Below are 58,997 nucleotides of genomic sequence, written 5' to 3'. Positions count from 1 at the left end.
CAAAAAAGGCTTGCCAAAGATTGTCTATTTGACTATAAAAACTGACTTACTGTAAAAAAAACAAAAAAAAACATTACTATTTTTGTTGTTTTTCATTACAATTGTCAAAGATCCTTTATATGACAATAGTGCTCTGTTTAAAAAAAACAATGTTTAAGGTTAAAAAAAGCTGGTCAAAGATCCACTACATTACAGAAGTCCTGCTGGTTTTAAGAAAGAAGTACTGCAAAAAAGGCTTGCCAAAGATTGTCTATTTGACTATTAAAACTGACTTACTGTAAAAAAAAATATATATATATTACTATTTTTGTTGTTTTTCATTTCACTTGTCAAAGATCCTTTATATGACAATACTGCTCTGTTTAAAAAAAACAATGTTTAAGGTAAAAAAAAGCTGGTCAAAGATCCACTAAATTACAGAAGTCCTGCTGGTTTTAAGGAAGAAGTACTGCAAAAAAGGTTTCCCAATGATTGTCTATTTGACTATTAAAAACTGACTTACTGTAAAAAAAATATATATATATTACTATTTTTGTTGTTTTTCATTTCACTTGTCAAAGATCCTTTACATGACAATAGTGCTCTGTTTAAAAAAAACAATGTTTAAGGTTAAAAAAAGCTGGTCAAAGATCCACTACATTACAGAAGTCCTGCTGGTTTTAAGAAAGAAGTACTGCAAAAAAGGCTTGCCAAAGATTGTCTATTTGACTATTAAAACTGACTTACTGTAAAAAGAAAAAAATATATTACTATTTTTGTTGTTTTTCATTTCACTTGTCAAAGATCCTTTATATTACAATGGTACTCTGTTTAAAAAAACAATGTTTAAGGTTAAAAAAAGCTGGTCAAAGATCCACTAAATTACAGAAGTCCTGCTGGTTTTAAGGAAGAAGTACTGCAAAAAAGGCTTGCCAAAGATTGTCTATTTGACTATTAAAACTGACTTACTGTAAAAAAATCAAAAAAAAAAAAACATTACTATTTTTGTAATTTTTCATTACAATTGTCAAAGATCCTTTATATGACAATGGTGCTCTGTTGAAAAAAAAAACCAATGTTTAAGGTTAAAAAAAGCTGGTCAAAGATCCACTAAATTACAGAAGTCCTGCTGGTTTTAAGGAAGAAGTACTGCAAAAAAGGCTTCCCAAAGATTGTCTATTTGACTATTAAAAACTGACTTACTGTAAAAAAATATATATATATACATATTACTATTTTTGTTGTTTTTCATTTCACTTGTCAAAGATCCTTTATATGACAATAGTGCTCTGTTTAAAAAAAACAATGTTTAAGGTTAAAAAAAGCTGGTCAAAGATCCACTAAATTACAGAAGTCCTGCTGGTTTTAAGGAAGAAGTACTGCAAAAAAGGTTTCCCAAAGATTGTCTATTTGACTATAAAAACTGACTTACTGTAAAAAATATATATATATATTACTATTTTTGTTGTTTTTCATTTCACTTGTCAAAGATCCTTTATATGACAATAGTGCTCTGTTTAAAAAAAACAATGTTTAAGGTTAAAAAAAGCTGGTCAAAGATCCACTAAATTACAGAAGTCCTGCTGGTTTTAAGGAAGAAGTACTGCAAAAAAGGCTTGCTAAAGATTGTCTATTTGACTATTAAAAACTGACTTACTGTAAAAAGAAAAAAATATATTACTATTTTTGTTGTTTTTCATTTCACTTGTCAAAGATCCTTTATATTACAATGGTACTCTGTTTAAAAAAACAATGTTTAAGGTTAAAAAAAGCTGGTCAAAGATCCACTAAATTACAGAAGTCCTGCTGGTTTTAAGGAAGAAGTACTGCAAAAAAGGCTTGCCAAAGATTGTCTATTTGACTATTAAAACTGACTTACTGTAAAAAAAAACAAAAAAAAAACATTACTATTTTTGTAGTTTTTCATTACAATTGTCAAAGATCCTTTATATGACAATAGAGCTCTGTTTAAAAAAAACAATGTTTAAGGTTAAAAAAAGCTGGTCAAAGATCCACTAAATTACAGAAGTCCTGCTGGTTTTAAGGAAGAAGTACTGCAAAAAAGGCTTCCCAAAGATTGTCTATTTGACCATTAAAAACTGACTTACTGTAAGGAAATATATATATATTACTATTTTTGTTGTTTTTCATTTCACTTGTCAAAGATCCTTTATATGACAATAGTGCTCTGTTTAAAAAAACAATGTTTAAGGTTAAAAAAAGCTGGTCAAAGATCCACTAAATTACAGAAGTCCTGCTGGTTTTAAGGAAGAAGTACTGCAAAAAAGGCTTGCCAAAGATTGTCTATTTGACTATTAAAACTGACTTACTGTAAAAAAAACAAAAAAAAAACATTACTATTTTTGTAGTTTTTCATTACAATTGTCAAAGATCCTTTATATGACAATGGTGCTCTGTTGAAAAAAAAAAACAATGTTTAAGGTTAAAAAAAGCTGGTCAAAGATCCACTAAATTACAGAAGTCCTGCTGGTTTTAAGGAAGAAGTACTGCAAAAAAGGCTTCCCAAAGATTGTCTATTTGACTATTAAAAACTGACTTACTGTAAGGAAATATATATATATTACTATTTTTGTTGTTTTTCATTTCACTTGTCAAAGATCCTTTATATGACAATAGTGCTCTGTTTAAAAAAACAATGTTTAAGGTTAAAAAAAGCTGGTCAAAGATCCACTAAATTACAGAAGTCCTGCTGGTTTTAAGGAAGAAGTACTGCAAAAAAGGCTTGCCAAAGATTGTCTATTTGACTATAAAAACTGACTTACTGTAAAAAAAACAAAAAAAAACATTACTATTTTTGTTGTTTTTCATTACAATTGTCAAAGATCCTTTATATGACAATAGTGCTCTGTTTAAAAAAACAATGTTTAAGGTTAAAAAAAGCTGGTCAAAGATCCACTAAATTACAGAAGTCCTGCTGGTTTTAAGGAAGAAGTACTGCAAAAAAGGCTTCCCAAAGATTGTCTATTTGACTATTAAAAACTGACTTACTGTAAGGAAATATATATATATTACTATTTTTGTTGTTTTTCATTTCACTTGTCAAAGATCCTTTATATGACAATAGTGCTCTGTTTAAAAAAACAATGTTTAAGGTTAAAAAAAGCTGGTCAAAGATCCACTAAATTACAGAAGTCCTGCTGGTTTTAAGGAAGAAGTACTGCAAAAAAGGCTTGCCAAAGATTGTCTATTTGACTATAAAAACTGACTTACTGTAAAAAAAACAAAAAAAACATTACTATTTTTGTTGTTTTTCATTACAATTGTCAAAGATCCTTTATATGACAATAGTGCTCTGTTAAAAAAAAACAATGTTTAAGGTTAAAAAAAGCTGGTCAAAGATCCACTAAATTACAGAAGTCCTGCTGGTTTTAAGGAAGAAGTACTGCAAAAAAGGCTTGCCAAAGATTGTCTATTTGACTATTAAAACTGACTTACTGTAAAAAAAAAAAAAAAAAAAAAACATGACTATTTTTGTTGTTTTTCATTACAATTGTCAAAGATCCTTTATATGACAATGGTGGTCTGTTTAAAAAAAACAATGTTTAAGGTTAAAAAAAGCTGGTCAAAGATCCACTAAATTACAGAAGTCCTGCTGGTTTTAAGGAAGAAGTACTGCAAAAAAGGCTTGCCAAAGATTGTCTATTTGACTATTAAAAACTGACTTACTGTAAAAAAATATATATATATACATATTACTATTTTTGTTGTTTTTCATTTCACTTGTCAAAGATCCTTTATATGACAATAGTGCTCTGTTTAAAAAAAACAATGTTTAAGGTTAAAAAAAGCTGGTCAAAGATCCACTAAATTACAGAAGTCCTGCTGGTTTTAAGGAAGAAGTACTGCAAAAAAGGTTTCCCAAAGATTGTCTATTTGACTATAAAAACTGACTTACTGTAAAAAATATATATATATATTACTATTTTTGTTGTTTTTCATTTCACTTGTCAAAGATCCTTTATATTACAATGGTACTCTGTTTAAAAAAACAATGTTTAAGGTTAAAAAAAGCTGGTCAAAGATCCACTAAATTACAGAAGTCCTGCTGGTTTTAAGGAAGAAGTACTGCAAAAAAGGCTTCCCAAAGATTGTCTATTTGACTATTAAAAACTGACTTACTGTAAGGAAATATATATATATATATTACTGTTTTTGTTGTTTTTCATTTCACTTGTCAAATATCCTTTATATGACAATAGTGCTCTGTTTAAAAAAACAATGTTTAAGGTTAAAAAAAGCTGGTCAAAGATCCACAAAATTACAGAAGTCCTGCTGGTTTTAAGGAAGAAGTACTGCAAAAAAGGCTTGCCAAAGATTGTCTATTTGACTATAAAAACTGACTTAACTGTAAAAAAAACAAAAAAAACATTACTATTTTTGTTGTTTTTCATTACAATTGTCAAAGATCCTTTATATGACAATAGTGCTCTGTTAAAAAAAAACAATGTTTAAGGTTAAAAAAAGCTGGTCAAAGATCCACTAAATTACAGAAGTCCTGCTGGTTTTAAGGAAGAAGTACTGCAAAAAAGGCTTGCCAAAGATTGTCTATTTGACTATTAAAACTGACTTACTGTAAAAAAAAAAAAAAAAAAAAACATGACTATTTTTGTTGTTTTTCATTACAATTGTCAAAGATCCTTTATATGACAATGGTGGTCTGTTTAAAAAAAACAATGTTTAACGTTAAAAAAAGCTGGTCAAAGATCCACTAAATTACAGAAGTCCTGCTGGTTTTAAGGAAGAAGTACTGCAAAAAAGGCTTGCCAAAGATTGTCTATTTGACTATTAAAAACTGACTTACTGTAAGGAAATATATATATATTACTATTTTTGTTGTTTTTCATTTCACTTGTCAAAGATCCTTTATATGACAATAGTGCTCTGTTTAAAAAAACAATGTTTAAGGTTAAAAAAAGCTGGTCAAAGATCCACTAAATTACAGAAGTCCTGCTGGTTTTAAGGAAGAAGTACTGCAAAAAAGGTTTCCCAATGATTGTCTATTTGACTATTAAAAACTGACTTACTGTAAAAAAAATATATATATATTACTATTTTTGTTGTTTTTCATTTCACTTGTCAAAGATCCTTTACATGACAATAGTGCTCTGTTTAAAAAAAACAATGTTTAAGGTTAAAAAAAGCTGGTCAAAGATCCACTAAATTACAGAAGTCCTGCTGGTTTTAAGGAAGAAGTACTGCAAAAAAGGCTTGCCAAAGATTGTCTATTTGACTATAAAAACTGACTTACTGTAAAAAAAACAAAAAAAACATTACTATTTTTGTTGTTTTTCATTACAATTGTCAAAGATCCTTTATATGACAATAGTGCTCTGTTTAAAAAAAACAATGTTTAAGGTTAAAAAAAGCTGGTCAAAGATCCACTACATTACAGAAGTCCTGCTGGTTTTAAGAAAGAAGTACTGCAAAAAAGGCTTGCCAAAGATTGTCTATTTGACTATTAAAACTGACTTACTGTAAAAAAAAACAACAAAAAAAAACATGACTATTTTTGTTGTTTTTTCATTACAATTGTCAAAGATCCTTTATATGACAATGGTGCTCTGTTTAAAAAAAACAATGTTTAAGGTTAAAAAAAGCTGGTCAAAGATCCACTAAATTACAGAAGTCCTGCTGGTTTTAAGGAAGAAGTACTGCAAAAAAGGTTTCCCAAAGATTGTCTATTTGACTATAAAAACTGACTTACTGTAAAAAATATATATATATATTACTATTTTTGTTGTTTTTCATTTCACTTGTCAAAGATCCTTTATATCACAATAGTGCTCTGTTTAAAAAAAACAATGTTTAAGGTTAAAAAAAGCTGGTCAAAGATCCACTAAATTACAGAAGTCCTGCTGGTTTTAAGGAAGAAGTACTGCAAAAAAGGTTTCCCAAAGATTGTCTATTTGACTATAAAAACTGACTTACTGTAAAAAATATATATATATATTACTATTTTTGTTGTTTTTCATTTCACTTGTCAAAGATCCTTTATATCACAATAGTGCTCTGTTTAAAAAAAACAATGTTTAAGGTTAAAAAAAGCTGGTCAAAGATCCACTAAATTACAGAAGTCCTGCTGGTTTTAAGGAAGAAGTACTGCAAAAAAGGCTTGCTAAAGATTGTCTATTTGACTATTAAAAACTGACTTACTGTAAAAAGAAAAAAATATATTACTATTTTTGTTGTTTTTCATTTCACTTGTCAAAGATCCTTTATATTACAATGGTACTCTGTTTAAAAAAACAATGTTTAAGGTTAAAAAAAGCTGGTCAAAGATCCACTAAATTACAGAAGTCCTGCTGGTTTTAAGGAAGAAGTACTGCAAAAAAGGCTTGCCAAAGATTGTCTATTTGACTATTAAAACTGACTTACTGTAAAAAAATAAAAAAAAAAAACATTACTATTTTTCTAATTTTTCATTACAATTGTCAAAGATCCTTTATATGACAATGGTGCTCTGTTGAAAAAAAAACCAATGTTTAAGGTTAAAAAAAGCTGGTCAAAGATCCACTAAATTACAGAAGTCCTGCTGGTTTTAAGGAAGAAGTACTGCAAAAAAGGCTTCCCAAAGATTGTCTATTTGACTATTAAAAAGTGACTTACTGTAAAAAGAAAAAAATATATTACTATTTTTGTTGTTTTTCATTTCACTTGTCAAAGATCCTTTATATTACAATGGTACTCTGTTTAAAAAAACAATGTTTAAGGTTAAAAAAAGCTGGTCAAAGATCCACTAAATTACAGAAGTCCTGCTGGTTTTAAGGAAGAAGTACTGCAAAAAAGGCTTGCCAAAGATTGTCTATTTGACTATTAAAACTGACTTACTGTAAAAAAAACAAAAAAAAAACATTACTATTTTTGTAGTTTTTCATTACAATTGTCAAAGATCCTTTATATGACAATGGTGCTCTGTTGAAAAAAAAAACAATGTTTAAGGTTAAAAAAAGCTGGTCAAAGATCCACTAAATTACAGAAGTCCTGCTGGTTTTAAGGAAGAAGTACTGCAAAAAAGGTTTCCTAAAGATTGTCTATTTGACTATAAAAACTGACTTACTGTAAAAAATATATATATATATTACTATTTTTGTTGTTTTTCATTTCACTTGTCAAAGATCCTTTATATGACAATAGTGCTCTGTTTAAAAAAACAATGTTTAAGGTTAAAAAAAGCTGGTCAAAGATCCACTAAATTACAGAAGTCCTGCTGGTTTTAAGGAAGAAGTACTGCAAAAAAGGCTTGCCAAAGATTGTCTATTTGACTATAAAAACTGACTTACTGTAAAAAAAACAAAAAAAAACATTACTATTTTTGTTGTTTTTCATTACAATTGTCAAAGATCCTTTATATGACAATAGTGCTCTGTTTAAAAAAAACAATGTTTAAGGTTAAAAAAAGCTGGTCAAAGATCCACTAAATTACGGAAGTCCTGCTGGTTTTAAGGAAGAAGTACTGCAAAAAAGGCTTGCCAAAGATTGTCTATTTGACTATAAAAACTGACTTACTGTAAAAAAAATATATATATATATTACTATTTTTGTTGTTTTTCATTTCACTTGTCAAAGATCCTTTATATGACAATAGTGCTCTGTTTAAAAAAACAATGTTTAAGGTTAAAAAAAGCTGGTCAAAGATCCACAAAATTACAGAAGTCCTGCTGGTTTTAAGGAAGAAGTACTGCAAAAAAGGCTTGCCAAAGATTGTCTATTGGACTATAAAAACTGACTTACTGTAAAAAAAACAAAAAAAACATTACTATTTTTGTTGTTTTTCATTACAATTGTCAAAGATCCTTTATATGACAATGGTGCTCTGTTTAAAAAAAACAATGTTAAAGGTTACAAAAAGCTGGTCAAAGATCCACTAAATTACAGAAGTCCTGCTGGTTTTAAGGAAGAAGTACTGCAAAAAAGGCTTGCCAAAGATTGTCTATTTGACTATAAAAACTGACTTACTGTAAAAAAAATATATATATATATTACTATTTTTGTTGTTTTTCATTTCACTTGTCAAAGATCCTTTATATGACAATAGTGCTCTGTTTAAAAAAACAATGTTTAAGGTTAAAAAAAGCTGGTCAAAGATCCACTAAATTACAGAAGTCCTGCTGGTTTTAAGGAAGAAGTACTGCAAAAAAGGTTTCCCAATGATTGTCTATTTGACTATTAAAAACTGACTTACTGTAAAAAAAATATATATATATTACTATTTTTGTTGTTTTTCATTTCACTTGTCAAAGATCCTTTACATGACAATAGTGCTCTGTTTAAAAAAAACAATGTTAAAGGTTACAAAAAGCTGGTCAAAGATCCACTAAATTACAGAAGTCCTGCTGGTTTTAAGGAAGAAGTACTGCAAAAAAGGCTTGCCAAAGATTGTCTATTTGACTATTAAAAACTGACTTACTGTAAAAAAAAACAAAAAAAAAACATTACTATTTTTGTAGTTTTTCATTACAATTGTCAAAGATCCTTTATATGACAATGGTGCTCTGTTGAAAAAAAGCCAATGTTTAAGGTTAAAAAAAGCTGGTCAAAGATCCACTAAATTACAGAAGTCCTGCTGGTTTTAAGGAAGAAGTACTGCAAAAAAGGCTTCCCAAAGATTGTCTATTTGACTATTAAAAACTGACTTACTGTAAGGAAATATATATATATTACTATTTTTGTTGTTTTTCATTTCACTTGTCAAAGATCCTTTATATGACAATAGTGCTCTGTTTAAAAAAACAATGTTTAAGGTTAAAAAAAGCTGGTCAAAGATCCACTAAATTACAGAAGTCCTGCTGGTTTTAAGGAAGAAGTACTGCAAAAAAGGTTTCCCAAAGATTGTCTATTTGACTATAAAAACTGACTTACTGTAAAAAATATATATATATATTACTATTTTTGTTGTTTTTCATTTCACTTGTCAAAGATCCTTTATATGACAATAGTGCTCTGTTTAAAAAAAACAATGTTTAAGGTTAAAAAAAGCTGGTCAAAGATCCACTAAATTACAGAAGTCCTGCTGGTTTTAAGGAAGAAGTACTGCAAAAAAGGCTTGCTAAAGATTGTCTATTTGACTATTAAAAACTGACTTACTGTAAGGAAATATATATATATTACTATTTTTGTTGTTTTTCATTTCACTTGTCAAAGATCCTTTATATGACAATAGTGCTCTGTTTAAAAAAAACAATGTTTAAGGTGAAAAAAAGCTGGTCAAAGATCCACTAAATTACAGAAGTCCTGCTGGTTTTAAGGAAGAAGTACTGCAAAAAAGGCTTGCCAAAGATTGTCTATTTGACTATAAAAACTGACTTACTGTAAAAAAAATATATATATATATTACTATTTTTGTTGTTTTTCATTTCACTTGTCAAAGATCCTTTATATGACAATAGTGCTCTGTTTAAAAAAACAATGTTTAAGGTTAAAAAAAGCTGGTCAAAGATCCACAAAATTACAGAAGTCCTGCTGGTTTTAAGGAAGAAGTACTGCAAAAAAGGCTTGCCAAAGATTGTCTATTGGACTATAAAAACTGACTTACTGTAAAAAAAACAAAAAAAACATTACTATTTTTGTTGTTTTTCATTACAATTGTCAAAGATCCTTTATATGACAATGGTGCTCTGTTTAAAAAAAACAATGTTAAAGGTTACAAAAAGCTGGTCAAAGATCCACTAAATTACAGAAGTCCTGCTGGTTTTAAGGAAGAAGTACTGCAAAAAAGGCTTGCCAAAGATTGTCTATTTGACTATAAAAACTGACTTACTGTAAAAAAAAAATATATATATATTACTATTTTTGTTGTTTTTCATTTCACTTGTCAAAGATCCTTTATATGACAATAGTGCTCTGTTTAAAAAAACAATGTTTAAGGTTAAAAAAAGCTGGTCAAAGATCCACAAAATTACAGAAGTCCTGCTGGTTTTAAGGAAGAAGTACTGCAAAAAAGGCTTGCCAAAGATTGTCTATTGGACTATAAAAACTGACTTACTGTAAAAAAAAAAAAAAAAAAAAAAACATGACTATTTTTGTTGTTTTTCATTACAATTGTCAAAGATCCTTTATATGACAATGGTGCTCTGTTTAAAAAAAACAATGTTAAAGGTTACAAAAAGCTGGTCAAAGATCCACTAAATTACAGAAGTCCTGCTGGTTTTAAGGAAGAAGTACTGCAAAAAAGGCTTGCCAAAGATTGTCTATTTGACTATAAAAACTGACTTACTGTAAAAAAAACAAAAAAAAACATTACTATTTTTGTTGTTTTTCATTACAATTGTCAAAGATCCTTTATATGACAATAGTGCTCTGTTTAAAAAAAACAATGTTTAAGGTTAAAAAAAGCTGGTCAAAGATCCACTAAATTACGGAAGTCCTGCTGGTTTTAAGGAAGAAGTACTGCAAAAAAGGCTTGCCAAAGATTGTCTATTTGACTATAAAAACTGACTTACTGTAAAAAAAATATATATATATATTACTATTTTTGTTGTTTTTCATTTCACTTGTCAAAGATCCTTTATATGACAATAGTGCTCTGTTTAAAAAAACAATGTTTAAGGTTAAAAAAAGCTGGTCAAAGATCCACAAAATTACAGAAGTCCTGCTGGTTTTAAGGAAGAAGTACTGCAAAAAAGGCTTGCCAAAGATTGTCTATTGGACTATAAAAACTGACTTACTGTAAAAAAAACAAAAAAAACATTACTATTTTTGTTGTTTTTCATTACAATTGTCAAAGATCCTTTATATGACAATGGTGCTCTGTTTAAAAAAAACAATGTTAAAGGTTACAAAAAGCTGGTCAAAGATCCACTAAATTACAGAAGTCCTGCTGGTTTTAAGGAAGAAGTACTGCAAAAAAGGCTTGCCAAAGATTGTCTATTTGACTATAAAAACTGACTTACTGTAAAAAAAATATATATATATATTACTATTTTTGTTGTTTTTCATTTCACTTGTCAAAGATCCTTTATATGACAATAGTGCTCTGTTTAAAAAAACAATGTTTAAGGTTAAAAAAAGCTGGTCAAAGATCCACAAAATTACAGAAGTCCTGCTGGTTTTAAGGAAGAAGTACTGCAAAAAAGGCTTGCCAAAGATTGTCTATTGGACTATAAAAACTGACTTACTGTAAAAAAAAAAAAAAAAAAAAAAACATGACTATTTTTGTTGTTTTTCATTACAATTGTCAAAGATCCTTTATATGACAATGGTGCTCTGTTTAAAAAAAACAATGTTAAAGGTTACAAAAAGCTGGTCAAAGATCCACTAAATTACAGAAGTCCTGCTGGTTTTAAGGAAGAAGTACTGCAAAAAAGGCTTGCCAAAGATTGTCTATTTGACTATTAAAAACTGACTTACTGTAAAAAAAAACAAAAAAAAAAACATTACTATTTTTGTAGTTTTTCATTACAATTGTCAAAGATCCTTTATATGACAATGGTGCTCTGTTGAAAAAAAAGCCAATGTTTAAGGTTAAAAAAAGCTGGTCAAAGATCCACTAAATTACAGAAGTCCTGCTGGTTTTAAGGAAGAAGTACTGCAAAAAAGGCTTCCCAAAGATTGTCTATTTGACTATTAAAAACTGACTTACTGTAAGGAAATATATATATATTACTATTTTTGTTGTTTTTCATTTCACTTGTCAAAGATCCTTTATATGACAATAGTGCTCTGTTTAAAAAAACAATGTTTAAGGTTAAAAAAAGCTGGTCAAAGATCCACTAAATTACAGAAGTCCTGCTGGTTTTAAGGAAGAAGTACTGCAAAAAAGGTTTCCCAAAGATTGTCTATTTGACTATAAAAACTGACTTACTGTAAAAAATATATATATATATTACTATTTTTGTTGTTTTTCATTTCACTTGTCAAAGATCCTTTATATGACAATAGTGCTCTGTTTAAAAAAAACAATGTTTAAGGTTAAAAAAAGCTGGTCAAAGATCCACTAAATTACAGAAGTCCTGCTGGTTTTAAGGAAGAAGTACTGCAAAAAAGGCTTGCTAAAGATTGTCTATTTGACTATTAAAAACTGACTTACTGTAAAAAGAAAAAAATATATTACTATTTTTGTTGTTTTTCATTTCACTTGTCAAAGATCCTTTATATTACAATGGTACTCTGTTTAAAAAAACAATGTTTAAGGTTAAAAAAAGCTGGTCAAAGATCCACTAAATTACAGAAGTCCTGCTGGTTTTAAGGAAGAAGTACTGCAAAAAAGGCTTGCCAAAGATTGTCTATTTGACTATTAAAACTGACTTACTGTAAAAAAAAACAAAAAAAAAACATTACTATTTTTGTAGTTTTTCATTACAATTGTCAAAGATCCTTTATATGACAATGGTGCTCTGTTGAAAAAAAAGCCAATGTTTAAGGTTAAAAAAAGCTGGTCAAAGATCCACTAAATTACAGAAGTCCTGCTGGTTTTAAGGAAGAAGTACTGCAAAAAAGGCTTGCCAAAGATTGTCTATTTGACTATAAAAACTGACTTACTGTAAAAAAAACAAAAAAAAACATTACTATTTTTGTTGTTTTTCATTACAATTGTCAAAGATCCTTTATATGACAATAGTGCTCTGTTTAAAAAAAACAATGTTTAAGGTTAAAAAAAGCTGGTCAAAGATCCACTAAATTACAGAAGTCCTGCTGGTTTTAAGGAAGAAGTACTGCAAAAAAGGCTTCCCAAAGATTGTCTATTTGACTATTAAAAACTGACTTACTGTAAGGAAATATATATATATTACTATTTTTGTTGTTTTTCATTTCACTTGTCAAAGATCCTTTATATGACAATAGTGCTCTGTTTAAAAAAACAATGTTTAAGGTTAAAAAAAGCTGGTCAAAGATCCACTAAATTACAGAAGTCCTGCTGGTTTTAAGGAAGAAGTACTGCAAAAAAGGCTTGCCAAAGAATGTCTATTTGACTATAAAAACTGACTTACTTTAAAAAAAACCCAAAAAACATTACTATTTTTGTCTTTTTTCATTACAATTGTCAAAGATCCTTTATATGACAATAGTGCTCTGTTAAAAAAAAACAATGTTTAAGGTTAAAAAAAGCTGGTCAAAGATCCACTAAATTACAGAAGTCCTGCTGGTTTTAAGGAAGAAGTACTGCAAAAAAGGCTTGCCAAAGATTGTCTATTTGACTATTAAAACTGACTTACTGTAAAAAAAAAAAAAAAAAAAAAATCATGACTATTTTTGTTGTTTTTCATTACAATTGTCAAAGATCCTTTATATGACAATGGTGGTCTGTTTAAAAAAAACAATGTTTAAGGTTAAAAAAAGCTGGTCAAAGATCCACTAAATTACAGAAGTCCTGCTGGTTTTAAGGAAGAAGTACTGCAAAAAAGGCTTGCCAAAGATTGTCTATTTGACTATTAAAAACTGACTTACTGTAAAAAAAAATATATATATACATATTACTATTTTTGTTGTTTTTCATTTCACTTGTCAAAGATCCTTTATATGACAATAGTGCTCTGTTTAAAAAAAACAATGTTTAAGGTTAAAAAAAGCTGGTCAAAGATCCACTAAATTACAGAAGTCCTGCTGGTTTTAAGGAAGAAGTACTGCAAAAAAGGTTTCCCAAAGATTGTCTATTTGACTATAAAAACTGACTTACTGTAAAAAATATATATATATATTACTATTTTTGTTGTTTTTCATTTCACTTGTCAAAGATCCTTTATATCACAATAGTGCTCTGTTTAAAAAAAACAATGTTTAAGGTTAAAAAAAGCTGGTCAAAGATCCACTAAATTACAGAAGTCCTGCTGGTTTTAAGGAAGAAGTACTGCAAAAAAGGCTTGCTAAAGATTGTCTATTTGACTATTAAAAACTGACTTACTGTAAAAAGAAAAAAATATATTACTATTTTTGTTGTTTTTCATTTCACTTGTCAAAGATCCTTTATATTACAATGGTACTCTGTTTAAAAAAACAATGTTTAAGGTTAAAAAAAGCTGGTCAAAGATCCACTAAATTACAGAAGTCCTGCTGGTTTTAAGGAAGAAGTACTGCAAAAAAGGCTTGCCAAAGATTGTCTATTTGACTATAAAAACTGACTTACTGTAAAAAAAAACAAAAAAAACATTACTATTTTTGTTGTTTTTCATTACAATTGTCAAAGATCCTTTATATGACAATAGTGCTCTGTTAAAAAAAAACAATGTTTAAGGTTAAAAAAAGCTGGTCAAAGATCCACTAAATTCCAGAAGTCCTGCTGGTTTTAAGGAAGAAGTACTGCAAAAAAGGCTTCCCAAAGATTGTCTATTTGACTATTAAAAACTGACTTACTGTAAGGAAATATATATATATTACTATTTTTGTTGTTTTTCATTTCACTTGTCAAAGATCCTTTATATGACAATAGTGCTCTGTTTAAAAAAACAATGTTTAAGGTTAAAAAAAGCTGGTCAAAGATCCACTAAATTACAGAAGTCCTGCTGGTTTTAAGGAAGAAGTACTGCAAAAAAGGCTTGCCAAAGATTGTCTATTTGACTATAAAAACTGACTTACTGTAAAAAAAAACAAAAAAAAAACATTACTATTTTTGTTGTTTTTCATTACAATTGTCAAAGATCCTTTATATGACAATAGTGCTCTGTTTAAAAAAAACAATGTTTAAGGTTAAAAAAAGCTGGTCAAAGATCCACTAAATTACAGAAGTCCTGCTGGTTTTAAGGAAGAAGTACTGCAAAAAAGGCTTCCCAAAGATTGTCTATTTGACTATTAAAAACTGACTTACTGTAAGGAAATATATATATATTACTATTTTTGTTGTTTTTCATTTCACTTGTCAAAGATCCTTTATATGACAATAGTGCTCTGTTTAAAAAAACAATGTTTAAGGTTAAAAAAAGCTGGTCAAAGATCCACTAAATTACAGAAGTCCTGCTGGTTTTAAGGAAGAAGTACTGCAAAAAAGGCTTGCCAAAGATTGTCTATTTGACTATAAAAACTGACTTACTGTAAAAAAATATATATATATATATATTACTATTTTTGTTGTTTTTCATTTCACTTGTCAAAGATCCTTTATATGACAATAGTGCTCTGTTTAAAAAAAAAACAATGTTTAAGGTTAAAAAAAGCTGGTCAAAGATCCACTAAATTACAGAAGTCCTGCTGGTTTTAAGGAAGAAGTACTGCAAAAAAGGCTTGCCAAAGATTGTCTATTTGACTATAAAAACTGACTTACTGTAAAAAAAACCCCCAAAAAACATGACTATTTTTGTTGTTTTTCATTACACTTGTCAAAGATCCTTTATATGACAATGGTGCTCTGTTTAAAAAAAAACAATGTTTAAGGTTAAAAAAAGCTGGTCAAAGATCCTCTATATGTCCTTTCTGAACGGTGACGCTGTTGCGTGTGCAGCCGGGCACGGTGAGCGCCATGGACTACGGACTGGATCGCCGAGTAGACTCCAACGCAGACCTGGTAACAGGTGAGTGGTCTTGCCGGACAATAAAATGCTCACTTTTCTTCCCTTCTTTCTTTTAATACACTTTCTTTTTTCTCCTGTCTTCTTTTTCTTCCGCAGACTTTTTCTCTTTCTTTAACGCGGCGGCTGGCATGTCAATATGTACACTCTAAATCCCTCAGAGTGGGACTTCTGGCCTCTCATCCTATCTTTGTTTGTCCTCCTTGCAGGCCAAAACGCCCGACTACTACGAGAGAATGGTGAGGATCCAGCTTCCTTTTAGTCCTCGTTTGTGTTTATTTCTCAGCTGCTGCTCTTCCCGCATAGATGATCTTTACCCAGCAGTCCATCATGCGGCCCAGAGTCAAGTCGTCCGTCTCCATCGGCGCGTAAGTTGTCAGCTTTTACACTCCTAGCCACCAGGGGGCAGCATAATGTTGACCAAACATGAATATAAAGAACAGTATTTGTGTCTTTATCACAGAAGCTTTTTATTTGATACTGAATTTATTTAACCATTTTTTATAATTTATTTTGCAAATTATTTGAATTTAATATCTAATTATGCTAACAATTTCATTGAATAAAAACATGTAAGCCAAATTTTTTTGTCCAAATGCAGTGTTTTAAAATTCAGTGCCTAAAATTTTGTGTAAAAAAATATGTGTATTAAAGTTTGTGTAAAAAAAAAATTAAGTGTTGAAAGATTCAGCGTAAAAAAATTTTGTGTCGAAAGATTCCATGTGAAAAATTAAATGTAAAAAAAAAATCAGTGGAAAGAAATTAAGTTTCAAAAGATTCAGAGTGAAAAAATTAAATGTAAAAAGATTTAGCGTAAAAAAAAAACATCAGTGTATTAAAATTCAGTGTAAAAAAAAATAAGTGTCAAAAGATTCAGTGTGAAACAATTAAGTGTGATAAAATTCAATGTAAACAATTCAGTTAATTAAAATTTAATGTAAAAAAAAATCAAGTGTCAAAAGGTTCAGTGTAAAAAAATTAAGTGTCGAAAGATTCAGTGTGGAAAAAATGTAAAAAAAAATTCAGGGTATAAAAAAAATTTGTGTATTAAAATTCAGTATAAAAATTTTTGAAAGATTCAGTGTAGAACAATTAAGTGTGAAAAAATTAAATGTAAAAAAGTTCACTGTGAAAAAATTAAGTGTTGAAAGATTCGGTGTAAAAAAAATAATTAAATGCAAAAAAAAAATCAATGTAAAAAATTCAGTGTTGAAAGATTCAGAGTAAAAAAATAAGTGTATTGAAATTCAGTGTAAAAAAAATTAAGTGTCGAAAGATTCAGTATAAAAAAATTAAGTGTTCGAAAGATTCGGTGTAAAAAAATACAATGTAAAAAAAAATCAGTGTATTAAAATTCAGTGTGAAAAAATAAAGTTTCAAAGGATTCAGTGGAAAACAATTAAGTGTCGAAAGATTCACTGTTAAAAATGTAAATGTAAAAAAATTCAGTGTATTAAAATTCAATGTAAAAAAATTAAGTCTTGAAAGATTCAGTGTAAAAAAATGTAGTGTCAAAAGATTCAATGTGAAAAAATTCAATGTAAAAAAAAATCAGTGCAAAGAAATTAAGTGTCAAAAGATTCAGAGTGAAAAAATTAAATGTAAAAAAATATCTGTGTAAAAAAAAATATCTGTGTATTAAAATTCAGTGTAAAAAAAATCAGTGTATTAAAAATAAAATGTAAAAAAAAATCTATGTAAAAAAACATCAGTGTATTAAACTTCAGTATAAAAAAAATAAGTGTCAAAAGATTCAGTGTGAAACAATTATGTGTGAAAAAATTCAATGTAAAGAATTCAGTGTATTAAAATTAAATGTAAAAATAATTACATGTCGAAAAATTAAGTGTGGAAAAAATGTAAAAAAAAAACTCAGAGTAAAAAAAAAAATCAGTGTTTTAAAATTCAATGTAAAAGAATGAAAAAAAAGGAATGTAAAAAAATATCAGTGTATTAAAATTCAGTGTAAAAAAAGTTTAAGGATTCAGTGTAGAACAATTAAGTGTGAAAAAATTCAATGTAAAAAAAGTTCACTGTAAAAAAAATTAAGTATTGAAAGATTCAGTGTAAAAAAAATAATTAAATGCAAAAAAAAAATCAATGTAAAAAATTCAGTGTTGAAAGATTCAGAGTAAAAAAAACAAGTGTAGAAAGATTCAGTGTAAAAAAATTTAGTGTAAAAAAAATTATTGTATTGAAATTCAGTGGAAAACAATTAAATGTCGAAAGATTCACTGCTAAAAATGTAAATGTAAAAAAATTCAGTGTATTAAAATTCAATGTAAAAAAATGAAGTCTTGAAAGATTCAGTGTAAAAAAATAAGTGTCAAAAGATTCAATGTGAAAAAATTAAATGTAAAAAAAAATCAGTGCAAAGAGATTAAGTGTCAAAAGATTCAGAGTGAAAAAATTAAATGTAAAAAAATTCAGTGTAAAAAAAATATCAGTGTATTAAAATTCAGTGTAAAAAAAATCACTGTATTAAAATTCAGTGTACAAAAATAAAATGTAAAAAAAAAATCAGTGTAAAAAAACATCAGTGTATTAAAATTCAGTGTAAAAAAAAGTGTAAAAAGATTCAGTGTGAAACAATTATGTGTGAAAAAATTCAATGTAAACAATTCAGTTAATTAAAATTAAATGTAAAAAATAATCAAGTGTCAAAAGATTCAGTGTGGAAAAAATGTAAAAAAAAAATCAGGGTAAAAAAAAATAATCTGTGTTTTAAAATTCAGTGTAAAAGAATGAAAAAAAAATTTAATGTAAAAAAATATCAGTGTATTAAAATTCAATGTAAAAAAAGTTTAAAGATTCAGTGTAGAACAATTAAGTGTGAAAAAATTAAATGTAAAAAAAGTTCACTGTAAAACAAATTAAGTGTTGAAAGATTCAGTGTAAAAAAATTAATTAAATGTAAAAAAAAATCAATGTAAAAAATTCAGTGTTGAAAGATTTAGAGTAAAAAAAAAAGTGTAGAAAGATTCAGTGTCAAAAACTTTAGTGTAAAAAAAAATAATTGTATTGAAATTCAGCGTAAAAAAATCAAGTGTCGAAAGATTCAGTATAAAAAAATGTAATGTCGAAAGATTCAATGTGAAAAAATTAAATGTAAAAAAAAATCAGTGCAAAGAAATTAAGTGTCAAAAGATTCAGAGTGAAAAAATGAAATGTAAAAAAATTCAGTTTAAAAAAAATATCTGTGTATTAAAATTCAGTGTAAAAAAAAATCAGTGTATTAAAAATAAAATGTGAAAAAAAAATCAATGTAAAAAAACATCAGTGTATTAAAATTCAGTGTAAAAAAATAAGTGTCAAAAGATTCAGTGTGAAACAATTATGTGTGAAAAAATTCAATGTAAACAATTCAGTGTATTAAAATTAAATGTAAAAAATAATCAAGTGTCGAAAGATTCAGTCTAAAAAAATTAAGTGTCGAAAGATTCAGTGTGGAAAAAATAAAAAAAATCAGGGTAAAAAAAAAAATCTGTGTATTAAAATTCAGTGTAAAAGAATAAAAAAAAAAAAAAATGAATGTAAAAAAATATCAGTGTATTAAAATTCAGTGTAAGAAAAGTTGGAAGATTCAGTGTAGAACAATTAAGTGTGAAAAAATGCTATGTAAAAAAGTTCACTGTAAAAAAATGAAGTGTTGAAAGATTCAGTGTAAAAAAATTAATTAAATGTAAAAAATTCAGTGTTGAAAGATTCAGAGTAAAAAAAAAAAGTGTAGAAAGATTCAGTGTCAAAAACTTTAGTGTAAAAAAAAATAATTGTATTGAAATTCAGTGTAAAAAAATCAAGTGTCGAAAGATTCAGTATAAAAAAAATTAAGTGTTGAAAGATTCGGTGTAAAAAAATCCAATGTAAAATAAAATCAGTGTATTAAAATTCAGTGTGAAAAAATTAAGTTTCAAAAGATTCAGTGGAAAAGAATTAAGTGTCGAAAGATTCACTGTTAAAGATTCAAATGTAAAAAAAATCAGTGTATTAAAATTCAATGTAAAAAAATTAAGTGTTGAAAGATTCAGTGTAAAAAAATGTAGTGTCGAAAGATTCAATGTGAAAAAATTAAATGTAAAAAAAAATCAGTGCAAAGAAATTAAGTGTCAAAAGATTCAGAGTGAAAAAATTAAATGTAAAAAAATTCAGTGTAAAAAAAAATATATGTGTATTAAAATTCAGTGTAAAAAAAAATAAGTGTCAAAAATAAAATGTAAAAAAAAATCAATGTAAAAAAACATCAGTGTATTAAACTTCAGTATAAAAAAAAATAAGTGTCAAAAGATTCAGTGTGAAACAATTATGTGTGAAAAAATTCAATGTAAACAATTCAGTGTATTAAAATTAAATGTAAAAATAATTAAGTGTCGAAAGATTAAGTGTGGAAAAAATGTAAAAAAAAATTCAGAGTAAAAAAAAAAATCTGTGTTTTAAAATTCAATGTAAAAGAATGAAAAAAAAAATGAATGTAAAAAAATATCAGTGTATTAAAATTCAGTGTAAAAAAAGTTTAAGGATTCAGTGTAGAACAATTAAGTGTGAAAAAATTCAATGTAAAAAAAATAACTAAATGCAAAAAAAAAAATCAATGTAAAAAATTCAGTGTTGAAAGATTCAGAGTAAAAAAAAATAAGTGTAGAAAGATTCAGTGTCAAAAAATTTTGTGTAAAAAAAAATAATTGTATTGAAATTCAGTGTAAAAAAATTAAGTGTCGAAAGATTCGGTGTGAAAAAATTCAATGTAAAAAAAAAAATCAGTGTATTAAAATTCAGTGTGAAAAAATAAAGTTTCAAAAGGTTCAGTGGAAATCAATTAAGTGTCGAAAGATTCACTGTTAAAAATTCAAATGTAAAAAAATTCAGTGTATTAAAATTCAATGTAAAAAAAATAAGTGTTGAAAGATTCAGTGTAAAAAAAATTTAGTGTGGAAAAAAATCAATGTATTAAAAATCATTGTAAAAAATGAAGTGTCGAAAGATTCAGTGTAAAGAAATAAAATGAAAAAAAATTCAACGTATTGAAATTCAGTGTAAAAAAAAATTAAGTGTTGAAAGATTCAGTGTCGGGCGGTATAGCTCTGTTGGTAGAGTGGTTATGCCAGCAACTTGAAGGATCCTAATTCGATCCCCGCTTCCGCCATCCTAGTCACTGCCGCTGTGTCCTTGGGCAAGGCACTTGACACCCCCACACTGGTTTAAATGTAACTAAGATATTGGGTTTTAGTATGTGAAAGCACTTTTTTAAATATAATTCACTTCACAGTGTGAACAAATTCAATGTAAAAAAATTCAGTGTAAAAAAAATGAGTGCAGAAATTTTTTTTTGCACTGAATTTTTTTGCACCAATTTTTTTACACTGAATTCTTCCACACACTTTTGTTGTCTTAATTTTTATACACAAAAGTTTTTACACAGAATTTTCATACACTGATTTTTTTCTGCATTATTTTTTACTTACATTTTTTTCGCACAGATTTTTGTTGACATTGAATTTTTACAAACTGAATGATTAAACACCGAAATTTTACACAATTGATTTTAACGCAAAAATATTTCAACAGACAGATTTTTTTTTCGAAACGAAAATTTTCCTCACAAATTGGATTCAATGAAACAGTCAGCATAAGTTGATGTAAAAAAAAAAAAAAAAAAAAAAAAATTTGGAGTGCAAAAAAAAACTTTCCTAACAAAGACATAAATCAAACTCCATGCAATCCACTAAACAAAACATGACCCCCCCCCCCCCCCCCCGCTTGCAGGTTGGTGAAATACTGCGCCACCTACAAAAGCCACGACCCCTTCCTGTCCAAGTGTCTACCCAGCAACCCCTGGCTCACCGATGACGTCACCTACTGGACCCTGAACATGCCCAAGTAAGCACCTTGCAAACCAGTCACATGATTAAAAACCCCAAAACCAGTCAAGTTGTCACGTTGTGTAAATGGTAAATAAAAACAAAATACAATGATTTGCAAAACCTTTTCAACTTATATTCAATCGAATAGACTGCAAATACAAGATATTGAACATTCACACTGGAAAACTTTGCAAGTATTATCTCATTTGGAATTTCATGCCTGCAACATGTTTCAAAAAAAGCTGGCACAAGTGGCAAAAAAGACTGACAAAAATTGAGGAATGCTCATCAAACACTTATTTGGAACATAAGTGTTTGACTGGAACAGGTGGGTGCCAGGATTGGGTATAAAAGCAGCTTCCATGAAATGCTCGATCAGTCACAAAGAAGGACGGGGGCGAGGGTCGCCACTTTGTCAACAAATGCGTGAGAGAATTGTCCCGCAGGTTAGAAACAATATTTTTCAACAAGCTATGGCAAGGAATTTACACTCGGTAATATCATAAAAAGATTCAGAGGCTATAGAGAAAATCACTGCACGTAAGCGATGATGTTACGGATAGTAGTCAGGCGGTACTGCATCAAAAAGCGACGTCCGTGTGTAAAGGATATCACCACACGGGCTCGGGAACACTTCAGAAAACCACTGTCGGTAACTACAGTTCATCGCTACATCTCGAAGTGCAAGTTAAAGGCCTACTGAAATGAAGGGATAGCAGGTCCATTCTATGTGTCATACTTGATCATAGCGCGGTTGGTAGAGTGGTTGTGCCAGCAACTTGAGGGATCCAGGTTCGATCCTCCTAGTCACTGCCGTTGTGTCCATAAGCAAGACACTTTACCTACCTGCTCCCAGTGGAACCCACACTGATTTAATTGTAACATAGATATTGGGTTTCACTATGTAAAGCGCTTTGAGTCACTAGAGAAAAGCGCTATATAAATATAATTCACTTCATTTCGCGATATCGCCATATTTTTGATGAAAGGATTTAGTAGAGAACATCCACGATAAAGTCCGCAACTTTTGGTCGCTAATAAAAAACCTTTGCTTGTACCGTAAGTAGCGGATGATGTATGCGTGACATCACAGGTTGTGGAGCTCGTCACATCTGAACATTGTTTACAATCATGGCCACCAGCAGCGAGAGCGATTCGGACCGAGAAAGCAACGATTTCCCCCATTAATTTGAGCGAGGATGAAAGATTCGTGGATGAGGAAAGTGAGAGTGAAGGACTAGAGAGAAAAAAAAAAAGGCAAGGGCAGATGTTATTAGGCACATTTACTAGGATAATTCTGGAAAATCCCTTATCTGCTTGTTGTGTTACTAGTGTTTTATCTAGATTATATAGTCCTACCTGAAAGTCGGAAGGGTGTGGCCACAGGTGTGGTGACCGCCTGTGTCTCTGAGGGAAGCCACGTAGGCAGCTGGTCGGGCGGGGCTGAGCTTTTTTCCCCCTTCCTCCACGGTGGAAGCAACGCACGTTCTGGGGCGGCCGGTCGGAGGAGGCAAGAGAGCCGGCAGATGCCTCTTTGACAGGTGCACGAGGATTGACGCAAGCTCTGCTCATGTCTACGGTAAGAGCCGACTTATTGCTACAATTTTCTCACCGAAACCTGCCGTTTGACATGTGGTAGAGAACCATGTTCGCTTGACCGCTCTGTTCCATAGTAAAGCTTCACCGTCAGCTTTCGGGAATGTAAACAAGGAAACACCGGCTGTGTTTGTGTTGCTACAGTCGGCTGCAATACACCGCTTTCCACCAACAGCTTTCTTCTTTGACGTCTCCTTATTAATTGAACAAATTGCAAAAGTTTCTCCAACACATAAGTCCAGAATACTGTGGAATTATGCGATTAAAGCAGACGACTTATAGCTGGAATCAGGCTGGAACAAAATGTCCGCTACAATCCGTGACGTCACACGCACGCGTCATCATTCCGCGACGTTTTCAACAGGATACTTTGCGCGAAATTTTAAATTGCAGTTTAGTAAACTAAAAAGGCCGTATTGGCATGTGTTGCAATGTTAATATTTCATCATTGATATATAAACTATCAGACTGACTGGTCGGTAGGGGTGGGTTTCAGTAGGCCTTTAAAACTCTACTACGCAAAGTGAAAGCCATTTATCAACAACACCCAGAAACGCCGCCGGCTTTGCTGGGCCAGAGCACATTTGAGATGGATTGATGCAAAGTGGAAAAGTGTTCTGTGGTCTGACGAGTCCACATTTCCAATTGTTTTTGGAAACTCTGGACGTTGTGGTCTCCGGAACAAAGAGGAAAAGAACCATCCGGATCGTTCTAGGTGCAAAGTGTAAAAGCCAGCATCTGTGATGGTATGGGGGTGTATTAGTGGCCAAGGCATGGGTAACTTACACATCTGTGAAGGCACCATTAATACTAAAAAGGTACATACAGGTTTTGGAGCAACATATGTTGCCATCCAAGCAACGTTATCATGGACGCCCCTGCTTATTTCAGCAAGACGACGCCAACACAGTGGTAAAAATGCCCATGTGACAACTTTTTTGCAATGTGTTGCTGCCATTAAATTCTAAGTTCATGATTCTTCACCATTTACACAAAATGCCAACTATACTGGTTTTGGGTTGAGTCCGACTTATCTCACCTGGTGTGTGACAGCGTGGACACGCCCACCAAGATGCGCGTGGAGCGCTGGACCTTCAGCTTCGGCGAGCTCCTCTCGGACCCGCGAGGCCGGGAGGACTTCAAGCGCTTCCTGAAGAAGGAGTTCAGCGGTGAGGCGACCGGAGTTGATTGTCGCGACACTTTTCATCACGGACGCTTCTTCCGCAGGCGAAAACTTGGCGTTCTGGGAAGGATGCGAGGATTTAAAGTGGGGCACAGCCGCCACCATGAGGGAGAAAGCTGAACAGATCTACAAGTAATGTCCTCCGTCTTAAGTAGAGTGTGCTGGTTGTAGAGTCCTGGGCAGGGGTTGAACGAAAGTTACTTTTTGTGCCATTGGAACAGCTTCCATTCTTCTGGGATGACCATTGTGTGCGTGTATCATCGGGGTTTAGGTCTGGGTTCAAGTGGACTTAAAGCGCTCTAGTAGTCCAACCTGTTCTCCTATTCTCTTGCTTCGACATAGATGCGTCCGCCATACTTTGTGACACTCTTTTTATTCATGGGTAGCTGTTTGCATTTCACCAGTGTGTTAGCATTCCACGAGTGTGTTAGCATTTCACTAGTGTGTGAGCATTTTGCTTGTGTGTTAGCATTTCACTAGTCTGCTAGCATTTCACCAGTGTGTTAGCATTACACTAGTGTGTGAATATTTCTTTTGTGTGTTAGCATTTCACCAGTGTGTGAGCATTTCACCAGTGTGTTAGCATTTCACTAGTGTGTTAGCATTTCACCAATGTGTGAGCATTTCTCTTGTGTGTTAGCATTTCACTAGTCTGCTAGTATTTCACCCGTGTGTTAGCATTTCTATTGTGTGTTAGCATTTCAATGGTCTGCTAGCATTTCACCAGTGTGTTAGCATTTCACTAGTATGTGAACATTTAGCTTGTGTGTTAGCATTTCACCTGTGTGTTAGCATTTCACTAGTCTGCTAGCATTTCACCAGTGTGTGAGCATTTCTATTGTGTGTTAGCATTTCACTAGTCTGGTAGCATTTCACCCGTGTGTTAGCATTTTACTATTGTGTTAGCATTTCACCCGTGTGTGAGCATTTCTCTTGTATGTTAGCATTTCACTAGTCTGCTAGCATTTCACCAGTGTGTGAGCATTTCTCTTGTGTGTTAGCATTTCAGTAGTCTGCTAGCATTTCACCAGTGTGTTAGCATTACACTAGTGTGTGAATATTTCGCTTGTGTGTTAGCATTTCACCAGTGTGTTAGCATTTCACCCGTGTGTTAGCATTTCACCAGTGTGTTAGCCTTTCACTAGTGTGTTAGCATTTCACTAGTGTGTTATCATTTCTCCAGTGTGTGAGCATTTCTCTTGTGTGTTAGCATTTCACTAGTCTGCTAGCATTTCACCAGTGTGTGAGCATTTCTATTGTGTTAGCATTTCACTAGTCTGCTAGCATTTCACCCGTGTGTTAGCATTTTACTAGTGTGTTAGCATTTCACCAGTGTGTGAGCATTTATCTTGTGTGTTAGCATTTCACTAGTCTGCTAGCATTTCACCAGTGTGTGAGCATTTCTATTGTGTGTTAGCATTTCACTAGTCTGCTAGCATTTCACCAGTGTGTTAGCATTTCACTAGTGTGTGAACATTTAGGTTGTGTGTTAGCATTTCACCTGTGTGTTAGCATTTCACTAGTATATGAGCATTTCACCAGTGTGTTAGCATTCCACTAGTGAGTGAACATTTCACATTCCACCAGTGTGTGAGCAATTCACTAGTGTTAGCACTTCACCTTTGTGTGAGCAATTCACTAGTGGGTTAGCATTACACCAGTGTGTGAGCATTTCACTAGTGTTAGAATTTCACCAGTGTTTGATCACATTTCACTACTGTGTGTGATTGCATTTCACTAGTGTTTGTGTGAACATTTCACCAGTGTTTGTGTGAATATTTCAACAGTGTGTGGGATTGCATTTCACTAGTGTTTGTGTAAATATTTCACCAGTGTTTGTGTGAAAATTTTACTAGTGTTTGTGTGAACATTTCACTGGTGTTTGTGTGAATGTTTCACTAGTGTTTGTGTGAATATTTCACCTGTGTGTGTGTGATTGCATTTCCATAGTGTTTGTGTGAATATTTCACCAGTGTATGTGATTGCATTTCACTAGTGTTTGTGTAAACATTGCACTTGTTATTTGTTTGAACATTTCCCTAGTTTTTGCATGAACATTTCACCAGTGTTTGTGTGAATATTTCACCAGTGTTTGTGTGAACATTTAACCAGTGTTTGTGTGAACATTTCACCAGTGTTTGTGTGAACATTTCACCAGTGTTTATGTGAATATTTCACCAGTGTGTGATTGCATTTCACTAATGATTGTGTGAACATTTCACCAGTGTTTGTGTGAATATTCCACCCGTGTGTGTGATTGCATTTCACTAGTGTTTATGTGAACATTTCCCTAGTTTTTGCGTGAATATTTCACCAGTGTTTGTGTGAACTTTTCAAAAGTGTTTGTGTGAACAATTCACTAGTGTTTGTGTGAATATTTCACCAGTGTGTGTGTGATTGCATTTCACTAGTGTGTGCGCAATTTACTAGTGTGTGTGTGTGTGTGTGTGTGTGTGTGTGTGTGGGTGTGTGGTGAGCATTTCACTTCTGCGTCTGTGCAATTAACCCGTTTGTGTGAGCATTTCAATCGTGTGTGAGCATTTCACTAATGTGTGTAAGCATTTCACTAGTGTGTGTAAGCACTTCACTACTGCGTGCGCGCGCAATTAACTAGTGTATATGAGCATTTAACTAGGGTGTGTGAGCATTTCACTACTGTGTCTGTGCAATTAACTAGTGTATATAAGCATTTCACTACTGTGTGTGCAATTAACTAGTGTGAGTGTGTGAGCATTTCACTAGGATGTGTGAGCATTTCACTGCTCTGTCTGTGCAATTAACTAGTGTGTGTAAGCATTTCACTACTGTGTGTGCAATAAACTAGTGTGAGTGTGTGAGCATTTCACTACTGCTTCCGTGCAATTACCTAATGTGTGTGAGCATTTCACTAGTATGTGTGAGCATTTCACCACTGCGTGTGTGCAATTAACTAGTATGTGTGAGCATTTCACTAGTGTGTGTGAGCACTTAACTAGCATGTGTGAGTATTTCACCACTGCGTGTGTGCAATTAACTAGTATGTGTGGGCATTTCACTAGTGTGTGTGAGCATTTCCCTAGTATGTTTGAGCATTTCACCACTGCGTGTGTGCAATTGACTAGTATGTGTGAGCATTTCACTACTGCTTCCGTGCAATTAATTCGTGTGTGTGAGCATTTCACTAGTATGTGTGAGTATTTCACTACTCCGTGTGTCCAATTAACTAGTGTGTGTGAGCATTTCACTACTGCATGTGTCCAATTAACTAGTGTGTGTGAGCATTTCACTACTGCATGTGTGCCATTAACTAGTGTGTGTGAGCATTTCACAAATGCGTGTGTCCCCTTAACTACTGTGTTTGAGCATTTCACTACTGCTTCCGTTCAATTAACTAGTGTGTGTGAGCATTTCACTACTGCATGTGTGCCATTAACTAGTGTGTGTGAGCATTTCACTAATGCGTGTGTGCACTTAACTAGTGTGTGTGAGCATTTCACTACTGCTTCCTTGCAATTAACTAGTGTGTGTGAGCATTTCACTACTGTGTGTGTGAGCATTTCACTAGTGTGTGTGAGCACTTAACTAGTGTGTGTGAGCATTTCACTACTGCTTCCATGCAATTACCTAGTGTGAGTGAGCATTTCACTACTGCATGTGTCCCATTAACTAGTGTGTGTGAGCATTTCACCACTGCGTGTGTGCAATTAACTAGTATGTGTGAGCATTTCACTAGTATGTGTGAGCATTTCACCACTGCGTGTGTGCAATTAACTAGTATGCGTGAGCATTTCACTAGTGTGTGTGAGCACTTAACTAGTGTGTGTGAGCATTTCACTTCTGCTTCCATGCAATTACCTAGTGTGTGTGAGCGTTTCACTACTGCATGTGTGCCATTAACTAGTGTGTGTGAGCATTTCACTACTCCGTGTGTCCAATTAACTAGTGTGTGTGAGCATTTCACTACTCCGTGTGTCCAATTAACTAGTGTGTGTGAGCATTTCACTAATGCGTGTGTGCACTTAACTAGTGTGTGTGAGCATTTCACTACTGCGTGTGTGAGCATTTCACTAGTGTGTGTGAGAGAGGTAAAAGGGAATTAGTCAGTGTCATAATTATTGGCGTCCATCTCCTCTCCCAGGACCTTCCTGGCCCGTGGCGCCCCCCGCTGGATCAACATAGACGGCAAGACGATGGAGATCACGGTGAGCAGCCTGAAGCATCCTCATAGATACGTGCTGGACGCCGCCCAGACGCACATCTACATGCTGATGAAGAAGGTGAGTACGCACACGTCCTGGAAGAACCGGTTCTCAGAGACTCTGGCCCCCTGCAGGACTCGTACGGCCGCTACATGAAGTCCCAGGTGTTCAAGGACACCTTGAAGAAGGCCCTGGTCCCCGAGGAGCACAAGTTCACGTAAGCGCCGTCCCGTCTTGTCGTCCCCGTCTCCCTCTGACGACCCCCTTCTTGATCCGCCAGCGACGCCCAGCTGGAGCAGAACGCCAAGAACCGGCGGCCCAGCGTCAGCCCCATCATCCTGCGGCAGCAGGAGCTGGAGGAGCGTGCCAAGACTGCGGCCAACGCGCCCGTGGACATCACGCAGGTCATGAGCAAACTCAGCAAGCAGCGGAAGGGGGACGCCCCGCCCTTTCCGCCCAGGAAATGACCATGAGTTCCGATATCATGACATTTTTTTATCAGAGCGCGGAAGGGTGGGTGTGAATGCAGTTCACCCATCTGTCCACTAGGTAGAGCCATTGCACCGTAACACGCTTAAATAGTGCCAACTTAAGTGCTTTCATCACGTCAACATGTGTCTTGTACGTCTTTTTGTTGGAGTCCATGCATGCTCTTGTACTTGTCTGCTGTCCAACTCATCAGTCGCCACTAATAAAACGTCCAGCAAGCCCCTCATCTGTCCGTGCCGTCAATCCCTCTCGTCTCCAGTCCTCCTCCATCGTCCCCCCGGATGTTGTTGGCGACGGCGAATTTGATGGGAGGGGGAAAAAACTAAACGTAAGGATGATTCTGTTATCTCACATTCATGTGCAATTACATGGTCTACCAGCAGAGGGCGCCATTGCAACAACATGGTGTTACATTATTTTAAATTGTATGTGTTTATTTATTGCAGGGATGTCCAAACTTTTTCCTCTGAGGGCTGCACACAGAAAAATCTATTTTAATATTTTTTCATTTTCAAACCCGACATAATATATAGATTTATTTTATTTACTTTAAGGCTGCCCCCAAGATGACCCGGAAGGGTCTCAGTTATAAAAATGTAAAAAAAATTATTCAAATGTATTATTATTTAAAAAATGCTTAATTCGCTATTAATCGATATAAAGTAAAACATTTTTTTTGATGTTTTATGCCTTTTTTGTAAAGGAAAACCCTGTTTTTTTTAATGGCAAAAACACAAAATATGTAATATATTTGATGTATTTTGTACTATTTCACCCCCCACAAAAAAAATTCAAAAGTGGAATATATTGGAGCTTTAATAGTTCAACAATTCATAAGACATTGATTTTGATTCATTATTATTTTTTGAGCAATGACAGTTAAAAAAAAATCCCACTAAAATAATTTGGGACCGAAAAAGTGTTCAAAATAAGTTGTACATTTTTACTTTTTTTTTCTTTTTTTCTTTTAAAGCTTAAATCTGTAGATTAACTTTAGACTTATCTGGGAATTATAAGTTTTTTTTCAATGTCCTTTTTGTCAAAGAAAACTTTATGACAAAAACACAAAATGTAATATTCTCCCCCCTAAAAAGTTTCAAAAGAGGAATATTTGAAGTAAAGTAATTGGAGCTTTAAATAGGTAAATAATTCATAACAACATTGATTTTAATTCTTTTTTTTTCAGCAATGACAGTTTAAAAAAGAAATCCCACTAAAATAATTGGGGACCCATAAAAGTGTTCAAAATAAGTTGTACATTTTTACATATTTTTTCTTTTTTCTTTTAAATCTTAAATCTGTAGATTAACTTTAGACTTAACTGTGAATTATACGGTTTTTTTTTAATGTCATTTCTGTCAAAGAAAACTTTATGACAAAAACACAAAATATGTAATATTTCCTCCACAAAAACGTTTCAAAAGTGGAATATTTGATGTGAAGTAATTGGAGTTTTAGGTAGGTCAATAATTCAAAACAACATTGATTTTGATTCATTATTACTTTTCAGCAATGACAGTTAAAAAAAAAAATCCCACTAAAATAATTGGGGACCCATAAAAGTGTGCAAAATAAGTTGTACATTTTTACTAATTTTTTTCTCTTTTCTTTTAAAGCTTGAATCTGTAGATCAACTTCAGATTTATCTGTGAATTATGAGTTTTTTTTAATGTCCTTTTTGTCAAAGAAAACTTTATGAAAAAAACACAAAATATGTAATATTTCCTCCACAAAAAAGTTTCAAAAGTGGAATATTTGATGTGAAGTAATTGGAGTTTTAGGTAGGTCAATAATTCAAAACAACATTGATTTTAATTCATTATTATTTTTTCAGCAATGACAGTTTGAAAAAAAAAAATCCCATGAATATTATTGGGGACCCAAAAGGTCCCCAACTCATAAAAGTGTTCAAAATAAGTCAAACATTTGTATTATTTAGTTATTAAATTTTTTTTAACATTTGGATCTCGAGATCAACTTCAGATTTATCAATCGATATAAAGTAAAAAAAAAAAAAAAGTTAACTGCTTTTAACACTTAAATCTGTAGATCAGCTTCAGACCTATCCATCCATTAAAATGTATTTATGTATTTATTTTTGTCTTTTTTATGCCCTTTTTGTCAAAGAAAACTTAGTTCTTTATGGCAAACACCAAAATATGGAGAATTTTCCCCCACAAAAATATCTCAAAGTGGAAGTGACAAGCGGTAGAAAATAGATTGGTTGATGGATGGAATATTGGATGTGAAGTAATTAGAGCTTTAAAAAGGTCAATAATTTATAACATTGATATCAATTCATTTTTTTTTTTTGAGCAATGACAGTTTAAAAAAATAAAATCTTAGTAAAAATCTCTTGGGGACCATATAAATAAATAAATATATATATATATATATATATATATATATATATATATATATATATGTATGTATGTATGTATGTATGTATGTATGTATGTATGTATATATATGTATGTATGTATATATATGTATATATATATGTATGTGTGTATATATATGTATATATATATGTATGTAGGTATGTATATGTATGTATATATGTATGTATATATATGTATATATAAATATATATATATGTATGTAGGTATGTATATGTATGTATATATGTATGTATGTATGTATGTATATGTATCTATATATATATGTATGTAGGTATGTATATGTATGTATGTATGTACATATATATGTATGTATGTATACATACATACATATATATATATATACATATTGTATTTATGTAACAAAATATTATGTTTTTGTTTTTTTACTTTTAACCTTAAAGTTTTTAGAATAGGCTATCCATAGATTATAAGTGTTTATTTATTTATTTTTTACAGGTTTTTTTGGTTTGTTTTATGCCCTTTTTGTAAAAAAAAAAGACTCTCTTATGACAAAATAAATTACATATACTTTATTTATTTTATTTTTTTTACTCTAAACCTTCAAGTCTCTAAAATAGGTCAACTTCAGGCCTGTCGATTACAAGTATTTATTATAATTTTTTTTTTTTTAAATGTTTTTTGTTTGTTTTGTGCCCTTTTTGTAACAAGTAGACTTTCTTATGATTAAAAAATTCCCCCCCCCAAATTTATTTCAAAGTATAATATTTGATGTGAAGTAACTGGAGCCTTGAATTAATCAATAATTCATAACAACATTGATTAGTTTTAAAGAAGAAAACATGACAACTTTGTGTAAAAAGAGTCAACATTGCAACTTTTTCTCGTTCCATTTCACATTTTTGCTATTTTTTTAATGTTTTTTTTAACTAGCACTTTGGACACCTGGGATATTCTGTGATCGCTCAGAACACATTTGACTTTCTCGGACTGACTCTCTCCCCTCTTGACCTTTGACCCCCACAGCTCTGCCGCTTCACCACCCCCATGCCCCACCTGGCGGTCTACTCGGGCCTGGCCGACTCCCCCTCCACCAACGCCTCGTCCTCCCTCTCCATCCTGGCCCACCCCCCGGCCTGCCCGTCCCCCATCAGCGTGGCGCTGGACAGCACCTCCGCCTCCGAGCGGCGAGCGGAACCGGGCGAAGCGGACCGGGACGGCGAGGTCCGGACCCCCGGCGAGGGCAACGCGTGCAAGTCCAAAATGGCGCTGTTCCTGCGGCGGCTGCTGAGGCGAGGATGCGGGCCGTCCGCCGTCTTCGCCAGCCTGTCCCCCAAATGCAACTCGGCCGCCGGGTCGGGGGGGCGGATCCAGCCCATCAGCCCGGACCTGACCAGCCAGGCCCCGCCCAGGAGGGTCGGCAAGTGAGTTTTTCAGATCCGGACACGTAAAGCCAAACATTTATTCCTCGCTGTTGTCTGCACGCCAGTTTCTTCCAGATCAAAGTGGACATCCCCCCGGAGTGCCGCATCTACCCCATCGAGTCCGAGGACGAGGAGGACGAGAACCGAGCCGCTCTCGGGGCCAAGGAGATCATCTGCCCCTGGGAGAGCCTCACTTCTCAGAACGGGACCGGCTAATCAAAAGGTACCGGACGGGTTGTTCAATTAGGGTCCTCACATTCCACCTCAGAGACTAAAATATTCCGACGTGCCCTCCGATATTTGCTGTTTGGATGTCCAAACTGTCTCCATGGATCTCTGGAGCAGGGCGGGCCCCTGGCATAAACACTCTTCTTTAGGGGCCACAGCCAGTGGAGGGGCGTGATATGGTGACAGGTCACGTCATTAGCTGCTTGTCGTGCTCTGCATTTGTTCAACGCTGTGCCAAAATATCATTTTTAATAGTTTTAGTTTGCTTTAGCAACGTCCATTCAAAAGCCCATTAAGATAATTGCTAATTTAGCGTCAGTTTAAAAGCCGTATTGGTGACGGATTTAAGGTCGTATTCCTAAAACTTTCGTACTATTAAGGTTTATATTTTAGCCGAACCTTTTCCCTAAAATTATAATGTCTAAAAAATATGTTTTCTTTCCAAATTTATGCCCATTTATTGTATTTTGTGTACTTTTACAATATACACCAAATTGGCATAGCAGTTTTGAATGGGCTTCACTGCAGTAGGAGATATGGAACATTTTATTTTCCCCCCGGACCAATAAACTTATGTTTTACCTTTTCATATAAACTTTGGATAACTTGGACATTATTTCTAATACAAACACGTGACTGTACTTTTTAACATTAAGAGCTAGTAATAATAATGACCCAAATGGGGCCACCAACAAATTATTGTTTAGGGCCACAAAAAGCCCAAAACACCAGTAAATGCTAGTAAAGCCCTAGAAAATCGTTAAGGGCCACAAGCACCATGATATGGTGACAGGTCACGTCGCTAGCTGCTTGTCGTGCTCTGCATTTGTTCAACGCTGTGGCAAAATATAATTTTTAATAGGTTTAGTTTGCTTTAGCAACGTTAATTCAAAATCCCATTAAGATAATTGCTAATTTACCGTCAGTTTAAAAGCCTTGATGGTGACAGATTTAAGGCCGTATTCCTAAAACGTCCGTACTATTAAGGTTTATATATTAGCCAAACGTTTTCCCTAAAAATATAATGTCTAAAAAACATGTATTCCTTCCAGATTTTTGCCCTTTTATTGTGTTTTATTTACTTTTACAATATACACCAAATTGGCATAGCAGTTTTGAATGGGCTTCACTGCAGTAGGAGATATGGAACATTTTATTTTCCCTAGGACCAACAAACTTATGTTTTACCTTTTCATATAAACTTTGGATAACTTGGACATTATTTCTAATATAAACATGTGATTGTATTTTTTTAACATTAAGAATTAGTGATATTAATGACCCAAATGGGGCCACAAACAAATAATTGTTTAGGGCCACAAAAAGCCCAAAACACCAGTAAATGCTAGTAAAGCCCTAGAAAATCGTTAAGGGCCACAAGCACCATGATATGGTGACAGGTCACGTCGCTAGCTGCTTGTCGTGCTCTGCATTTGTTCAACGCTGTGGCAAAATATCATTTTTAATAGTTTTAGTTTGCTTTAGCAGCGTTAATTCAAAAGCTCATTAAGATAATTGCTAATTTAGCGTCAGTTTAAAAGCGTATTGGTGACGGATTTAAGGTCGTATTCCTAAAACTTTCGTACTATTAAGGTTTATATTTTAGCCGAACCTTTACCCTAAAAATATAATGTCTAAAAAACATGTATTCTTTCCAAATTTTTGCCCTTTTATTGTATTTTGTTTACTTTTACAATATATGCCAAATTGGCATAGCAGTTTTGAATGGGCTTCACTGCAGTAGGAGATATGGAACATTTTATTTCCACTTCGGACCAATAAACTTATGTTTTACCTTTTTATATAAACTTTGAATAACTTGGACATTATTTCTAATATAAACACGCGATTTTTCTTTTTAACATTAAGAACTAGAAAAAAGAATGACCCAAATGGGGCCACAAACAAATTATTGTTTAGGGCCACAGAAAGCCAAAAAACACCAGTAAATGCTAGTAAAGCCCTAGAAAATCGTTAAGGGCCACAAGTACCATGATATGGTGACAGGTCACGTCGCTAGCTGCTTGTCGTGCTCTGCATTTGTTCAACGCTGTGGCAAAATATCATTTTTAATAGTTTTAGTTTGCATTAGCAGCGTTAATTCAAAAGCCCATTAAGATAATTGCTAATTTAGCATCGCTTTAAAAGCCGTGATGGTGACGGATTTTAGGCCGTATTCCTAAAACGTTCATACTATTAAGGTTTATATTTTAGCCGAACGTTTTCCCTCAAAATATAATGTCTAAAAAACATGTATTCTTTCCAAATTTTTGCACATTTATTGTATTTTGTGTACTTTTACAATATACACCAAATTGGCATAGCAGTTTTGAATGGGCTTCACTGCAGCAGGAGATATGGAACATTTTATTTTCCCCTCGGACCAATAAACTTATGTGTTACCTTTTCATATAAACTTTGGATAACTTGGACATTATTTCTAATATAAACACGTGATTGTATTTTTTCAACATTAAGAACGAGTAATAATAATGACCCAAATGGGTCCACAAACAAATTATTTTTTAGGGCCACAAAAAGCCCAAAACACCAGTAAATGCTAGTAAAGCCCTAGAAAATCGTTAAGGGCCACAAGCACCATGATATGGTGACAGGTCACGTCGCTAGCTGCTTGTCGTGCTCTGCATTTGTTCAACTGTGTGTCAAAATATCATTTTTAATAGTTTTACTTTGCTTTAGCAGCGTCCATTCAAAAGCCCATTAAGATAATTGCTAATTTAGCGTCGCTTTAAAAGCCTTGATGGTGACAGATTTAAGGCCGTATTCCTAAAACGTCCGTACTATTAAGGTTTATATTTTAGCCGAACGTTTTCCCTCAAAATATAATGTCTAAAAAATATGTTTTCTTTCCAAATTTTTGCCCATTTATTGTATTTTGTGTACTTTTACAATATACACCAAATTGGCATCGCAGTTTTGAATGGGCTTCACTGCAGTAGGAGATATTGAACATTTTATTTCCCCCTCGGACCAATAAACTTATGTTTTACCTTTTCATATAAACTTTGGATAACTTGGACATTATTTCTAATATAAACACGTGATTGTATTTTTTTAACATTAAGAACGAGTAACAATAATGACCCAAATGGGGCCACCAACAAATAAGTGTTTAGGGTCACAAAAAACCCAAAACACCAGTAAATGCTAGTAAAGCCCTAGAAAATCGTTAAGGGCCACAAGCACCATGATATGGTGACAGGTCACGTCGCTAGCTGCTTGTCGTGCTCTGCATTTATTCAACGGTATTTCAAAATATCATTTTTAATAGTTTTAGTTTGCTTTAGCAGCGTCCATTCAAAAGCCTATTAAGATAATTGCTAATTTACCGTCAGTTTAAAAGCCATGATGGTGACAGATTTAAGGCCGTATTCCTAAAACGTTCATACTATTCAGGTTTATATTTTAGCCGAACGTTTTCCCTAAAATTATAATGTCTAAAAAACATGTATTCTTTCCAAATTTTTGCCCTTTTATTGTATTTTGTGTACTTTTACAATATATGCCAAATTGGCATAGCAGTTTTGAATGGGCTTCACTGCAGTAGGAGATATGGAACATTTTATTTTCCCCTCGGACCAATAAACTTATGTTTTACCTTTTCATATAAACTTTGGATAACTTTGACATTATTTCTAATATAAACACGCGATTTTTCTTTTTAACATTAAGAACTAGAAAAAAGAATGACCCAAATGGGGCCACAAACAAATTATTGTTTAGGGCCACAAAAAGCCAAAAAACACCAGTAAATGCTAGTAAAGCCCTAGAAAATCGTTAAGGGCCACAAACACCATGATATGATGACAGGTCACGTCGCTAGCTGCTTGTCGTGCTCTGCATTTATTCAACGCTGTGTCAAAATATCATTTTTAATAGTTTTAGTTTGCTTTAGCAGCGCTAATTCAAAATCCCATTTAGATAATAACTAATTTAGTATCGCTTTAAAAGCCGTGATGGTGACAGATTTAAGGCCGTATTCCTAAAACGTCCGTACTATTAAGGTTTATATTTTAGCCGAACCTTTTCCCTCAAAATATAATGTCTAAAAAATATGTTTTCTTTCCAAATTTTTGCCCTTTTATTGTATTTTCTTTACTTTTACAATATACACCAAATTGGCATAGCAGTTTTGAATGGGCTTCACTGCAGTAGGAGATATGGAACATTTTATTTCCCTTCGGACCAATAAACTTATGTTTTACCTTTTCATATAAACTTTGAATAACTTGGACATTATTTCTAATATAAACACGTGATTGTGTTTTTTTAACATTAAGAACGAGTAATAATAATGACCCAAATGGGTCCACAAACAAATTATTTTTTAGGGCCACAAAAAGCCCAAAACACCAGTAAATGCTAGTAAAGCCCTAGAAAATCGTTAAGGGCCACAAGCACCATGATATGGTGACAGGTCACGTCGCTAGCTGCTTGTCGTGCTCTGCATTTGTTCAACGCTGTGGCAAAATATCATTTTTAATAGTTTTAGTTTGCTTTAGCAACGTCCATTCAAAAGCCCATTAAGATAATTGCTAATTTAGCGTCAGTTTAAAAGCCGTGATGGTGACAGATTTAAGGCCGTATTCCTAAAACGTCCGTACTATTAAGGTTTATATTTTAGCCGAACGTTTTCCCTAAAAATATAATGTCTAAAAAACCTGTATTGTTTCCAAATGTTTGCCTTTTATTGTGTTTTATTTACTTTTACAATATATGCCAAATTGGCATAGCAGTTTTGAATGGGCTTCACTGCAGTAGGAGATATGGAACATTTTATTTTCCCCCTCGGACCAATAAACTTATGTTTTACCTTTTTATATAAACTTTGGATAACTTGTACATTATTTCTAATATAAACACGTGACTGTACTTTTTAACATTAAGAACTAGTGATATTAATGACCCAAATGGGGCCACAAACAAATAATTGTTTAGGGCCACAAAAAGCCCAAAACACCAGTAAATGCTAGTAAAGCCCTAGAAAATCGTTAAGGGCCACAAGCACCATGATATGGTGACAGGTCACGTCGCTAGCTGCTTGTCGTGCTCTGCATTTGTTCAACGGTGCGGCAAAATATCATTTTTAATAGTTTTAGTTTGCTTTAGCAACGTCCATTCAAAAGCCCATTAAGATTATTGCTAATTTAGCGTCACTCTAAAAGCTGTGATGGTGACAGATTTAAGGCTGTATTCCTAAAACGTCCGTACTATTAAGGTTTATATATTAGCCAAACGTTTTCCCTAAAAATATAATGTCTAAAAAACATGTATTCTTTCCAAATTTTTGCCCTTTTATTGTATTTTATTTACTTTTACAATTAATGCCAAATCGGCATAGCAGTTTTGAATGGGCTTCACTGCAGTAGGAGATATGGAACATTTTATTTTCCCCTCGGAGCAATAAACTTATGTTTTACCTTTTCATATAAACTTTGGATAACTTGGACATTATTTCTAATATAAACATGTGATTGTGTTTTTTTAACATTAGGAACGAGTAATAATAATGACCCAAATGGGGCTACAAACAAATAATTGTTTAGGGTCACAAAAAACCCAAAACACCAGTAAATGCTAGTAAAGCCCTAGAAAATCGTTAAGGGCCACAAGCACCATGATATGGTGACAGGTCACGTCGCTAGCTGCTTGTCGTGCTCTGCATTTGTTCAACGCTGTGGCAAAATATCATTTTTAATAGTTTTAGTTTGCTTTAGCAGCGTTAATTCAAAAGCCCATTAAGATAATTGCTAATTTAGCATCGCTTTAAAAGCCGTGATGGTGACGGATTTTAGGCCGTATTCCTAAAACGTTCATACTATTAATGTTTATATTTTAGCCGAACCTTTTCCCTAAAAATATAATGTCTAAAAAACATGTATTCTTTCCAAATTTTTGCCCCTTTTATTGTATTTTGTTTACTTTTACAATATACACTAAATTGGCATAGCAGTTTTGAATGGGCTTCACTGCAGTAGGAGATATGGAACATTTTATTTTCCCTAGGACCAACAAACTTATGTTTTACCTTTTCATATAAACTTTGGATAACTTGGACATTATTTCTAATATAAACATGTGATTGTGTTTTTTTAACATTAAGAACGAGTAATAATAATGACCCAAATGGGGCCACAAACGAATGATTGTTTAGGGCCACAAAAAGCCCAAAACACCAGTAAATGCTAGTAAAGCCCTAGAAAATCGTTAAGGGCCACAAGCACCATGATATGGTGACAGGTCACGTCGCTAGCTGCTTGTCGTGCACTGCATTTGTTCAACGCTGTGGCAAAATATCATTTTTAATAGTTTTAGTTTGCTTTAGCAGCGTTAATTCAAAAGCCCATTAAGATAATTGCTAATTTAGCGTCACTCTAAAAGCGGTGATGGTGACAGATTTAAGGCTGTATTCCTAAAACGTCCGTACTATTAAGGTTTATATATTAGCCGAACGTTTTCCCTAAAAATATAATGTCTAAAAAACATGTATTCTTTCCAAATTTTTGCCCTTTTATTGTATTTTATATACTTTTACAATTAATGCCAAATTGGCATAGCAGTTTTGAATGGGCTTCACTGCAGTAGGAGATATGGAACATTTTATTTTCCCCCCCGGACCAATAAACTTATGTTTTACCTTTTCATATAAACTTTGAATAACTTTGACATTATTTCTAATATAAACACGTGACTGTACTTTTTAACATTAAGAACTAGTAATATAAATGACCCAAATGGGTCCACAAACGAATAATTGTTTAGGGCCACAAAAAGCCCAAAACACCAGTAAATGCAAGTAAAGCCCTAGAAAATCGTTAAGGGCCACAAGCACCATGATATGGTGACAGGTCACGTCGCTAGCTGCTTGTCGTGCTCTGCATTTATTCAAAGCTGTGTCAAAATATCATTTTTAATAGTTTTAGTTTGCTTTAGCAACGTCTATTCAAAAGCCCATTAAGATAATTGCTAATTTAGCATCAGTTTAAAAGCCTTGATGGTGACAGATTTAAGGCCGTATTCCTAAAACGTCCGTACTATTGAGGTTTATATGTTAGCCGAACGTTTCCCCTTAAAATATAATGTCTAAAAAACCTGTATTCCTTCCAAATTTTTGCCCTTTTATTGTGTTTTGTTTACTTCTACAATATATGCCAAATTGGCATAGCAGTTATGAATGGGCTTCACTGCAGTAGGAGATATGGAACATTCTATTTTCCCCTCGGACCAATAAACTTATGTTTTACCTTTTCATATAAACTTTGGATAACTTGGACATTATTTCTAATATAAATATGTGATTCTATTTTTTTAACATAAGAACGAGTAATAATAATGACCCAAATAGTGCCACAAATTAATAACTGTTTAGGGCCACAAAAAGCCCAAAACACCAGTAAATGCTAGTAAAGCCCTAGAAAATCGTTAAGGGCCACAAGCACCATGATATGGTGACAGGTCACGTCGCTAGCTGCTTGTCGTGCTCTGCATTTATTCAACGCTGTGTCAAAATATCATTTTTAATAGTTTTAGTTTGCTTTAGCAACGTCTATTCAAAAGCCCATTAAGATAATTGCTAATTAAGCGTCAGTTTAAAAGCCTTGATGGTGACAGATTTAAGGCCGTATTCCTAAAACGTCCGTACTATTGAGGTTTATATGTTAGCCGAACGTTTCCCCTTAAAATACAATGCCTAAAAAACATGTATTCCTTCCAAATTTTTGCCCTTTTATTGTATTTTGTCTACTTCTACAATATATGCCAAATTCGCATAGCAGTTTTGAATGGGCTTCACTGCAGTAGGAGATATGGAACATTCTATATTCCCCTCGGACCAATAAACTTATGTTTTACCTTTTCATATAAACTTTGGATAACTTGGACATTATTTCTAATATAAACATGTGATTGTATTTTTTTAACATTAAGAACGAGTAATAATAACGACCCAAATAGTGCCACAAACGAATAACTGTTTAGGGCCACAAAAAGCCCAAAACACCAGTAAATGCTAGTAAAGCCCTAGAAAATCGTTAAGGGCCACAAGCACCATGATATGGTGACAGGTCACGTCGCTAGCTGCTTGTCGTGCTCTGCATTTGTTCAACGGTGTGTCAAAATATCATTTTTAATAGTTTTACTTTGCTTTAGCAGCGTCCATTCAAAAGCCCATTAAGATCATTGCTAATTTACCGTCAGTTTAAAAGCCGTGATGGTGACAGATTTAAGGCCGTATTCCTAAAACGTTCATACTATTAAGGTTTATATTTTAGCCGAACGTTTTCCCTAAAAATATAATGTCTAAAAAACATGTATTCTTTCCAAATTTTTGCCCTTTTATTGTATTTTGTTTACTTTTACAATATATGCCAAATTGGCATAGCAGTTTTGAATGGGCTTTACTGCAGTAGGAGATATGGAACATTTTATTTTCCCCTCGGACAAATAAACTTATGTTTTACCTTTTCATATAAACTTTGGATCACTTGGACATTATTTCTAATATAAACACGCGATTTTTCTTTTTAACATTAAGAACTAGAAAAAAGAATGACCCAAATGGGGCCACAAACAAATTATTGTTTAGGGCCACAAAAAGCCCAAAACACCAGTAAATGCTAGTAAAGCCCTAGAAAATCGTTAAGGGCCACAAGCACCATGATATGGTGACAGGTCACGTCGCTAGCTGCTTGTCGTGCTCTGCATTTGTTCAACGCTGTGGCAAAATATAATTTTTAATAGTTTTAGTTTGCTTTAGCAGCGTCCATTCAAAAGCCCATTAAGATAATTGCTAATTTAGCGTCAGTTTAAAAGCCGTCTTGGTGACAGATTTAAGGCCGTATTCCTAAAACGTCCGTACTATTAAGGTTTATATTTTAGCCGAACCTTTTCCCTCAAAATATAATGTCTAAAAAACATGTATTCTTTCCAAATTTTTGCCCCTTTTATTGTATTTTGTTTACTTTTACAATATATGCCAAATTGGCATAGCAGTTTTGAATGGGCTTCACTGCAGTAGGAGATATAGAACATTTTATTTTCCCCTCGGACCAATAAACTTATGTTTTACCTTTTCATATAAACTTTGAATAACTTGGACATTATTTCTAATATAAACACGTGATTGTATTTTTTTTAAATTAAGAACGAGTAATAATAATGACCCAAATAGTGCCACAAACGAATAACTGTTTAGGGCCACAAAAAGCCCAAAACACCAGTAAATGCTAGTAAAGCCCTAGAAAATCGTTAAGGGCCACAAGCACCATGATATGGTGACAGGTCACGTCGCTAGCTGCTTGTCGTGCTCTGCATTCATTCAACGGTGTGTCAAAATATCATTTTTAATAGTTTTAGTTTGCTTTAGCAGCGTCACCACATCTATTCAGAATCCCATAGAGATAATTGCTCATTTAGCCTGGCTTCAAACACTATCGTGGCGACAGATTTAAGGCCGTATTTCTAAAACGCTCGAACTATTCAGTTTTATATTTTAGCCGAACATTTTTCCTAAAATTATAAAGTACAAAAAATATGTATATCGTCCAACTTTTTGCCCGTTTACTGAGTTTTGTGTACAATTTCAATTAATACGGAAACGGCAATGGAGTTTGGAATAGGCTTGACTGCGATTGGAGAAATTGAACACTTTGGACTTGGACTTCTCACTTATTTTTTCCCTTTTCATACGAAATTTGAACATTATCTCGAATATAAACAAGACTATACTCTTTAACATTAAGAATAAGTAATATTAAATACTAGGGTGTGAATCCATGGGCGCTTATAATGATCTGATCTGATTCCAACTCCTGGGTTGATGATTCGATTAGGAATCGATTCTCGATTCAAATCAATTCATCTTTTTTTTATTTTATTTTTTATTTGATATATAAAGTAGTTTTTTTCATTGAAAACATAAAAATAAAATATATATAAATAAAACACAATTTTTTTCCATCCATCCATCCATCTTTTTCCGCTTATCCGGGGTCGGGTCACGGGGGCAGCAGCCTAAGCAGGGAAGCCCAGACTTCCCTCTCCCCAGCCACTTCGTCCAGTTCTTCCCGGGGGATCCCGAGGCGTTCCCAGACCAGCAGGGAGACATAGTCTTCCCAACGTGTCCTGGGTCTTCCCCGTGGCCTCCTACCGGTTGGACGTGCCCTAAACACCTCCCTCGGGAGGCGTTCGGGTGGCATCCTAATTTTTTTATTTTATTTTTTTTTTAATCGATTTTTCAAAGTCATGACTCAAATCGGGATGAATAAGAATCGCGAGTCGGATGCGAGTCGATTTTTTTTGCACACCTACTAAGGACCAAAATAGTGTGTAAAAACTAATAATAAAAAAAGCCCTAAACAGGAGGATATGCTAAGCTAACCAAGTGTTGGTTAGCTTGGTCATATAAAATAAAATAAAATATCTCATGAATAACTCATGGATTTGTTTTACCAAATGCCGCACTTTGGACATTTCGGACGCGCTTTTTCCAAGTGACTCGTAGCGTTCCCAAGTAGCTCTCCTGCAGCTTTACGACGAACCATAATAATACAAAACCCCAAACTGGTGGTCGGCACGTTGTGTAAATGCTAAATAAAAAGAGAATACAAAAAATTGCAAATCCTTTTCAACTTCAATTCAATTGAATAAACTGCAAAGACAAGATATTTAACGTTCACACTGAGAAACTTATTTTTTATTGCAAATAATCATGAACTTCGAATTGAATGGCAGCAACACATTGCAACAAAGTTGTCAAGGGGGGCATTTTTACCACTGTGTTACATGGCCTTTCCTTTTAACAACACTCTTTGGGAACTGAGGAGACACATTTTTGAAGCTTTTCAGCCGGAATTCTTTCCCTTTCTTGCTTGATGTTCAGCTTAAGTTGTTCAACAGTGGGGTCTCAGTTGTGGTATTTTAGGCTTCATAATGCGCCACACATTTTTTTATAGGAGACAGGTCTGGACTACAGGCAGGCCGGTCTAGTACCCGCACTCTTTTACTACAAAGCCGCGCTGTTGTAACATGTCTTGCTGAAATAAGCAGGGGCGTCCATGATAACGTTGCTTGGATGGCAACTTTTGTTGCTCCAAAACCTGAATGTACCTTTCAGCATTAATAGTGCCTTCATAGATGTGTAAGTTACCCATGCCTTGGGCACTAATACACCCCCCATACCACCACAGATGCTGGCTTTTCACCTTTGCGCCTCGAACAATCCTGATGGTTCTTTTCCTCTTTGACGTCCAGTTTCCAAAAAAAACAATTTGAAATGTGGACTCGTCAGACCACAGAACACTTTTCCACTTTCCATCTTATATGAGCTCAGGCGTTTCTGGGTGTTGTTGATAAATGGCTTTGGTTTTTGCGTAGTACAGTTTTAACTTGCACTTAAAGATGTAGCGACAAGTTGTGGTGACTGACGGTGGTTTTCTGAAGCGTTCCAGAGGCCATGTGGTGATATCCTTTACACACCGATGTCGCTTTTTTTAATGCAGTACCGCCTGAGGGACAGAAGGTCCGTAATATCGTCGCTTACGTGCAGGGATTTCTCCAGATTCTCCGAACCTTTTGACGATATTACGGACCGTAGATGTTGAAATCCCTAAATTCCTCGCAAAAGCTTGTTGAGAAATGTTGTTCTTAAACAATTTGCTCAAGCACTTGTTGACAAAGCGGCGACCCTCGCCCCGTTCTTCTTTATGAATGACTTAGAAGTTAATGGAAGCTGCTTTTTATACCCAATCATGGCACCCACCTGTTCCCAATTAGCCCGTTCACCTGTGGCATGTTCCAAATAAGCGTTTGACGAGCACTCCTCAACTCTCTCAGTCTTTTTGCCGCTTGTGCCAGCTTTTTTTGAAACATGGAAATAACCCCTTCTACCTCAAAGAACTGCTCACCCCCAAATCCTTTGGGCGGTACAGCTCGTTTGGTAGAGTGGCCGTGTCAGCAACTTGAGGGTTGCAGGTTCGATTCCCGCTTGTGCCATCCTAGTTACTGCCGTTGTGTCCTCGGGCAAGACACTTTACCCACCTGCTCCCAGTGCCACCCACACTGGTTTAAATGCACCTTAGATATTGGGTGTCACTATGTAAAGCGCTTTGAGTCACTTGAGAAAAGCGCTATATAAATATAATTCACAATTCACATCCTTTACACGACACCTCCGCTCCAAACAGGCTAACCTCCACGGACAAAGCTACGAATAACGGGAGACCGGGGTTTCTGCTCCGCTGCTCCCAGTCTGTGGAACGCTCTCCCTGACCACCTGAGGGTACCTCAGACTGTGGATGCTTTTAAAAAAGGCTTAAAAATCCATTTTCTTAAAAAAGCCTTTTGATATACATGCATGCTGGTTCTAGCTATTGGGCTGGTTCTAGTTTTATATTTTATTTATTTTTATTATCTTTTTTATTATTATTATTTCTATTTTTTTTACACTGTGGCACTTTGAGGTTGTTTGCTCAACGTAAAGTGCTTTTTTTTTTTTTTTTTAAATAAAATATATTATTATTATAATTATGTTGCAGGCGTCAAACTCCAAATGAGCTAATATTTGCAAAAAATAACAACGTTTTCCAGTTGGAACGTTAAATATATTGGTAGAGTGGCCGTGTCAGCAACTTGAGGGTTGCAGGTTCGATTCCCGCTTCCGCCATCCTAGTCACTGCCGTTGTGTCCTTGGGCAAGACACTTTACCCACCTGCTCCCAGTGCCACCCACACTCGTTTAAATGTACCTTAGATATTGGGTGTCACTATGTAAAGCGCTTTGAGTCACTCGAGAAAAGCGCTATATAAATATAATTCACAATTCACATCCTTCACACGACACATCCGCTCCAAACAGGCTAACCTCCACGGACAAAGCTACGAATAACGGGAGACCGGGGTTTCTGCTCCGCTGCTCCCAGTCTGTGGAACGCTCTCCCTGACCACCTGAGGGTACCTCAGACTGTGGATGCTTTTAAAAAAGGCTTAAAAATCCATTTTCTTAAAAAAGCCTTTTGATATACATGCATGCTGGTTCTAGCTATTGGGCTGGTTCTAGTTTTATATTTTATTTATTTTTATTATCTTTTTTATTATTATTATTTCTATTTTTTTTACACTGTGGCACTTTGAGGTTGTTTGCTCAACGTAAAGTGCTTTTTTTTTTTTTTTTTAAATAAAATATATTATTATTATAATTATGTTGCAGGCGTCAAACTCCAAATGAGCTAATATTTGCAAAAAATAACAACGTTTTCCAGTTGGAACGTTAAATATATTGGTAGAGTGGCCGTGTCAGCAACTTGAGGGTTGCAGGTTCGATTCCCGCTTCCGCCATCCTAGTCACTGCCGTTGTGTCCTTGGGCAAGACACTTTACCCACCTGCTCCCAGTGCCACCCACACTCGTTTAAATGTACCTTAGATATTGGGTGTCACTATGTAAAGCGCTTTGAGTCACTCGAGAAAAGCGCTATATAAATATAATTCACAATTCACATCCTTCACACGACACATCCGCTCCAAACAGGCTAAACTCCACGGACAAAGCTACGAATAACGGGAGACCGGGGTTTCTGCTCCGCTGCTCCCAGTCTGTGGAACGCTCTCCCTGACCACCTGAGGGCACCTCAGACTGTGGATGCTTTTAAAAAATGCTTAAAAACCCATTTTCTTAAAAAAGCCTTTTGATAGACATGCATGCTGATTCTAACTATTGGGCTGGTTCTAGTGTTATATTTTATCTATTTGTATTATCTTTTTTATTATTATTACTATTTTTTTTTACACTGTGGCACTTTGAGGTTGTTTGCTCAAGGTAAAGTGCTTTTTTTTTTTTTAAATAAAATCTATTATTATTATTATTATTATAATTATGTTGCAGGCGTCAAACTCCAAATGAGTTAATATTTGCACCAAAAAAAATAACAGTTTCCAGTTGGAACGTTAAATATATTGTCTTTAAAGTCTATTCAATTGAATATGAGTTAAAAAAACATTAGCAAATATTCTGTTTTTTTTTATCATTTACACCACGTGACAACTTCACCGTTTTTTGGCTTTTTGTACAAGCTGTCTCTGCCTTATTCGTTTATGTTTGCCTTACGCCCACGTCAGTAAACACATTGTACTTATTTAACGAGGGGCTTATTAGCCAAAGAGGACTCACACCGTTGGACACTATTTTAGTGCGCTATTGTTGCAATTTGATGAAAAGCGTGTGTCGTTTTTTTTTTTTTTTTTTTTTAAGCAGGCTTACAGAACAAATTTTGTACTTGGCTGTTTTGGTACAGTAGCTGTGTTACGGTGCTCAAAGAGGATGTTTACAGATTCTAAAAATGTCAATGTTGGGAAAATGTTTGTTGTTTAACATTCCACAGCTTTTGTCAAGTGCCTCGATGAAGAAATGACGTGTCTTAATGTAATAAATATCATGATTGTTATGAAACCTTTCGTTTTCTAATTGACTGATATACTACAAATATATATATGTATATTCATATATTATTCTATATATTATTCATATAATAAAATAATAATATATATTATTATTATTATAATATATAATAATATATAAATATTCTGTTTTATTTCCAAGCATTTCAATGGTGACATAGTTAAATGTGCCTGTGATGACAGAAAACCCCCGCTAGATGGCAGCATTTGAAGGGAAATTATAATAATAATTTCTCAATCCCCCCAATTTTTTGAACCTATTATTAGAAAAATATAAATACAATTTTTGTCAATAAATAATAATTGATTTCGTAATTTAAGAATAATATATCAATAATTAATGTTTTATATGAAAACATAAGCAGTTTGATAAAAGCAATTTAAAAGCGGCGATTATTAAAATTAACTGCTAAATAAGGAAAACTATAATTATAAACTAAAATTGCCTTATGTCCACCAATTTTTTTTCTTGAATTAAAAAGTAATATATATAAATATAATTAATCAATTGATTTTAAAAAAATTCAGCAATATTGTCTTAATAATTAATGTTTAAAAAAAGAAGAAGAAGCAGTTTGATCAAACAATTTTGAACACTATGATTATTAATATTGACCGCTATATGTCACTAACTGGCGAAAATTAAAATTATACACTGTTGTTGCCCACCTGTCATTAGAAAAAAATATATTCAATAATCCATTAGTAAAAAAAATGTTGTTGTAATTTAAAAAATGATTTATTAATAGTTAATGTTTTATATAAAAATATAAGCAGTTTGATAAAAGCAATTTAAAGGCTGCGATTATTAAAATTAACTGCTAAATGACGAAAACTATAATTATAAACTAAAAAATATATATATATGAGTATCATTAATCAATTGATTTAAAAAAAACAAAAAAAAAACGTTTTAAAGTCAGCAATATTGTCTTAATAATTAATGTTTAAAAAAGAAGAAGAAGCAGTTTGATCAAACAATTTTGAACACTATGATTATTAATATTGACCGCTATATGTCACTAACTGGCGAAAATTAAAATTATACACTGTTGTTGGCCACCTGTCATTAGAAAAAAATATTTTCAATAATCCATTAGTAAAAAAAATGTTGTTGTAATTTAAGAATGATTGATCAATAATTAATGTTTTATATAAAAACATAAGCAGTTTGATAAGAGCAATTTAAAAGCGGCAATTATCAAAATTAACTGCTAAATGACGAAAACTATAATTATAAACTAAAAAAAAAAAATATATGAGTATCATTAATCAATTGATTTAAAAAAACAACAAAAAAAAACGTTTTAAAGTCAGCAATATTGTCTTAATAATTAATGTTTAAAAAAGAAGAAGAAGCAGTTTGATCAAATAATTTTAAACACTTTGATTATTAATATTGACCACTATATGTCACTAACTGGCGAAAATTACAATTATACACTGTTGTTGCCCACCTGTCATTAGAAAAAAATATATTCAATAATCCATCAGTAAAAAAAAATGTTGTAATTTAAGAATGATTTATCAATAATTAATGTTTTATATAAAAATATAAGCAGTTTGATAAAAGCAATTTAAAAGCGGCGATTATTAAAATTAGCTACTAAATAAGGAAAACTATAATTATAAACTAAAATTGCCTTATGTCTACCAAATTTTTTCTTGAATTAAAAAAAAATATATATCATTAATCAATTGATTTAAAAAAAAAAACGTTTTAAATCCAGCAATATTGTATTAATAATTAATGTTTAAAAAAGAAGAAGAAGAAGTTTGATCAAATAATTTTGAACACTATGATTATTAATATTGACCGCTATATGTCACTAACTGGTGAAAATTAAAATTATACACTCTTGTTGCCCACCTGTCATTAGAAAAAAATATATTCAATAATCCATTAGTTAAAAAATGTTGTTGTAATTTAAGAATGATTTATCAATAATTAATGTTTTATATAAAAACATAAGCAGTTTGATAATAAAAATATGAGCAATTTGATAAGCGTAATTTAAAGGCTGCGATAATTAATATTGACCGCTAGATGTCACTAACTGACCAAAATGATAATAATAGACACTATCGTACCTTCATTTCTGTTTTACTATAAGTCTAAAAATCTAAATAATCATTAAAATGTTGATATGGTATTTGTGATTTAAAAATAAATAACTAATAATCTATGTTTGATTTAAAAATATAAGCAATTTGATGAGAGTATTTTAAAGGCGCGATTATTAACATTGACCGCTAGATGTCACTAATGGTGACATATTACGTGTCCCTGTGATGACTAAAAAGAAACACTAGATGGCAGCACTTGATGGGAAATTATAATAATCAGTTTCCAATCCCCACAATTTTTTGTACCTATCATTAGGAAATATAAATAATAATTGATCAATAATTAGTTGTTTTTGTAATTCAAGAATAATTGATCAATAATTGATGTTTGATTTAAGAATATACTTTTTAAGGGACCACAAGCAAAAATGTTAGTCAGAGATCCTTTAAATAAAAACTATATATTTGCTTTTTTCAAAGGCCTACAGGAAAAATGTTAGTCAAAGATCCACTATATGACAGGATCATTTTGCTGTTTTTAAGGACCTCAAAGAAAATGTTAGTCAAAGATCCTCTTTATGACAGGATCTCTTTGCTGTTTTTAAGGACCTCAAGCAAAAATGTTAGTCAAAGATCCTTTAAATAAGAATTACATATTTGCTGTTTTTGAAGACATACAGCAAAAATGTTAGTCAAAGATCCTCCATATGACATGATCCCTTTGCTGTTTTTAAGAACCTCGAGCAAAAATGTTAGTCAAAGATCCTTTAAATAAAAATTATATATTTGCTCTTTTTAAAGACAAACAGCAAAAATGTTAGTCAAAGATCCTCTATATGACAGGATCATGTTGCTGTTTTTAAGGGACCTTAAGCAAAAATGTTGGACAAAGATCCTTTAAATAAGAATTCCATATTTGCTGTTTTTGAAGACATACAGCAAAAATGTTAGTCAAAGATCCTCCATATGACATGATCCCTTTGCTGTTTTTAAGAACCTCAAGCAAAAATGTTAGTCAAAGATCCTTTGATTAAAAATTATATATTTGCTCTTTTTAAAGACATACAGCAAAAATGTTAGTCAAAGATTCTCTATATAACATGATCCTTTTGCCGTTTTTAAGGACCTCAAGCAAAAATGTTATTTAAAGATCCTCTATATGACATGATACCTTTGCTGTTTTTAAGGACCAACAGAAAACATGTTAGTCAAAGATCCTCTATATGACAGGATCAGTTTGCTGTTTTTAAAGGACCTCAAGCAAAAATGTTAGTCAAAGATCATTTATACAAAAAATATATATGTTTGCCGTTTTTAAAGACCTACAGCAAAAATGTTAGACAAAGATCCTCTATATGACAAGATCATGTTGCTGTTTTTAAGGACCTACAGCAAAAATGTTAGTCCAATAACCTTTAAATAAAAGTTATACATTTGGTCTTTTTAAAGACATACAGCAAAAATGTTAGTCAAAGATCCTCTATATAACAGGATCATTTTGCTGTTTTTAAGGACCTATAGTAAAAATGTTAGTCAAAGATCCTCTATATGACATGATACCTTTGCTGTTTGCTGTTTTTAAGGACCAACAGCAAACATGTTAGTCAAAAATCCTCTCTATGACAAGATCAGTTTGCTGTTTTTAAGGAACCTCAAGCAAAAATGTTAGTCAAAGATCATTTATATAAAAAATATATATTTGCCATTTTTAAAGACCTACAGCAAAAATGTTGGACAAAGATCCTCTATATGACAAGATCATGTTGCTGTTTTTAAGGACCTACAGCAAAGATTTTAGTCAAAGATCCTCTATATGACATGATCCCTTTGCTGTTTTTAAGAACCTCAAGCAAAAATGTTAGTCTAAGATCCTTTAAATAAAAATGATATATTTGCTGTTTTTAAAGACAAACAGCAAAAATGTTAGTCAAAGATCATATATATAACAGGATCCTTTTGCTGTTTTTAAGGACCAACAGTAAAAATGTTGGTCAAAGATATTTTATATATCAGGATACTTTTGCTGTTTTTTCAGGTCCTCAAGCAAAAACGTTAGTCAAAGATTCTCTATATGACATGATCCCTTTGCTGTTTTTAAAGACCTACAGCAAACATGTTAATCAAAGATCCTTTAAATAAAAATTATATATTTGCTCTTTTTAAAGACATACAGCAAAAATGTTAGTCAAAGATCATCTATATGACAGGATGATTTTGCTGTTTTTAAGGGACCTTAAGCAAAGATCTTTCAAATAAGAACCATATATTTGCTATTTTTAAAGACATACAGCAAACATGTTAGTCAAAGATCCTCTATATGACAGGAAAAATTATGTTTTTAGGTCATACTACAAAAAAGCTATTCAAAGATCCTCTATATGACATCACCCCATTGCTGTTTTTAAGAACATTAAGCAAACATTTTAGTTAAAGATCCTTTAATTTAAAAAATATATATTTGGTCTTTTTAAAGACATACAGCAACAATTGTTAGTCAAAGATCCTCTGTATGACAGGATCCTTTTGCTGTTTTTAAGGACCTGTACAAAAATGTTATTCAAAGATCCCCTATTTGACAGGATCTACTTGCTGTTTTTCAGGACCTCAAGCAAAAATGTTAGTCAAAGATCCTTTGAATAAAAAAATTTATATTTGCTCTTTTTAAAGACATGCGGCAAAAATGTTAGTCAAAGATCTTCTCTATCTCAGGATCATTTTGCTGTTATTAAAGACCTAAAGGTCAAAGATCCTCTATATGACAGGATCTATTTACTGGTTTTCAGGACCTCAAGCAAAAATGTTAGTCAAAGATCCTCTACATGACAGGGTCATTTTGCTGTTTTTAAAGACCTACAGCAAAAAATGTCATTAGTCAAAGATCCTGTATATGACAGAATCTATTTGCTGTTTTTCGGGACCTCCAGCAAAAATGTTAGTCAAAGATCATTTATATAAAAATGATATATTTGCCGTTTTTAAAAACATACGGCAATAGTGTCAGTCAAAGATCCTCTCTATACGATAGGATAATTTTACTGTTTTTAAGGACCTGAAACAAAAATGTGAGTCAAAGATCCTCTACGTGACAGGATCATTTTGCTGTTTTTAAAGACCTACAGCAAAAATATCATTTGTCAAAGATCCTCTATATAACAGAATATATTTGCTGTTTTTCAGGACCTTTAGCAAAAATGTTAGTCAAAGATCATTTATATAAAAATAATATATTTGCCGTTTTTAAAGACCGACAGAAATAATGTTAGTCAAAGATCCTCTCTACACGACAGGATCATTTTACTGTTTTTAAGGACCTCAAACAAAAATGTTAGTCAAAGATCCTCTACATGACAGGATCATTTTGCTGTTTTTAAAGACCTACAGCAAAAATATCATTAGTCAAAGATCCTCTCTACACGACAGGATCATTTTACTGTTTTTATGGACCTCAAGCAAAAATGTTAGTCAAAGATCCTCTACATGACAGGATCATTTTGCTGTTTTTAAAGACCTCCAGCAAAAATGTCCTTAGTCAAAGATCCTCTATATGACAGAATCTATTTGCTGTTTTTCGGGACCTCCAGCAAAAATGTTAGTCAAAGATCATTTATATAAAAATTATATATTTGCCGTTTTTAAAAACATACGGCAATAGTGTTAGTCAAAGATCATCTCTATACGACAGGATCCTTTTACCGTTTTTAAGGACCTCAAGCAAAAATGCTAGTCAAAGATCCTCAACATGACAGGATCATTTTGCTGTTTTTAAAGACCTACAGCAAAAATGTCCTTAGTCAAAGATCCTCTATATGACAGAATCTATTTGATGTTTTTCGGGACCTCCAGCAAAAATGTTAGTCAAAGAATAATATATATATATTTGCCGTTTTTCAAGACCGACAGGAATAATGTTAGTCAAAGATCCTCTCTACACGACAGGATCATTTTACCCTTTTTAAGGACCTCAAGCAAAAATGTTAGTCAAAGATCCTTTAAGTAAAAATTATATTGTTTCTGTTTTTAAAGACCTACCGTAAAAATGTTAATCAAATATCCTCTATACGAGAGATACACTTTCAAACCTATTTTTATAATACGGGCGAAAAAAATGCACATTGTTGTAATTTACTCACGCAATGACATTAATAATAATTTATTTATGTTTTTTATAAACTGCGCAAACAATTCACTAAACTGGTGATTTTAGGCGCAATGATTCAAATTGGCCACTAGAGAGCAGTATTAGACAACAGTTATTATATCTTTAAACGGTGACTGCCCATATAGACTTTTTAAACCTATTTTTATAACATGGAAAAATGCAAATTTTTCTAATTTGCTCATGCAATGACATTAATAATTTAATTTGTTATATTGCGATGTGATGGACCCCTCGGGGTCAACATTAAACATATTGTAATGAATGTAATAATACTAATTTACTCCTGTTTACATTTTATTTTAAATGCTGTTCACTGGTGTAATGACTAAAAATGGCCACTAGATGACGCCAAAGCCGCAACAAAGACATTCTCAGCTGCTTTTCTGGAGTCCGCTTTTTTTTTTTTTTCGCCGCCACTTAAATTAAGACTTAAAAAGAATACACGCGTGCGTGGAAAATATGTTTACGTGTAAAAAAAATAATATTAGCCTAGACTATGGGAATTTTTATTTATTTCTGAATATGGCATTAAAAGGATCATCATATATCTATCTAATTACATCATACATATGATGTAATTACATGCATGACGTCATATCAGCCTACAAACGTGAATCTTTGATCTCTCGCTCTCTCTTTCTCATATACATATATAGGTGTGTGTGTGTGTGTGTGTGTGTGTGTGTGTGTGTGTGTGTGTGTGTGTGTGTGTGTGCCTCACAATAACCACACAGGGACGTTGTTGCGCGGTCCATTCACGCATTAGGAGCGGCAAATGTATGCGGTAGCCTTAATATTCCACGGAGGTGCGCATTTGTTAAAAAAAACATTTTTTTTTAAGCATCGACTCTGCTGTGCTGCATCAATTTGCGCGTGTGTGTGTGCGCGTGTGTGCGTGCGCACCTTTACAAAGATTTTTGAAAACAAGGTCTAAGCCAGTAATGCATTTTAAAGCACATTTGCATAATAGTGACTGAAAGAAAAGGCAAGTAAATAAGATTTTAAAAGGAGAATAACAAAACATACCTGGCGGTGCAGCGCCCTCTAGTGGAGGTGGTCGCTCATAATGGTGTCCAAGCTGCGGCCCCGGGCGCCATTTGGTTTTTAAATAGCACATTGGACGATGATATTAAACGATAAAAAACATGACATGACATAAAAAGGTGAAATGTAATGAGAAAAAGTTGCAATGTTGACTTTAATAACACAAAGCTGTTCATCTACAGATAAAAGTGAATAAATGTTGTTATAAACTGTTGACTTATTCAAGGTTTTAATCATTCACATCAGATATTCCACTTTTAAATATTTTTGGGGAAAAATTTTACATATTTTTGTGTGTTTTGCCATTAAAAAATGTTTTCTTTGACAAAAGAAGGCATAAAACAAAAACAAAAATAAGCATTTAAAAATAAATATTAAAAACGTATAATCAACGAAGATGATCTAGAGATTTAAGTTTGAAAATAATAAGGATAATAAAAAAATGTATTACTTATTTTTATTTTTATTAAATTATAAAAAAAATAAAAACAAGTCATACATCTTTATATATATATGTGTGTGTGTGTATATATATATATATATATATATATATATATATATATATATATGTATATATATATATATATATATATATATATATATATATATATATATTTTAGTTGAATTTTTTTTAAACTGTCATTGCTCAAACTATAATAATGAATCAAAATCAATGTTGTAATGAATTATTGACCTAGTCAAGGCTCCAATTATCTTACAATAAATATTCCACTTTAAAATATTTTTTGGGGGAAATATTGCATATTTCATGCGTTTGCCATGAAAAAATTAAATAATAAAACAAAAAAATATATACATAATCATTAAAAAAAAAAAATCGATGGATGGATCTAAAGTTAGTCTCAAGACTTAAGTGTTGAAAGTGAAAATCCATCCATCCTTCTATTTTCTACCGCTTATTCCCTTTCGGGGTCGCGGGGGGCGCTGGCGCCTATTTCAGCTACAATCGGGCGGAAGGCAGGGTACACCCTGGACAACTCGCCACCTCATCGCAGGGCCACCACAGATAGACAGTGAAAATAACAAAATAAAATAATGTTTGACTTATTTGACCCTTTTGGATCACTAAGAATTTTAGTCTTGTTTTTTTAAATCAGGATGTTCTCCAACAAAAAAGGGTTTTAAAACATGAAAAAAAAAAAAGAAAAAGATAAATAATCATTTAAAAAAAATCGATGGATGGATTTAAAGTTGGTCTCAAGACTTAAGTGTTGAAAGTGAAAAAAAAAAAAAATAAAATAATGTATGACTTATTTGTAATACTTTTATGAGGGGGACCTAAAGCCCTAAGAATTTTAGTGGTGTTTTTTTTTTTTTTTAAACAGTCTTTGCTCAAAAGTTAATATTGGAATAAAATCAATGTTGTTATGAATTATTGATCTAAAATTGACAAAAAAGGCATAAATAAACAACAAAAAAAACATGAACGGTAATTTAAAATAATCGATAGATAAATATAATTTTGGTCTTAAGACTTAACTGTTGAAAGTGAAAAAAAAATAATTAATACTTAGTATAATTTTTTTAAAAACTGTCATTGCTCAAAAAATAATAATGAATCAAAATCAATGTTGTTATGAATTATTGACCCAGTCAAGGCTCAAATTATCTTACAATAAATATTCCACTTTAAAATATTTTTTGGGGGGAAATATTGCATATTTCATGCATTTGCCATGAAAAAATTAAATAATAAAACAAAAAATATATAAATAATCATTAAAAAAAAAATCTGAAGTTGGTCTCAAGACTTAAGTGTTGAAAGTGAAAATAACAAAATAAAATAATGTCTGACTTATTTTACTCTTTCTGGATCACTAAGAATTTTAGTCTTGTTTTTTTTTTTTAAATCAGGATGTTCTCCAACAAAAAAGGGTTTTAAAACATGAAAAAAAAAAAAAAAAAAGTGAAAAAAAAGGGCACAAAAACCCACCCAAAAAAGATCAATATTGATAAAAAAAAAAAAATCAATAGATGGATTTAAAGTTGGTCTCAAGACTTAAGTGTTGAAAGTGAAAAAATAAATAAAAAATAAAATAATGTATGACTTATTTGTAATACTTTTATGAGGGGGACCCAAAACCCTAAAAATTTTAGTGGTGTTTTTTTTTTTAAACTGTCATTGCTTAAAAGTTAATATTGGAATAAAATCAATGTTGTTATGAATTATTGACCAATAATTGACAAAAAATGCATAAATTAACAAAAAAAACAACCATGAATGGAAATTTAAAATAATCGATAGATAAATCTAATTTTGGTCTCAAGACTTAAGTGTTGAAAGTGAAAAAAAATTAATTAATACTTAGTATGATTTTCTTTAAAACTGTCATTGCTCAAAAAATGATAATGAATCAAAATCAATGTTGTAATGAATTATGGACCTAGTCAAGGCTCCAATTATCTTACAATAAATATTCCTCTTTAAAATATTTTTTGAGGGAAATATTGCATATTTCATGTGTTTGCCATGAAAAAATTAAATAATAAAACAAAAAATATATAAATAATCATAAAAAAAAAAATCTAAAGTTGGTCTCGAGACTTAAGTGTTGAAAGTGAAAATAACAAAATAAAATAATGTTTGACTTATTTTACTCTTTCTGATCACAAAGAATTTTAGTCTTGTTTTTTTTTAAAATCAGGATGTTCTCCGACAAAAAAGGGTTTTAAAACATGAAAAAAAAAAAAAAAAATTATGTGAAAAAAAGGGCACAAAACCCCCCAACCCCCCAAAAGATAAATAATTATTTAAAAAAAATCGATGAATGGGTTTGAAGTTGGTCTCAAGACTTAAGTGTTGAAAGTGAAAAAAATAAATAAAATAAAATAATGTATGACTTATTTGTAATACTTTTATGAGGGGGACCCAAAACCCTAAGAATTTTAGTGGTGTTTTTTTTTTTTTTAAAATCTGTCATTGCTCAAAAGTTAATATTGGAATAAAATCATTGTTGTTATGAATTATTGATCTAAAATTGACAAAAAAGGCATAAATAAACAAAAAATAACCATCCATCCATTTTCTACCGCTTATTCCCTTTTTTGGGGTCACGGGGGGTGCTGGCGCCTATCTCAGCTACAATCGGGCGGAAGGCGGGGTACACCCTGGACAAGTCGCCACCTCATCGCAGGGCCAACACAAAATAACCATGAATGGTAATTTAAAATAATCGATAGATAAATATAATTTTGGTCTCAAAACTTAAGTGTTGAAAGTGAAAAAAAAATTAATTAATACTTAGTATAATTTTCTGTAAAACTGTCATTACTCAAAAAATAATAATGAATCAAAATCAATGTTGTAATGAATTATTTCATGCGTTTGCCATGAAAAAATTAAACAATAAAACAAAAAATATATAAATAATCATTTAAAAAAAAAAAATCGATGGATGGATCTAAAGTTGGTCTCAAGACGTAAGTGTTGAAAGTGAAAATAACAAAATAAAATAATGTTTGACTTGTTTGACCCTTTTGGATCACTAAGAGTTTTAGTCTTGTTTTTTTAAAATCAGGATGTTCTCCGACAAAAAAGGGTTTTAAACCATAATTTTTTTTTTTAATTCTGTGAAAAAAAAGGGCACAAAAACCCACCCCAAAAAAGATAAATATTGATAAAAAAAAAAAAAATCAATGGATGGATTTAAAGTTGGTCTCAAGACTTAAGTGTTGAAAGTGAAAAAAAAATAAAAAATAAAATAATGTATGACTTATTTGTAATACTTTTATGAGGGGGACCCAAAACCCTAAGAATTTTAGTGGTGTTTTTTTTTTTTTTAAATCTGTCATTGCTCAAAAGTTAATATTGGAATAAAATCATTGTTGTTATGAATTATTGACCTAGTCAAGGCTCCAATTATCTTACAAAAAATATTCCACTTTAAAATATTTTTTGGGGGAAATATTGCATATTTCATGCATTTGCCATGAAAAAATTTAATAATAAAACAAAAAATATATAAATAATCATAAAAAAAAAAAAATCGATGAATGGATAAGACTTAAGTGTTGAAAGTGAAAATAACAAAATAAAATAATGTTTGACTTATTTGACCCTTTGGATCACTAAGAATTTTCGTCTTGTTTTTTTTTAAAATCAGGATGTTCTCCAACAAAAAAGGGTTTTAAAACATGCTGCGGGGTCGTTCTCCCAGGAAGGCAAACGGACTACTCGGGACATGGCATTTAGGTAAAAACATGATTTAATTTTAACTAAAAAAATCTACAAACAAAAAAAAAACCGCTCACAGCAGAGGCACAACTTGGGGCTAAAGAACAAAGCTAACGCATAAACAGACTAAAAACATAAATCAAACAAAACTTACTTGGCATGGCATGAGGTACGAAACTATGGCAAGGCATGAAACAAGTCAGCACAGGGCGACTGACTGGCAAAGACGAGCTTAAATGCTGCCTCTGATTAGTGCTCGGGAAGCAGGTGAGCGGGCGTTTTGTCCACCAGCGACAGGTGGACAAAATGAGTT

General features: G+C 32.5%; 1 protein-coding gene across 1 annotated transcript; it reads left to right on the top strand.

Moving 5' to 3' along the window:
- Positions 1–15,343: 15,343 nt before the first annotated feature.
- Positions 15,344–32,738, top strand: LOC133547879 (regulator of G-protein signaling 9-like; the record flags this gene model as incomplete). The annotated part of the gene is made up of 11 exons (XM_061893354.1): positions 15,344–15,430; positions 15,644–15,673; positions 15,741–15,802; positions 21,195–21,308; positions 23,942–24,057; positions 24,116–24,203; positions 28,189–28,327; positions 28,384–28,466; positions 28,530–28,653; positions 32,125–32,522; positions 32,588–32,738. Coding segments are annotated over 11 exons (1,392 nt in total), but the record flags the coding sequence as incomplete, so codon positions are not given.
- Between the last annotated feature and the right edge of the window lie 26,259 nt (positions 32,739–58,997).

The sequence above is a fragment of the Nerophis ophidion genome, unplaced genomic scaffold (genome assembly GCF_033978795.1).
Source record: "Nerophis ophidion isolate RoL-2023_Sa unplaced genomic scaffold, RoL_Noph_v1.0 HiC_scaffold_227, whole genome shotgun sequence".
In the NCBI taxonomy this organism is placed as follows: Eukaryota; Metazoa; Chordata; class Actinopteri; order Syngnathiformes; family Syngnathidae; genus Nerophis; species Nerophis ophidion.
This window is presented reverse-complemented; position numbering and strand designations above follow the sequence as displayed.